At 35.9% G+C, this 58,060-nt stretch overlaps 6 protein-coding genes across 6 annotated transcripts; 4 read left to right on the top strand and 2 right to left on the bottom strand.

Annotated features, from left to right (window-relative positions):
* The first annotated feature begins 10,419 nt into the window (after positions 1–10,419).
* LOC120274985 lies at positions 10,420–16,402 on the top strand. The gene is made up of 9 exons (XM_039281511.1): positions 10,420–10,458; positions 10,555–10,594; positions 11,011–11,189; positions 11,618–11,656; positions 12,923–13,009; positions 13,179–13,239; positions 15,194–15,318; positions 15,847–15,944; positions 16,038–16,402. The coding sequence occupies exons 2-9, from the start codon at positions 10,558–10,560 to the stop codon at positions 16,150–16,152; spliced, it is 741 nt and encodes a 246-aa protein (XP_039137445.1). The 5' UTR covers positions 10,420–10,458; positions 10,555–10,557; the 3' UTR covers positions 16,153–16,402.
* Positions 16,403–16,810: 408 nt separating this feature from the next.
* LOC120274659 (pre-rRNA-processing protein TSR2 homolog) lies at positions 16,811–21,984 on the bottom strand. The gene is made up of 5 exons (XM_039281192.1): positions 21,787–21,984; positions 18,825–19,086; positions 17,804–17,895; positions 17,545–17,658; positions 16,811–17,146 (listed from the first exon to the last, which is right to left on the bottom strand). Exons 1-5 carry the CDS (start codon positions 21,982–21,984, stop codon positions 16,958–16,960), a joined length of 855 nt encoding a protein of 284 aa, XP_039137126.1. The 3' UTR covers positions 16,811–16,957.
* Positions 21,985–27,944: 5,960 nt separating this feature from the next.
* On the bottom strand, positions 27,945–35,456 carry LOC120274658 (pre-rRNA-processing protein TSR2 homolog). Its single transcript, XM_039281191.1, has 4 exons — positions 35,223–35,456; positions 34,189–34,280; positions 33,914–33,985; positions 27,945–28,194 (listed from the first exon to the last, which is right to left on the bottom strand). The coding sequence occupies exons 1-4, from the start codon at positions 35,419–35,421 to the stop codon at positions 28,045–28,047; spliced, it is 513 nt and encodes a 170-aa protein (XP_039137125.1). The 5' UTR covers positions 35,422–35,456; the 3' UTR covers positions 27,945–28,044.
* Positions 35,457–36,952: 1,496 nt separating this feature from the next.
* Positions 36,953–39,166, top strand: LOC120274847 (late embryogenesis abundant protein D-34-like). Its single transcript, XM_039281387.1, has 3 exons — positions 36,953–37,306; positions 38,220–38,516; positions 38,665–39,166. Exons 1-3 carry the CDS (start codon positions 36,974–36,976, stop codon positions 38,830–38,832), a joined length of 798 nt encoding a protein of 265 aa, XP_039137321.1. The 5' UTR covers positions 36,953–36,973; the 3' UTR covers positions 38,833–39,166.
* An 8,200-nt stretch (positions 39,167–47,366) lies between these two features.
* On the top strand, positions 47,367–48,287 carry LOC120274501 (late embryogenesis abundant protein D-34-like). Its single transcript, XM_039281041.1, has 2 exons — positions 47,367–47,996; positions 48,120–48,287. Exons 1-2 carry the CDS (start codon positions 47,367–47,369, stop codon positions 48,285–48,287), a joined length of 798 nt encoding a protein of 265 aa, XP_039136975.1.
* A 5,628-nt stretch (positions 48,288–53,915) lies between these two features.
* On the top strand, positions 53,916–54,320 carry LOC120274657 (late embryogenesis abundant protein D-34-like). Its single transcript, XM_039281190.1, has one exon. It carries the CDS (start codon positions 53,916–53,918, stop codon positions 54,318–54,320), a length of 405 nt encoding a protein of 134 aa, XP_039137124.1.
* The last annotated feature ends 3,740 nt before the right edge of the window (positions 54,321–58,060 follow it).

The following is a 58,060-nucleotide window of genomic DNA, read 5'->3' as shown; positions in this document are numbered from 1 at the left end:
ATAATGGTTTATCCTGTCTAGATTAAACGTATAATAGGATATGAGCTTATCATGCCCTGTATCTTTTCACTGCTCCAATCCTCATATCAAATTCTTCCATATCCTAACATGTCCACAAACGAGCCCTTAGTGAAATACATTTTCAATATTATTCACTTCAATTATCGATTTTATTAACACATATTAATCTTGATTGATATAGGTACTAGCATATTTGCAAACATCAAGTTGTCTCTCTTCGGAATTTGATCATTTAAAGAATCTCTCATTGTATGTATGGTTCGAGAATTTGTTAAGCGAATATGTTTCTCTTCTTGGAAAGAGTTCCAATTTTGAATGAACTTGAAATAAAAGGTAAGTGATAATTTTTGTCATCACTAAAATTTTCTTTACACAAATTTTTCTAAAGGAAAACCCGGGGCATAGAAAAGTTGTACCCACCTTGTTTTGTGATTGAGAGGTCTCGAGTTTGAGTACCTCAACTTGCAAAGCAATGGGTCTCTTGTGGGAGGTCTAGTGTGAAGAGCACTTTTTCTCCTCTCTAGAGTTGTATGGTATGAGGATTTAACTCCAGAGGTTCTGTAAACTACCATAATTGGTGCATCTTTGCAACTATCTACTCTTAACTAACATCGCTGGTTGCTCTAATAAAAAAAAAACTTCTGATCTCTAATTTTGCTCATTCTCTTTATAGTTTGTGATGTTTCAACAGTGTTATAGAGGAAAACAAGAAAGAAGTCTAAACGTTACAGATTTCTGGGGATATTGGGATTCCATAGGATTGGGATTCGAATTCAAACACCTCAAGCTATTGTTAATCATCGATTTCCATAGTGCCAAGGAAGAACTTTCTTTTGTGGCTTTTATGGTCAATAATTCACCAATGATTAAAGAAATACATGTAAAGTTTTCAACATATTTATTGGAAACTCAAGGTAATTTGGTGAAAAAGATTCTGCAGGATATTTAAAAATGTTGAAACAAACTAATGCTTCACAGCTTGTGGTAAGCTTAAAATTCTATGAGTACTAGGCATCAAGCCCCTAGCTAACAATTACCAGCCAAAACATAGTCTTAAGTCAAGTTTTGTTGTTAAATTGACTTAGTTGGGTTTAGCTACTTATGTTTAAATTTTGAAGAACCAAATTTATAGCATGTGGTATCAAACTTTTTGTGTTTTTATTTTTATTTTTATTTTTATTGGAAAAAGGTGGAGGTATCAAACAGCTACCCACATAATAATAATAATAATATAGCATTATTATTATTATTATTATCATTTTTATAACTTGAGATGTGTCAAAGAATATCTAAAAATCAGATTTTTAGTATAGAGAGCTTGCTTGATGATGAGAATGGAAAGGAAAATTGAGAAAGACAAATATATATGTAAGTTTGAAAAGTTTTAGAGTTTAGCAAATGCATGTTAAATGATAACTCACTCCTGCGAGAGCAATGAAGCTAAAAATTTAAAAATAAAAATAAATAAATAAGCGATTGCATATGAAAGAAAACTTGATTAAGAAAAAGCAAAGACAAAGAACTCACTCTCCGGATGCTTCATTTGGGATCTAATCTTTTGTCTTTGTGCCCTTTTTTCTCTCTCGCATGCCTTTTTTATTGTTTTGTTTTGTTTTTTCTCTGTGAGTTGAGTATCTTGATGAGAACACATTTACTGGTTCACTACTCATAACATATGAGAGCTTTTGCTTTTTAATTTGTGACTTGAAAATCCCAAATATAAAATACTTCAAAAATTTAAGATATAATAGGCCTATGTGAGTTGGAAAAAGAGGTTGTTGCATTGATATATAATAGTGTAGCTGAAAAAGTTGTAGCATTTTTATATTGTAGTAATAATTTTAATAAATTTTTAATATTTTAAAAATAATTGTTTATAGTTTTAAATATTTTTTAGATATTTTTTTAATAATTTTTAATATTTTAAATGGTTAATATTTGAAACCCACGTCGCTGTGAATGTGATGATAATGGTTGTTTTGTAGAAGGACTTGATTTACTCAATTAAAAGAATAGAGATGAAATTAGTAAATAGCGAGACCAAAAGGTGTAAAGATCGCTGTGGGTCTCATGATATTCATGCAAAGTCAAACAATCAAGACAACCAACCAATTAAGCAATTCAATCAACCCGTAATAAATCTGACAAACAACACTCAATTTATACATGTGGAAAACCCCTTCGATGTGAAGGATAAAAAACCACTTTGAGACAGATTCGAGGTCCACCCTTTACTTCTCTTATTGATAAATTGAGGGCAAAAAGAACCCCCGAATCAGTCAACAAAGGATTCACAACCCACCAACAAACTCCAAGAACAATAAGAGATTAAGATAGAGCAAAAAAGTGTAGAAATCATTCAAAAACTGTAGGTCTGTTAAAGCTGCGTTTTTTACCAAACCGGAGCACCTGAGGATGATCCGACCGCTTTCAAAAATAAAAAGCTCTTCTTGTCGGGAACAAGCTGGCCAAATTTGAGCAAAAATCGGACCACGGGAGCACCTCCGATCGTAGAGTTGATCAAAACGCGCACCTGAAAAACCGAGAATAACAAACCCTCTTGGGCGCTCTCTTTTCTTCTTTGATTGCCGTCAGCCTTTCTGATGTTGTACAGCCAAAACGAAAGAATACCATCCCACAAAAGAAAATTCTCTTGGAAACCCTAATATCAATGCCAAAATGGACGAGAAATAAGAGACATAATAAGTCAGCGTAAAAGCTGACATAAACAACGAAAAGCGATACGAAATATTGCAAATATGGATCTGGACCCATAACAATCTCCACCCTCGATAACACGGGAAGATGAACACTCTTCAATGACCACTGAAGCTCATTCCCATAAGCTTGACGCAAACATCGAAAACTTGCTTCCTAGGGCTCCACTAGTTAACATGTACCTGTAACATTCTTATTTGTATGAAATTTCTTCGATTTCATCATCTTTTCTTCAGTCAATATTCCGCAACCAATGATATCGAACATCAATATGCTTCATGCGGGCGTGATCATGGAATTCTTGTTCAAATCTATAGCACTCGACTATCGCGGAATACCACTACTCACCATGTACTCCAAACCGACTCTTGAAGAAACCTCTTGACCGAAAAGCATTTCCTTCGCTCCACGGATGCTATATACTCTACCCTCAGGTAGTCGATAATGCCACACACTTTTTGTAATTTAGATTGCCAAGAAATGGTTCCCTAGTGTGAACACATAACCCGAGGTAGACTTTCTACTATCAGATCACCGGCCATGTTTGCAGATCTAGATATCCCTCAGAGAACAGGTTTGCCACCTCCATAACACAAACAAAGTTTGGAGGTGCCACGCAAGTATCTCGAAGATCCACTTCAACTTGCATCCCGGTAGTCTTACACCGATTTGGATAAGTATATGCTCACCAAACCAGCAGTAATGTGCAATACTCGCCTTGACACACACGCATAGCATGCATCAAGGAACCAACGGCCGAAGAATAAGGAATAAATGACATACTTGCTTTCTCCTGTGCAGTTGTAGGACAAGATCTCTTACCAAGTTAAAATGTAATGCTGTGGTGTGACTAACAGGCTTAGCATGCTTCATATTGAACCTTTCAAGCACGCCATTGATACTTTTTGTTTGAGATAGCCACAACTTTTCTAGCCTTGCGGTCACGAGCAATCTCCATGCCCAAGATTTGCTTTTGCGATCCCAAATCTTTCATGTCGAATCAACTTGGACAAATCTTTCTTCAAGTTGCTAATCATCACCGCATCTTGCCCAACTATCGAAGATATCATTTTACATACAAAAGAAGGATAATGAAGTTGTCACCAGGGAACTTTCTAAAATACACACAAGGATATGCTATTAATTGTCATAAACGAATCAAATTTCCGATACCACTGCCTTGGTGCCTGTTTAAGCCCATAAAGACTCTTTCTTCAACTTGCAAACAAGTTTTTCCCTTCCTTTTCCTTCAAAGCCTCTGAGGTTGCTCCATGTGATTTCTTCATGCAAGTTCACGCATGTAGAAAAAGCGCTTTACCTCAAAAGTGCTCCAACTCAAGATCAAGACTTGCAACATACCCTAAAAGCGGTTTTTGATAGAAGTCATCTTCGACAACATGAGGATTTCATCATAGTCAACACCCTCGGTTACATCCTTGACCGACCAATCTCGAGCTCCACTTCACTTATCTTCTCATCATTCTTCTTGTTCTGAAAACCCTATGTTTTTCAAGACTTTCGGCTCTCTAGGAAGATTCACCACCCTCATAGGTTCGATTCTTCTTCAAAGAATCCATCTCCTCTTTCATAGCCTCGAGCCAAAGATCTTTATCTTCACTGAGACAACGCTTGGAAACCCTGGCTCCCCCTCAGCGACTCAAGATGTGGACTGCAGGCTTGATACTTTGTAGAAGGTTCACGATCTCTCGGGTTGACCTCCCACTCCAAACATCATCCACTTCGCTAAGTAGGTTGTTCCACGCTTTGCTCATAGAACCTCTTTCATCATCTCGTTGAGCATCGATTAGGGCAGTCATAAACTAAGCGTGGTACATCATCATCAACATCGTGTTGTACCCTCCTCAACACCATCACGTGTCGCATCAAGATCGTCGATGAGTTGATGTTCAACGAAGCGTATAGGAGACGTAAGAGTCATCGATGAGTATCAATAAAACAAACTGCGAGTTAGAACGATACCTTGCCCTTAAAGGTTTTGCTCCAATCTCATGCTCAAAGAACACCACATCTCTGCTTCTCGTTACCTTCGCTTCGGGATCATAGAGCTCCGAACCCATACTCTTCATCACCATAGCCAACAAACACATGGAGTAGTCTTGGAATCAAGCTTCAATCTCTCGATCTTTACGCACATGCAAGTATGCCCCTTGCATCCAAAGACTCTAAGATGTGAATATGGGATCACATCCCTTCCATGCTCTCTCGAACGTTAAGACCCAAAGGGAATGAGATGGAGAGCAGTTGATCAAATAAGCCCACAGCTTCCCACGGCCCGCCCAAAATGATTTAGGTAGATCGTATCTTCAACATGACATCTCAATTTTCTCCACAATGGTTCCTTCATCCCTCTGCCAAACACCATTATGTTGTGGAGTGCAGAACCTGCCTTCATGTCGAATACCTTGCATGAACACAATTCCCGAACTCACGTGAAGTATATCTCACCACTACTGCTGAACGGAGGCACTTCAATTTTTCTGTCGCCTCCCTTTTCCACCATAGCATGAAATTTCGGAATGTCTCAAAACACTTGGCTCTGGTCTTCAACATGTAAACCCAAGTTTTTCTAGTAGCATCATCAATAAAGGTAACAAAATATTTGTCCACCATTTGACTCCACCCTCAATGGGACCACGCAGCATCGGAGTGCACAAGCTCGTACTGCTTGCCTCCCAGTAGACTTCCCGAGCAAAAGCTACATGCTCTGCTTCTCCGCCGCATAATGATCACAAGGTCAAAAGAGCAACCGTAGTATCAACGAGAATGAGAGATTTACCGCTAGACATTTTAAACCCCTTATCACCATTGTGTCCCAATCTTTCGCCACAAATTAGGAGAATTTTTATCTCTCCACCTGACACTTATTGTCTAGAACATCACTCAAATATGTCTGACAAAGAGCAACACAACTCGCCTCGTGCGAAATGTTATAGAACCGCTGGACGCTTCCACTTGCTATTTCAAATGTGTGTGGAAGCCGTCTTGATGCGTCATTAGCGGAGAGCAAATTACATGCGTAGATCAGGAATATGGCCATGACATCATTTAATGTGAGTATACATCCAAGAATAGTCTTCACAGATATAATCACCTAAACCAACAATGCTTGCTAGTTCATGAAGTACTCCCTTCTAGGAACACAATGGTATGAGCACTGTGATTCACAAGCCACTGAAGTCTCGAACTATCAACATGAAACATGATAACACTCAAAAGTTGCAGTAAAAATCAAAAGTAACATCATCATCACTCTTGGGTAGTCGTTGCCGCAGTGTTTTTGTCATCTTCCTCTTATAGTCGATTCTTTCTTCCCTCTGCTCCCTTTTCGCATTTTAAAACAATACTTCTTGATATGACCGAGCTTCGCACAATGGCATGTAGTCACATTGCTTCCCATCGCTGGACCCGGGACACCGCTTGCAGCTTGGTTATTAGTGCCTTTGAAACCCTACTCTTCGTTTCTTCCCTACGTCTCGACAACGAGGCGCACTGCGAATCATCAACTCCCGTCTCACTTCTTTCCGGTTCCTCGTTAAACATGCTTTCTGATGACATCGAAAAGATAGAACACCATCCGGGGCTGAGTTACTACTAGTCGCGACGAGGTTTCAACCGTCTACGTGCAAAGAACTCGATAGAAACAAAAGCTCGCTGAACTCGTCGTCAAGACGAGTTTTATGGTAGTCGACTTGTTAATATTAATATTACGCGGAAGTCGCTTTCGCGTCTCGTAAAAGCGAACTCTCCCACCTTCCGATTTCAAATTAACAAGCTTTCTTAACTCAAAGGAAGCTTTATTATGAGCGAGTCTTGGCTCGCCATAGATACCCTCGACTCTTCCACAAATCATATGGAGTAGGACTCTTTGCTGACACATGTTGAAAAATGCTTTGATATCAAACCCTATCGCCTAACAGTCCTCCTCAAAGCACTTTCTTTTCCGGCTATCCATTCTTTCTCTTCCATCTTGCTCCGAGTTTAGATGGTTTAGAGACATTACCACTCGAAATTGGTAGCCGATTTCAATTGGGTCATTACTAGTCCTTACAATATAACAGATACTTCCAGCCATGGGTCTCCAAATAGAATATTAGGTTGATGTCGATTTACCGTCAAATGGCTACTTACCGACTCCAGCGATGGCAATAATTAAACCTTTCTACGATACCGCTGTAAAAATCGCCGAGGTCTGACGCTCGACGCTACAGTGTTCAGAAACGATCAAGCATGACGACCCAATTAAACGATTCAATCTACATACACAAATGACATGCAACGCACTCCGATTTATACGTGTAAGCGCTTCGATGTGAAGGATAAACTCCTGGGACGCTCCATGGTCCACCACTTTGCTTCCTACGTGATTAAATTGAGGCCAAAGAGCACGAATCAATCGACAAAGGATTCACAACCCAGAAACAAACTCAAAAGACAATAAGAGATTAGATAGAGCAAAAGTGTAGAAATCATCATGCGTTAAAAATTGTGTTTAAGACTAGCAGGCACACAGGGATGATCCCGACGATCCAAAATAAAGCTCCTTCTTATCAAGAACAGGTAGCCCAATTTGAGCAATTGTAAGGATCACCTCAGATCGTAAGTTGATCAGCTATGACAAGGAATAACAAACCTCTGGCTCTCTCTTTTTCTTTAAGTTCTGCAGCTTTCCGATGTTATCTGGTAAAAACGAAAATCAATCACAAAGAAAATTCTCTTGGAAACCTAATATGATCTGCAAATAATTCGAAAATAAAGCATATAGTCAAGCGTAAAAGTACGACCCAAGCAAACGATATGAAATATTGCAATATAGGATTGGACCCATAACAAGGATGGGATGACCATAACATATGGATTATCTATAGATTTTACCAAATTATAATAATAATAAATAACACAAGGACTTTATTTTTATTTTTTTTATAGAACCATAGATGAAACAAATTTATAAATAATTATTTAATAACAAAATAAATCTGTGCCATTAGATCTTCAAGTCATGTTCTTATTCTTGGATTTAATACTGGTTTCTAGAGAGCTCAAATTGTCGAGGCTTAAAAATTTAACTCATGTATTGGTTTATGATCCCAAATCCTATAGCACTCACCCACAACCCATTTAAATTATATCCATGGTCCCCTTTGGAGAAATCGAGTGCTTGTCTCAATGCATACATATTTGAGTATGCATGTCAGGGTAATCATCATTCCCCAAAACTAAAGGGAAATGGAGGGTAAAAGATGGGACAATGGCCATCTAGCTAGCATGTCTCTCCTATATACATATATGTATATATAAAATATATAATACTCTAGTATTACATTTATTAAATGTAAATATATTAACATTAAAATATTTCAATATTTAATTATGAGTAATTATATAATAGTTATATATTAGAAAATGAAATCTGTATTTCAGGTATAAGTCACCAATTCAAATGTTGAGATTATAATAATTCTTGTTGATTAATTCACATAAATGCATTGATCAATTATTAATATAAATAAATTTAGATACTTAATATGATGATGATGATTAAAGTGAGAATGATATTTTTACCCTCCACAATTTTATTTAATTGAAAGTAGAAAATAAGTAATTTTAAAAATTAATTACATAATAATTATAAAAATAATTATATTTATACCAACAAAATAGAATTCACATATTTATATTAAAGGGCATAAATGTAATTTTATTATATGTCTTCGTTTCATTACTTTTCTCTGTAACTTGATAAATTCTCATTTGAAACCACAGGTTTTATTTTATTACCCTTCCCAATGTTCCCCATTCGCATAATCCCATCCCTATAACTTTCCGAGTAATTTTGTATGCAAATTGAAGTGCATTTGGAGCTTGGCGAAACACATTTTGAGTTGTTCTACATTCATTAAAGGATATATGAATAAATTGAGACAGTTAATCTTTGAGACTAATGTTTCTTAGCAATTTGGTTTCAGAATGCTATCATTTTAAAAGAAATGTGAGGTTTTACACAAGGGTGGTGCCGTGGTGGGTTTCTGCAAGGGAAATATTAAGTTTGTGTCAAGAACTTCCTTGAAGGCTTAAATTTAAAATTCACAGTGATGTGGAATGCACCTCAATTTGAAAGATGCAGACTTTGAGTATAAACATTTGTTCCTCTGCACTTAAGGTTGGAATTCAATCTGCAGATAACAAAGCTCAGATTTGATGGTGATGATGTATATGGCCATTTTGGTTCCAACATATATGAGAAAATCAATAATTGTATTATATATATATCACATTGCCTATGTATGAGATAAATCCTTTAATTTATTAAAAATGCTTGCTCAATATATGTTTATATACTCTGATGTAAGCAGTTTGAGCGAACGAGCTTGATACTTCGCCCGGCGTTCGATCGTTTTAAAGAATTTAGTCGTTTGCGTTTGGTTCGAGGGGTTTGTTAAGCGAATTTTCAATTGCAATTTCGATATCTGAAAGGGTTACGTGAGTTGAGTGAAGCTTGAGGTAGAAAAGTGATAAAATATTAAACCAAATTTTCTTACATAAATTCCTGATATCTAATTTACTTATTTATTTCTTAAATCATAAAATATATTGTAAAGTCAGAATTTCAAACCTTCGACGTTTGGGTTCAAACTATGATTAATTTTATCATCGATTAGGCGATTGAAAGAGTGGATCAAAAGTAAAAATTATTTTATAGTCATATAAAACTTTCAGAGTGATTTTGCGTTGTATTAAGTAGCTGCACTTTCAAAGGGAGTGCACAAATGATTTCGTGAAAGCCCAAAAGAAAATGGTGAGGTTTTAATGAGGGACTAAACTGGAATGAAAATCTAAATAAAAGGATAAAGACGAGGGGCTTTTATGCAATAATAATTGGCAAATAGTAATTACAGACTCAATGAGTTATAATTTGGAGGTGATGGCTTCTCAGAAAGTTCTTTATGTTGGGTTTCAAGGTAAGAAGCCACGAGGAATTCTCCGCCGAGATATGAGATCGCCATGGCGCCCTTCTTCTCTACGCCTTCCAGCCTTATGTCTACCAAGTAATCTTCGTCTCTCAATCCCCTGCTGTTGCTGCCTTTTTCTTTGTATCTGAGATTTGAATTCCTTTGTAGTTTTGGTTTGTGGTTTTTGATTTCTGAGAAATTTTGATGCTGATTTGGTTGGATGTGGATGTTGCTAATTTGTGTTTTCTCACTTTGAATTATCATGTTCTGATCGAGATTCTCCTTTTCCTTGATTTCTGCTTTTGTAGTTGTGGAGTGATTACCCTTTTTCAATCGAAAATTTGTCTTTTTGTTGGTGGTTTGTGAGTTTAGAAGACTTGTGTGTGTGTGTAGTTGATCCTTATCTGAAAAGAAAATTTTTGGCCTAAATGGGATGTTTAGAATGTAATGATTTTAGCATATGGTTTCTATTTTTGTGATGAGAATGTGTTTAGGGATATTAGCAATTGATGGAAAGATTTGAGTCCACATAATTTCGTTGCCAGGATGTAGATTGGGGAAACTGGTTCTGCTTATTGTAGAAGAATATTGAAGTTCTTGGATGTTACTTCATGATCTAAAAATATTTATATGTTTTTTTGTTTGTAAATTAGACTTATTTATCTACTGCAATATTTTTAAATGGCAGAATCCACAGGCAGTTGCTAACGCTTTCCAAATATTGGGTGGAGAATCACAGATTGTTCAGGTATTTGGTTTGCACCATTGTGGCCTTCGGTCCCATATCCAACTGTTACGTAAGCACTACTAAATTGAAGCCCTTCACGTTGTTTTCTATTGTCAGATAATGTTGAAATCAGAAGAGAAGGTTACTGCAAAGCCTGGTAAGTCTTTGGTTCATGTTATAGTTGTTATTTATAAAGGAAAGTTGATGGTCATTTTGTTCTTTTTTTGAGTGATTTGTGCGATTTTTTATTATATCTTGTTGATAGCAATCCTCTTAAATTGATTGTTGAACTTCCTTTATATGCCACAGAAAACAATGCCTTTCTTGATGTGCAATACATGCATTTTGTAGCTGCTAATTTGCACATCTATGAGTAATATGGTTAGAGAATATGAAGCAACCATTAATCCAAATTCTTCATTCAATGACAAAAACCTCTTGGTTAAAATCAGTAAATCTCTTGACATTTATTTTCTATGGATATATTTCACACCAATACTAATACCTCTATATAAACTAATATTTTTGAATAAGTTCTATTCTCTTAATGAAATAATTGCATTTCTTTTTCAGGTACAATGTGCTACATGTCTGGTTCCATTCAAATGGAAAACATTTATGTCCCTGAAAATGAAGGGGGCTTGTGGCAATGGATTTTTGGGAAGAGTTTGACCAGTATAGTGCTCTTTAACTCTGGTCCTGATGATGGATTTGTAGGCATTGCGGCACCATCCCCTGGTCGGATACTTCCGGTTAGTTTTAATTTAATTTTTTTTTTTAAATTTTCTTGCAACGTTGTTTGCCTCCTCTCATAATGGAAAATTTACACTAATTTTCAATTATGTTGTAGAAATTAACATAAGTTTTGCATTTAACAAAAAGCTTCATGATGCATGTAGAGCCATGGGTAGAAAATAGCAATTGATATTGGTTCCACTTCCACCAGTATTTTCTTTAATATTATGTCTCGAGACAGATCATTTCTCTTGCCAGACCGGGGAAACTAAAACATTAGAAAGCTGGAAAAAGTTATAGGTTCTCTAAACTCCTTGTTTCCTTTGAAGGATCAACAATGTACTTGTGGATTTACTAAACCGCATCTTGCAGAATTATTTATGCAATTTTCTTTTCTCCATTCATATTTATTTTCATGTTATAATTTGGTGTATTTTTTTTATAGATTGACTTGGCAAAATTTGGCGGAGAAATAATTTGCCAGGTACAGTTGATATTTGAAACTGCTTTCTTAATCCTATGCTACTCCTACGAGCATGACTTTGGTTTTATCGATTGTCTTAGTAATTACAACTGAGTAAACATTTATCCTGTGCTATTCTTTAATGTGCAGAACAATGTGAATGACATGGTTGTTTGCATTGCTGTTAATTAGATAGGATTATCGGCAAGAAAATTTTAATTTTTGCATTTGCACAGTAGAAATATGATTTTGATTGTGTTCATTATTTGTACCTTATGGACCATTTGTTTGTTATGCTTCTAACAAAACTTTCTTATTCATAATTGATTATCTGTTGTTTGCTATGATATATAATTTTTTTCTCTAGTGATGATTTTTTTCTTTTGATGGGAAAGTGGGTGTTTTTGCCTTGAATAACAATGTAGGATGGGTTTGGCTGTGATCGCAAAATGAAATACCAAACGAAGGCTTAGGAATCCAAGTACAAGTTGGTGTTCTGGCTAAAGTTGGAGATTGTTACTTTTGTTAGTTTCATAATACTTAGATAATATGTGCAGCATTTAATTGTTTGGGAGGTTTGAGATAGTTGAAATATTTGTTTGCCATGGAGCTCACAAGGCTTACCTTCCGGAAGTATTGGTCTAAAATGAATATCACTTCAAGGCTTTTGGGAAGGCGTTTGTTACATGCGGGCCATGAACCACATGTTGCATGCCATACGGAACATGCTTCTCAGTGAGTTTTACATTTGGCCTAGGGCTCACTTGGTTATGTAGGGATTGAGGTTTATTTCAATAATGTGCCTCTATGCGTGCCCATTACTGAAGTTTGGCTTGGTAAACCATGCTCCGAAATGGACCTACTTAGCAAGTGACCTTGGCCTCTACTTGGTGTGCTTGTTTTGTGACCCATCCTAACACTTGTTCTGGTTACTTTTTCTGGTGTTTTGGGGATTATCCACCCCATTGGAGAACCATATTTTTCGGTTCACTATTTGCTTGAACATAGAATCTGTGCTTTAGCTTGACATAAGGGCATTTTTCTAAATGCCTTGTCTACCTATGCAGCAGTCATTTTTATCTATATGCCATTTGTGTAAAATTGTGTATGTAAAATACATGGACTTCTAATTGATATATTTAACATTCTTGAGACTTTTGCCATTGCCTTTTTAAAACACCTCTGAGAACTCTTCCAAGTTTATTTCACTTTATTATTATAATGTGAATATATAGCATGTGAATACGTATAGCAGTGATAATGATTGCTTTGATTTTGATCCTTTAGCCAGATGCGTTTCTTTGTTCTGTTAATGATGTCACTGTCACCAGCATCTCGGAACAGAGGCCGCGCAATGTTGTGTTTGGTACAGAGGTATGACCCTAGTTTGAATGTTCTGATTTCCATTTAACTATGTACCCTTGATCCTCTGGTATTTTGAAGTACATGTGTCACCGATTTTATTAAAATCTCCCTTATTAGACTTTACTTCAACATGTTCTGGTCTTGCACCGTTTTATATGACCTTTTTGTGCTGTTACAGATACTTTTGAAACAAAAGCTGTCAGGCCAAGGTCTGGCATTTCTGGTAGCTGGTGGATCTGGTATTGTTCTTTCTCTGTTTTCACGTTATGCTAATTCTTCATGCCATTATTTTGTCATCAAAATTTGACACCATATATGATGCTATCACATGTGATGTATGCCTAAGTTAATATTGAATCTTTATAGAGCTACTCCAATACTCCCTACCAATGAATATAGTTCATTTGTTTTTATTAATATCTATCTGAAGTTTTTGAGCTTACTATAGGTGCCTCATCAAACAACATTACCTCAATTAAAGTTGATTGTTCAATGCCATGAGGGAGGATGAGAAGAAAATATATTGATAATATTGACAGATGATTTCAGAATTGTTTTTGAAATATGCATTCATAAATATCTAGTAAATGTTTTTGAACTAACATAGATACCTCAGTAAGCCTCATTAGCCCACTTCAAGTTGATTGTCCAATGCCACAAGGTAGGATGATGTGTATCTGTATTGCCATCAACGGTGGCTTTAGATTATGAGGGCTAGCTTCATAACCTTCATGTTTAGAATCTTAAAGCTTTTTAATCGGGCTTACTTTGTCCAATGTTACAATTCTTAAATTGGTTTGTTGGAAACATTATGTCTTAACATTCTTAGCATCAAAATAAGTTGTGATGCATTCCTCCAAGGTTTGGAATTTTCCAATTTAGATAGACTTTATTAAGACAATTTCCTGGTTAATCTAATGTCTCTTTTCTGACCTATCAGCACAAGTATCAGATACAAGTTTTTGCCTGAAATTGTCCATTAAATTGGGAAAAAAATAAAGCAATATCTTAGTAATCATCCAAACTTAATGATAACTACCCAGACATCAAAATGTGAAACTTAAAGGCTAGAAAATAATAATAATAATAATAATAATAATAATAATAATAATAATAATAATAATAATTTAGACTCCAGCCAAGTAAATGATTAATTTTTAGAAAAAATAAAAAACCAAATTCTGCCCTGTACATTTACCACAGTACTATTAACCTTTGGATTTAAAATCACTGCTTAAATATGCGGAGCATAGCATCAGAGATTCTAGGAGCTAACATAGTCACAACTGAAGGAGTGGAGAAGTTAACTTTGTGCAGAATTTAAGTGCTCATCCCCATTCTATGCTAGCTAAGAAAATTTGTTGCTGCTACCCTGCCTAGTAAGAAAAAAGGGGTTCACAGCAGCATTTCAACCACCTTCCGGTATTCTTCTTTCTCAAATCATACAATCCACTGAAAGTTGATTGTGGGAACATTATAGTAAAGTTGTTCCTTACTAGTACTAGACCTCTAATTTCAAAAGCAATTTTGAGCATTCTGTGGCCATGATTGTTCACAGCGTCCTTGGCGCATATTTGGTCTGCTTTCTGTAAAAGAGTTGTATTTTGTTTTTTTGTGAAGAAGACAAAGTGCTATTCAAAGAAGTGTTCGTCAAAAGTGTATTTTTTTCATTAGCATTTGAGTGAAAAATCTTGCCAAATGATATTTTGATACCCCAAAAACATACTTGCTTTTAGACTACTCGAAACATAGGAGTCAAACACACCCCAGTCTTCTACAGCCTAAGCACATTCAGATTCTAGTTACCTTTGGCTTTTGCTGTATTTTGCCTTTGATTATGTTTCAGATCAGATGATTAGGCCAATTTTCAAATGGAAGTTATATCACCTACTGATTTCAATTACCAAAATTATCAAGATTGTAACGTGTTTCCACCTGTAATTATATGGATGATATTCATCTTTAGGCAAACTTTTCACTCTTTCCCAACTCATGCACTCAGCGTTTATCTTGCTGATATTTTATGCTCATAAATGTAAAATAAAGCGCTCTAGCACATCTATACATATTATAACTCTTGTTTTCAACTTGAAAGCTGAAAATAATTGCTTCCATTATGATAGTGAATTTTGATCCTGTGCTTTAATATATATGCTGATTGGTGAGTCCTCTGGTGGCATATTCTTTTGTTAGTTGTACAGAAAATTCTTGATGTTGATGAAGTACTAGTAGTTGATGCTGCCTGCATAGTTGCCATGACAACCACCATCAGCTTCCAACTAAAGCACTCCAATCCAACAAGAAGAATTATATTCGGAGTGAGTTCACTGTTTTCCTTTATTTGACTATCATATGCAACACTTTCAAGTAGGCAGATACCAAGGATGTTCTTAACAATTTTGGCAAATATCTTGAACATCAATCATGAGGGTTTTTATTCCAGCCTCCTGGCTGTCAAAGTTACTAAGATTTGAGAATTGAAATCTTTTGATATGTAAATTTTGGGTATATTCTTTTATTCTAGAAAGTTATGTATAATCAATTCTCATTCTGGCGGCCTATGAAGCGGGAGTCATTGTTTGTTTTGGCCTCTCAAATAGAAACTTATGCATTTTGGCCCTCGAGCTAAATAGATCCTCTCAAATAGAATGTGACATTTGCCTAGTGTATATTAAGGGCCCAAAGCAAACAAGATTTTCTCGTTTAAAGCCAAAACGAAATATAAACTTCAGTTAAGGGATCATAAGTGGCTTTAAATTTAATTTGAATATAGCGAATTGTTTGGCACCGACCATCATCAGTTTTCTCGTCAAGCACTTATCTATCTATATACTTTTGTGTTGAAGGGTGAGAGCCAGAACCAATTGACAGCTGTGCTAACGGGCCCAGGCATCGTCTTTGTTCAGAGTTTACCCTTCCCCCGACTTTCTCAGCGTATAGCAAGGCATGCTTATCATTAGCGGATTTTTTCCATTCGTTATTATGGCTGCCATCCTTCTTGAGATGATTGTGAATTTTTGTTGTTTTTATTTTGCAGATCTGTCACCAGCCCGAACTTGAGGGAAAACCCGAAGTTCTTTGCTCAGATTGTGACCTTCCTCTTTCTTGCATATGTTATAATTGTAGCTTCTCTAGTTTTAACGGATGTTTAGCTTGTTTTACTCTTCCCCCCCCAAATTTTCTCTGGTTATATAGTCATATTGATAACCGATTTTTCTTTGGGTCGTTAAAACAGTTATGATAGAGTGATTTGTTCTGGAGGCTTTGAGCTCAAAAGTGTAATACCGTATAGAGTGGCTGCCAATGATTTACAACAGAGGGGGAGTTTGTGATAGATCATATTTGTTTGCTTAAAAATCACATTTATTTCCATTGAAAGTAGACATTTAAATTTTTAGTTTTTGCTGTGCTTGGCTTTAACTTCAATCTTGGCAGTTTTTCTGTGGCCTTTTTCCAACTTCTTGTTCCAAAATCCTCGCCATGTGAAATAAGAGTGAAAAAAATTGAAGATAAATTAAATATATATATATATATATATATATTTGTCAGCCTTCCCATTAAGATTGGTTTTTGTTTTCATGGTTTATGATCATGTTGATATATTTTTATTACTGAAACACTATTGTTTTAAAGAGATGAATATTACTGAAACAATTTACAACACTCTAACAACCTTTTAATGTTAATAACATTATAAGTAGAGCCATTCCAAGCAATGACGCAAAAGAACACCACAAAAAGACTGGCCTCTTAACGAAAAAGCCGAAGGATGAATAAAACCAGTATAAATTAAGTAGAGATGCTCAACCAAAATGAGAAGATGGAAACCTTTCAAACAAAAAAGTCAAGGGATGGATACAAGAGTGCAGATCAAGTAAAGAAATGCTCAACCAAAATGGCAAGAAAGAAATATTTATATTAGCACTTCACCGGCACTATGAGTTTGCAAGACATGAATTATGCCCATCTCTTACCACGATTACGCTTGGTAGGAACAACAAACCAACCCTCTTCATCAGGTGTTTGTTTCTGTTGTTTTGGCTCATTCAGGGCCACTTCCTTTGGGTCTGGTTCATCAACCATCATTTCCGATCCATCTTCGTCCACCTGTTCATCTGAACTCTCACCCTCGTTTTCATTAACCACCTGCAATTAATTATTAATTGACATCAAAGCACTATACAAGTCTCTTGAAAAATTGTTCAAAGGTTTTGATAAGAAAATGTAACTTACGCTTCTAACAAAAGTGTTGAACAAACATGTGTGAATGTTAAGATAATGTAAAGACATGCACTCAGCCATTAATCCTAAATGAAGTTCAGAGTGTTTACCAATGCTTATCAACCAGTGCTTGCCATTTGATATAGAATGCTAAAGAAAAAACCGACTTGGATTAAATTTTTGAAAGAACATTTTGCGTAGTTAAAATGAATCTTGGTCAAACCAAAATACAATGCAAAGCTCTCATAAACTAGAAATATCTCATGTATACATCCAGCAAAAGAAAATTGCTGAAATTAATTGAGAAGATAACTTTTGGATACCTGTCTACTTTGAGAGGCAGCATTTCTCGTGGAAGCAGAGTTCTTTAATTGATCAATTGATTCAAAATTTCCCTGCAGACAGTCTTCATGCATAATCATCAATTGCTCAGCAATCTGTTTAGCAGATTTTAACAAACATAAGATCCAAAATTAGAATATAAAAAATGTAACCGTTTTTGTCCAACATTGAAAAACCTTGGCAGGAGTTTCTAATTGCATCAACCAATAAAAATAAATGGGAGATGAAATTGGAGTGAACCTCTTCTACGCTGCCATCCTCGATTTCAGTATTGAAGGAAAGCACCATGTTCTCATCCAGTATGTTTTCCAAATCATCTATATAAAGTGGAGCTGCAACAACAAAGAATGTTATAAGCCTGATAATCATAATTTTCCACATTATAGGTGTCACAAGCAAAAGAATCAAGATCACAAATCCTGAATAAAAAAAAAACACTGACCTTTGTTTAGAAATTAACACTTTCCAGTTGTAATACTTGTTATAATATACAAAGCATTCAATTAAAAAGAAAATTCAGAATTATATAAAATCCTTTTCAAACAAATATTGAGAAAACATGTTGCAGCAGAACCAACGGCAACAGGAAATGAAGAAACAAGCCTCAACAATGTCAGCAACTATGGAAACTAAGAACTCTTTCCCCCTAAAAACAAAAGTAACTCCCAATGAAACTAACTTAAACTAATTAAACATTCGAAACTAAACACTCCTAAGAATACTTCAGCCCATGTTAACCTCATAAATCAAAGAGCCACTTAGCTCAGTAGGAAAGAAATAAACAATCAAATTTTCAGACCGCAAACCAAATGCTCTCCAAAAGATGCATCATCATTTAATTACCTACAAAATTGATAGAAATGCCGAGCAAAAAGATTGCTAACAGATTGATGGGTTTTGCAAACAGATTAAAGAAATCTTCTTTCGCAAACTATTATATAAAGACTTGATAATTTAAGGGGTTTTCTAGATCATGAACTCCGCACTTATTAGAAAATCAACATCAACAACGCAGTTCGATGCTAAAGAAAACAAAATTACGATTTTTTTTCATCATCTCTAAACTACAAATTCTTGGAATTACCAGAACATCACAACAACAACAATTCGAAATTAAATCTCCTAAAAACTAATTAAATTCGATCTTTTTCCTCAGAATCACCGGAAAATTCGCAAGATATTACACATAATTCAATTGCAAATCAACAAGCATATAAAGAAAAACCGCAGAACAGAAGCAAGAAGAGATTAAAACACAAACCTTTGTCGTTGGAGAACCAAGAGAGAACGGCAGAGGCAAGCTTATCAGCCTTTTGGCGAGATTCCCTCCCACCCCACCCGTTCTGGACCGCCATTTGAAGCGCCGTCCACCGGGCGAGCACGAGGCTGATCCCTTCTCCAAAGCGAGTCGCTGCCTCCGGCGAGAGCACCGGCGTTGGCCCCTCGGTTCCCGGAATCCATGGCTCGATCGATCGAGAGAGAAGCGCGGCGAGACAACGAGGTGACTTCCGGGCTTCGCCGGGCTAGGGTTATAGTTTATATATTATTGGGATTTGGGTTTTTAGTTTTTTGCAAAAGAAACCCAAAACAAATAGTTCATATTTTTTTGAGAAAATGTTTGAAGGCTACTCATGCACTAGCCGCAAATATGACAATTTTTTAAGGGGTGAATATCAAAATAAAACGCAAATTTCAATTTATTTGATTTAATTTGGGAATTTTGTTGGAGTGAGTTTATTTATTTTTCTTTTTTTTAGAATTAATATTTGAAATTTTATGTTTTATTTTGTATTCAGGTTAATTAAATAACTCGAATCCTCAATTTGTTAATATTGTTTTCTCATTTCAAACATATATTTTTTTATTTTTTGAAATGCAGATAATATGTTTTTTTTGGAAAATTAATGTTTACGACTTGTGAATTTCAAATATTCTTAAACAACCCTTCTAACTTTGCCAAATCCTGAACACCCCTTCCGTTATTGTTTAAGTTCCCTTTTACCCCTACCGTTCACTTGAAATGGGTCAATGTTATGAAATTTCATTTTTACCACGAAAATGGTGGGAAAAAAACCGCGCCAATCACACCATATGTTTGCTTTTTGTCAAATCTTTCTTCTTCTTCTTCCTCTCCTCATTTGGTTTGTTCGATTTGAATTCTGCCAGTTTCCTGATAAGGTGAGAATTTCTTCGATTCGAGTGCTAATTTTCACGGCGCTAACTTCTTAAAAATCGGTGTTAGCTCAGCTGAGATATGTGAGCGATGGGATCTCGATGTTTCCCGTGTCAGGGTGAAGTTTATCACACCCGATGGATATAAAACGGTTTGTCCAACAGAAAACGATGTCGACTTCCAGCGGATGTGTCACGTGTACTCCATCTTCAAATGCGCCGTAGTCGATCTTGTCGAGACAGACGATGTGAAATTGTCGAATCCTATTGAAAACGAGTTTTTCTCGTTGTAAGATTCTTCTCTTTTATGTTTATCTAGTTGTATAAGTTCATTACTGTTTAACTGTGCCATTCTCTGTTTAAATATATTACATTTTCATTTAAACATTATCTTCTTCGTTTAATATAATTGTCAGTATGTAACTATTTGAATTAACGTTTAAATTTGTCATATATGTAAGTATAGAGACTAGTAAATTTACATTGACAAAATTTGTCATGTTCTTCGAAAACAATGAATTGAATTTAAACTGATTTTAATTTGAAAACAAACAAAAACAAGGAATTCTATCAACACGCTTTCGAAGACCTACCTTTGTCAGTGATGCCGGCTGCCCTCCCCTCCTTAAGTATGCAGAAAACATACTTTAATCTCAGATAAGGGACGTTTGTTTGCGGTAGCCGTAGCTTTTCATCGGTGAGTAATTGCTCGATAAACCGCATGACATAGACGACGCAGTCGATACTTCCTTGTTTTTGTCGTGGGGTTTCAATATCGTGAACTAGTGGGTACGTTGCGGTCGCCGACTCACCGAACTCCATATCGATACAAATGTCGAATAGCTTCCGCTGTAGAGGTATACAAGTTTAGATTAGATTACTGAATATTTACCAAACACTATTAATTAAGCACAATTTATTAAACAACTTACCATTTCTAGCAGCTGTGCGTCATCGTATCTCTTGCTTTGGCATGAAGAATAATGCCTGTATTCTTCTTTGTTATTGTCAAGGATCATAACATGGAAGTGGCCATTCATAATTATTGGGAGGATGACAATTTCAACATCATGCAAGTTGCGCGCGACATCTCCGATCATAGTCATAGTGATTTCATGTGCGTCATCCTGCTTTGACATAAACAGCGCTAGTGGTCGTGTGATGGAGGCGTGCTTTTTATAAGGATATGACACTATACTCAGCGACTTTTGTATTATGCATACGAAAGCGTCCATCATATCGCTTGAGACCATCTCTTTCCCCTCAAGCAGAGTGAATAGTCTAGACCGTGTGGTGCTGAGAGAGTCGTTCTTCCACACGAAAGTGTTGTAGTTAAACGGTAACAGAGATACTTAAATTATATTGTACCTATTTAACTGATATAGCAAATGCTTAAATGATATTGCAAATAATTAAACGGTATATATATATAAATTAAATGTTAACATATAAGTTTAAACAATAACATAAAAACTTCAAATTGACTTGTCCATAGTGCAGTTGAGAAAGATCCTTATCAACTCCTGTTCGTATTTGTTGAGGCGCGATTGTCCAATGTATTTTTTCTTCTTCGGAATAAAGACTTTCTGAACTTCGTCTAATTTTTTATTGGCAAGGATCATATTTCTCGTTGTAATTGCGTATGCTCCATCGCCTCGTCAACAAACTAGCTTTTGGGATCGAAGATGCAACACTCTGCTTGTTGAAGGTTGTCGGTGTTCAGCACCAGCAGCATCTTTCTTCGATGTGGGCACAACTATAGCACCAACCAGAGACATATCCTTACTTACTTCTTATTGTTGTGGGATTGTGTCTACCTTCGATGCGGCACTGTCGGCCGTTGGTTCCACCGTGATTATGATTTCATTGATAACCGAGTCAACGATCTTCTCAATCGTGGCACTGCAGTAACAGCATAAATGGGGAGACATAACCTTAGTCGGTTCTTGTTCTTCAAAGGATTATGTCCATCTTTGATGCCGCGATCGTTATCCCACGGGTCCTCCGGATCGGGGATTTCGTTAACTAATAGAGTCAACGATCTTATCAACCGCACCAATACCAACATCATGTATGATCTCCTCCACCGTGGCAGCCATATCATCAACGGTAACGACGATCACTCGATGGTCTGTTATTGTTTCATCGTCGACCGACGGTGGATACGAGAGCGTGATTGTTTTTCTCTTTTCTGCAAGTCTCTTCGAATGTGGCCGCTTTTGGAATAACCACCCCGATGATGTCGTCATCGTCAAATTCGACGCCTCGTCCGTCCCGGGTGCTTCGATTGTTTGGAGGGACGACGCAGTCGATTGTGACCGTCCTTCCAATGCCTCAACCCGGGCGACAAGCCGAGGAAACTCGCTCATCAATATCTGGCATGCTTGCATAAGAGTTGTAGTGACATCGTTGCCTAATGCCGTTAAGGGGGCTCCCACGATCGGGGGGACTGCCGTTGTCGCGTGGTCGGCGGGAGAGGCGGTTCGCAATCCGGCGGGATAGGGGAGGGCTTCTCCGGGCTCGAGGAATGTGCGCATGTTGGTGGAAGTAGGAGAACGACGCCGTAGCGCCAGACGGAAGAGGTTGCCCTCTTATTATGCCTTCGAGCAAGTGGTTTCGGAGTAATAGCATTCACCCATCGGTTGGCCCAAACAAATATATCTCCATCAGCATTCGCCATAACCCATTTCAGAAACTAACATACGTAAACCAAAACAATCTTAAGCGAAATCATTCGGTTTAAACAATAAAAAAACTATATTTAAACATTATAGCATAAAGCGTAAGCGAGAGAACAAAAATGTTTAAACTTTTAATAATATGTTTTAAACAGTAAATAAACACACTTAAAAGCTAAATAATATGTTTAACCATTAACGACTACTGTTAAACATATTGTTCATTATTTATTACCTCTTTTCCTTCGAGAGATGACAAAATGGTTTCTATAGTCACGTGCTTTCCGGTAAGTATTTTTCACCGTAGCACAAAGCATCCTTGGGATCTTACCAAAAACGAACTTTATTTCCGGTTCGATCGCCTATGTAAAACCGGATGTTAAGCGCAAACCGAGCAACCCTTAATATACCCTGTGTTGGTCTTCTTTCCCGCGCATCTAGCTTGCACTCGAGCTACTGCTTGTGGAATGTCCTTCATAAGCCACTTGATGCATCGTCATGCCCCGTGCGTATCGCCACATCCCACGTAGATCATCGACATAGTCAGCCGATCCGGGTTCGAATCGAGCATGAGGTATTTGGGAAGAGGATTGTACCCATGAGGTACAACATTGGGAGTTTGGCAAAAATTTTTCTTCTTCTCCCTCCGTCCAACGAGTTGCTCAAGAGTGCTCTTGATGGAGTCTTTGTATCTCTGGTAGGTTTTTGATAAATACCTATCTTCGAAAGCTGAGCATGTTTTTTCTTCTTACGAAAACACGATCTGCGTCTCCATCACAACGCAAAACCAAGAATGAGAGCCACATCTTGAGGGCTCGAAACTCGATGAGGCTTTCCCCAATCCCGAATTTATTGGTGTGGTTATCGTACCTTTGCAATAGAGAATCAAGAAGGGCCCTTTCTTGGAATATAGCTTCCATCTCGATAGAAATGCGCAAAAAGCGGTATCCTTCGGATGATCTCCCAGTATCGAGGGGTCATGTGAACTTTCAATCCAGCTAAGGTCTCCACTACCGGTGTCAAGTAGAATCACCCATTAACTAGGTTGACCGCCATAATCACAAGCCTGCGACAATAACAACACATTCAGCCAGTAGTATTTACAAATGTTTAAGCGGAAATATAAGATTTTAAGTGGTAACCTCTCAATTCTTAAACAGAGATATCACTTGTTAAACAGAGACTTAGTTTTTTAAACATAGACAACAATTCTTAAGCAGAGATAACTAGATGATTTAAATGGTAACCTCTCATTTATTAAATGTAAACCTCATTTGTAAAACTGCAACAATATCAAATGAAAAGGGAAACGTACATTATAAGCATTACACAAATCATAACAATCGAAAAAACTATTTCGATAGTGTATACAGACGAAAATACAAACCAAAACAAAACCCTAGCCGAGAAATCACCTTGCAGACTAACAAAACCCCAACCGAGAAATCCCCCTGTAGACTTCAATATCTTCTAATAAAAACGGAACCACAAAACAAAATTGAAAAATCTTTTTTTGTAACAGAATAGTTAACATAAAGTCATAATCAATACCTTAGATTGCAAACTGATGAAATGCCGAATACTTGTGCGGGACTTCTCGTTCGAGACACCGGTGGAAAGGAAAAAGCTGAAATTACAGAGGATGTGTCAGTAGAGACAACTTCGGAAAGGGAAAAGCTGAGAACGCGAGTTGAGAAAAAACAAGTATACGGCTCTAGTAAATTCGTCTCTTGGGGTTACCCTAAGAAAAACCCCTCATTTTCTCTCAAACCGCCGAAATGGCTGACCCATGACTTCCCATGCAATGGCATTTTCGTCCATAAAATTTAAAAATCACTCCGTGTACCACCGTTACATGCTTTGGGGGTTTCAAAAACATTGAGTTTTTAAAAGGAAGGGGTTTTTAGGAATTGCAAAATTAAAGGGGTATTTTTGGCAATATTGCAAACTTAGGGGGTTTTTTTTTGGTAATTTTCACTTTTTTTAACATGGAGTTATTTTTTTTCCCTTGCTTTGTTGAAGCGAGTATGTTTAAACAGTAATTTTTTAAACAATCAAAAAATATTTTTGAAATTGTGATCATAAATTTAAAAATTAATGATTGAATATATTTAGTTGAAATAATTGAATTATATATATATATATATATAAACATCGATCGGAAAACATCATAGAGGTGTATGTGAAATAATTTTGACAATTGCACCCTCCCATTTATACTAAATTACATTCATATCTAATATTTATGTATGTACATAGGTGGTGGCACAATACTCATCACTAGCAATACTCATCACTAGCGCCACCATGGCCATCACCAGGAGCAGGACCGGAGGAAGGGGGGTGGTCAAGGGTGTGTTTGAGCACCCCTTTGGCCCCAACCAATGTCAGAGAAATAGTTGGATGCATCTATGCACCCACAGCACCCTCTCTCACTCTCTCTCCTCACTCTCTCACTGTCTCTAACTCTCTCTCTCTCACACACACACACACTCTCTCCCTCTCCCTCTATCTCTCCTTTTCTCTTTCTATATATATATGTTTATTAGTTTATATATATTCAGTGGTATAGTTGGATGCATTTATGCGCCCCCGCTCTTCTGACTCTCTATCTCTCTTTATATATATATATATATATATATATATATATATATATATATATTCATAATTCATTGGATATTTATTTTTATTTTCCTAAAAATATTATTGTTTTTACAAATTAATACTGATAGTTTAAAAAAATAATATTTAGAACAAAAATAAAATTTATTATTTAGATATTTTATAAACAAGTTTATATAATATAAAAGATTCCTTTCCCAAAAAAAATTGTTTGGTCTTCCATTTATTACAAATTAATTTATATGGAAAAAATAATTATATATTTTTAAAAATTGCAAATATTTATTGGTTGAAACCGTGGTTTTTATTAATGAGGATATAACATATAAAATATATGTTTTAAAGAAATATTTATAAATATATATAGAAAAAATAATTATAACAATATATTATTTTGCCCCTTAATTTTTTATTTCATTTTGGATAAAAAAAATTGTGAATTTATATTTTTTAAATTTTAAAAAAAATCTAAAAAATGTATAATTTTTAAATAAGCACCCCCTTCTTTGTTCTTCTAGTTCCGCCACTGAAGAGGAGGAGCTACAAAGATGAACATTAGAGTGTGATATCAATTGGAAAGGCATTGGAGGCAACTGCACTTACAACCGGCGACAAGCCAATGTCGAAGAACGATGTAGCTACCATTCAGGCCGCCAGGGCTAGTCACAGGCGGCGTTGTGATGCCTTCCGGTGGACTTGCTGCAGAAGCTCATGTAGTTGCAGCTGCCATTGAGTTAACCATGAGCAATGAAAACAAGATTATTCTCTCAGATGTTTTATCTGTAAGCAGTGAAAACAAAGTTACTGTTCATGTGTGCGGTCTCTTGTGCGAGCATGTAGTAGCCTGGACACTTTTCTGCCAACCCTGTGTGGCCTATTGTGTGGGAGGACGACCTCCTAATAATAACACAACTCCTACAAAAGTGAAAATAACCTCTCTTTGTGGTTAAGAATGGGCTAATATCTTCTAAAGATGACAAATATGTATAGAATGGTGAAAGACACTAAATTTAGTGTGAAAACCCTTTAAATCGAGGGAAAAACCATGTGACTACTTAAAACCACTTAAAAATGCTTCACTATATTAAGAATGGAATACAAGAGGATGTTCTCTTTAGATACAACTAGAGGATTACAACAATGGGACAAGATGCTCACAAACAACACATACACCTCATCAACTCTATGATGGATAACATGGACATCAAGAAGAGATTAAGGAAGATCAAACATGGTAGGCTAGGAGTGCCACATATAAAAATTCGATCTCTACCAGAAATCTAAATGAGATTTGGCACCAATTTACCGTCCAATTATCTTGTGTGCTCAAACTCTAGCCTCAATTTCTTTTTGGTTTTTTTTGCCTCTTTTCTCTCTCTATGTTCTGACCCTCTCTTTCTTCACTTAAAAAGGTACACTAAGGGGGCGTTCATTTCACTGTAAATGGGTTAAAGTGGAGGGAAGTGGACTGACTTTCCCCACTTTTTTATGTTCTTTTCCTCTGAAGTGGGGGAAGTGGCCACTTCCCCACTTTCATCTTGAAAGTGGGTTTTAACACAAACCCACTTCAAGATATATTTACATCGAAGTGGGGAAGTGAGCCTCTTGTAAAAGCCCACTTCCACCCACTTCCAAAACCTCTCTTGAAGTCATGAAGTGAGCCTCTCTCTCCTCCTCTACCATTGTCTGGCCACACCTTCTCTTTGGTCGAAAAACTTCACCGGCGGTCAGATCTACACACCGGCACCAGCACCGGCACAGGCAACGGCAGACAGCTAGATCTCTCCTCTAGAACCGGCAACGGCTAGATCTAAGCTCCGGCGACTTCAGGGAAGTGACACTTCCCCCACTTCCCTCACTTCCGCCCAATTCCCCTAAAATGAACGCCTCCCTAAGCAGCTCATTTTAATACTTCACTTCACATAAGTGAGTTTCCATTTTGCCTTCAAAGCTTCCATTTTGATGTAGTCTTTTTTTTCTTATTCATTTAGTGAGTTGGGCCAAAGCCCAACTTATTTTCTAACCCTAAATGAGTTGAATCTCAACATATATATATATATATATATATATATATATATATATATATATATATATATATATATATATGCATGGAAATTAATCAGGGAGCACATAACTTTAATAATCCAATACAATTAATTAAGCATTAATTAAGAGTTTTTTGTTTTCTATGTGTGACTGTGAAGGATGCTAGTAGGAAGCTGGGGCCTGGGAAGAGAGAGAGAGAGAGAGAGAGAAGTAAGCAACAAGGGAGGATGCATAGAGGGTGGTAGGAGCTGAGCTAAGGAACAATCCGAGCCATGGTCACCCACCCTGGTGGTGTTGCTGAAGGGACCCACTGATATGTTGTAATCCTAGCCATTCATCTCCTTATATAAGAAGATGACAGTGTAATGAGATTTTAACCAAGTAATGAATGAGTGCTTATAATGAGTTTTGTTCTTTCTCTGATTCTTTACTTTCTTGTTCTTCAGTGAACTTCTTGATTTTGATTTCTTCATACCAGAAGCCTTCTATTAATTCCTCATAAAAACATGAACAACTATACATTTTAAGGCCAAGAATAGGATTATAACACATCACCATAGTTCAACACTTACCTCTCATTGAAGCTTTCAATCCTCTCATACATCAATTCTCATCAAGATACTGCAGCCACTCCATTAATCTCAATCTCTTCTCACTATTATATTTATTCCGATGTTCTCTATTACTCTAAAGTCTAATTCGCTTTCTTCGGAGTCTTCAATCTTTGCCGAAGAATAACATTCATTCATAGTTATTAGTTGGTGACTTTAATAAGCTATTTATCAATGGTTTTTACATGCAGTCCTTCTTTATATATAGTAACAAAAACAGTATAAATTAAGTAAAGATATGCTCAACCAAAATGAGAAGAGGGAAACCTTTCAAACAAAGAAGTCAAGGGAAAGATACAAGAGTGTAGATCAAATAAAGAAATGCTCAACCAAAATGGTAAGTAAGAAATATTTATATTAGCACTTCACCAACACCCTCTTCATCAGGTGTTTGTTTCGGTTGTTTTGGCTCATTCATGGCCACATCCTTTGGTTCTGGTTCATCAACCATCATTTCCGATCCATCTTCATCTGAATTCTCACCCTCGTTTTCATTAACCACCTGCAATTAATTACCAATGGACATCAAAGCACTACACAAGTCTCTTAAAAATTTGTTTAAAGGTTTTGAGAAGAAAATTGTAACTTGCGCTTCTAACAAAAGTGATGAACAAACATGTTTGAATGTTAAGATAATGTAAAGATTCAGTGCATATACTCTCAGCCATTAATCCTACTTATGCTAGTTAAAGTTCAGAGTGTTTACTGTGAAGAGAAACAATGATAAGAAATAACTATGAGTGGCTTTGTGGGCATGTGCATGTTAGTCACATGTTGGCTTATGTTATATAGATATATTAGCATATATTATTATGTTAGTATATAAGGATATATTAGCATATAATATATGCTAATAAGATTATCTCTCATTGAGTTGTGGATGAGATATATATAAGTCAGGATTTTTCTTATTGTTTTCTTCTTGAGACGAGCTTGAGAGTTGTTCAAGCCATCGGAGATATTCTTCATAGTGGATTTCAATTCCCGACCCCCGTGGAGACGTAGGCAAGAGTGCCGAACTCCACGTAATTACTGTGTCGTGGTTTGTGTGTGTTTTTTCTTTCTTTCTCTATTATATCCCTATCTTTGCATGTGTTTTGGAGACTAACCTTGACATGTTATTGGGATATCTACGGGTGTGTTAGTGCTTCCGAAATGGGTCTTAAGTGAAGAATTAAGTCCCCCCCAACAATTGGCATCAGAGCTATTGGTTTATAGCTTGGGTAAATTCTAGCACACAAGGTGTTCGACAAAATTCTCGAAAGATGTCTTCACTTGGTAATGCTAAGGTTGGGAAGTATGAGATTGAGAAGTTCAATGGGAAGAAACGATTTCTCCTATTGAAAGATGCAAATGAAGAATTTGTTGATATCACAAAAAAACTACACAAGACACTTTTTGGGAAGGAAAAAGAAACCCAAAAGAAATGAGTGATGAAGATTGGGAAGATCTTGATATGGAGGCACGCGACTATCATTTTGTGTTTGGATAGGGATGTCGCCTTCTTGGTGAATGACGAGGCGACAGACTAGCGTGTGGTTGAAATTAGAGTCCAATTTTATAACCAAAACCTTGACAAATCGCATCTACTTGAAGGCCAAGTTGTACACTTGCAAAATGGATGAAGGAACTTCAATCCGAGATCACATAAGCAAGTTTGAAATGATAGTTTCAAATTTGAAGGATGTGGAGGTCAAAGTAGAGGATGAAGATCAAGCTATTCTTTTTGCTACTTTCTTTTGCTACCATCATTTTGAGAACCTTGTACAAACATTGATGCTTGTTGGTGAGACACTCTCTATGAGCGATGTTAGAACATCACTCTTATCCGATGATCTTCGGGAAAGATGGCTACTGGTGGAAGAGTGGACAAAAGAGGCAAGCACAAGGATTGTTTATAAGGGGAAGGTCAAATGAAAGGGGAAAGGTGCAAAGAGGGAAATCAAGATCAAAGTCAAGACCCATTGCAAAAGTAGTATGCTACAATTGCGGAGAGCTTGGGCATTATAAAGATTTGTTGTTCCAATAAGAAAGTAAATTGGAGGAAGAAGAACAACAAAAAAATAACAAGGAAAAAGTAGGGTCAAAGAAGAAGCAAGTTATGCTTGAGATGAGGACAATGATGAATGCTTCATGGCGATCAAGGTGAAGACATTTCGGGAAATGGATACTTGATTCGAGGTTGCTCTTATCACATGTGTCCAAATAGGAAGTGGTTTACAACCCTATGAGAACATTGATGGTGGTAATGTATTGATGGAGCAATGATCATGTTTGCAAAACAGATTGGGCTTGGTTCAATTAGAATCAAGATGCATGATGGGATTATCGGAACCTTGACAAATGTAAGGCATGTTCAGGATTTGAGGAAGAGCTTGATTTCACTGGTGTATTGGAATCCAGTGGGTGCAAGATTGTGGCCCACTGAGGAATTCTAAAAGTTGTTCGAGGCTCCATGGTGGTGATGAAGGGTGTTTGTCATGGTAATCTATATGCTTTGTTGGGTATGACAATCACGAGATAATGCGACAATTAGGGATTTCAAAAAGCGATAACCTATCAGTTAGTACTAAACTTTGGCACATGCATCTTGGACATATGTCGAGAAAAAGGGTTTAACTCTACTTGGAAAGGAAGGTTTGTTGAAGAACTTGGAGAAACCTTGCATGGACTTTCTGATGACAGCGTGTGTATGGGAAGGCACACCGAGTCAAGTTCACCACAAGCAAGCACAAGAGTAGAAGACTATTAGACTATGTGCACTGCGGACGTATGGGGGCCGGCTAAAGTTGCTTCAAAAGGGGTTCAGGATATTTTTGTCTCATTTATTGATGATTACTCAAGATATGCTTGGGTATATTTTACGAAACATAAGAATGAAGTATTTGAGACATTCAAGCGGTGGAGAACAATGGTTGAGAACAGAACAGGTAGAAAGTTGAAGACAATCAGGTCAGATAATGGTGCAGTACTGCTGAAGGTGTCTTCAAGGAGTTTTGTGGTCAAGAGGGTATTGTTTGACACTGGACAGTTAGGAATACACCACCGAGAATGGGGTTGCGAGAGGTGAACCGTACATTACTTGAGAGAGCAAGATGTATAAGATCTAATTACGGTTTAGGCGGAGAATGGTGGGGCGGAATCGGTGGCAACAACATGCTATATAGTGAGCAGAGCTCACATTCCACCCCTTGATGGTGATACACCCTACAGACTATGGTCAGGAGAACATGCAAACTATAATGTTCTTAGAATTTTCGGTTGTACAGCTTACTATCATGTGAAAGAGAATAAGCTTGATCCTAGAGCCAAGAAAGGCAATTTTCTTGGGATATCGCAAAAAGGGTGAAAGGCTATCGCCTTTGGTGTATGGAAGATTCAAAGTTTATAATCAGCGAGGGATGTTACTTTTTGATGAGACTTCCATATTAGGGTTTGCCTAAAAGCTATGAAAAGCCTCTTGATGGTGATGGTGATGAGTTAACAACTAACACCCAAGTGGTGGAGATTGATGGATCCGAAGACCAACCATGCCCTTAGCCATGTTCATGAGAATGTTGTTGTAAATGAACATAAGGAGGTTTCATAAAGCGAGAATACACAAACACTACAGCGGTAGACGAGTCTTTGGCTACTAGTAGGCCAAAGAGGCAAGTTAAAATGGTTCAGAAGTTTGGGTCAAATGAACCTCTGAAACACTATGGACAGGTAAATTTGGTTGAGTATGCACTCTCGGTGGAGAATGATGAGCGAGTCACTTTTAAGCAAGCTATCCAAGATGAGAATAGTGAGAGATGGTTGGTTACGATGGAGGAAGAGATGGAATCTCTTGGAAAAACCAAACATGGGAAGTTGTCCGTTACCCATTGGTAAGCATGCTATAGGTTGTAAGTGGGTGTACAAGAAAAAGGAAGATTCATCTAAGTCTTGTGGCACAAGGTACAAGGCAAGACTAGTTGCAAAAGGGATTTGCTGCGAGAAAGAAGGGTGGACTATAATGACATATTTTTCTCCCATAGTGAGCACACCTCTATCCAGTGTATTATTGAGTTTGGTAGCTCATGATGATCTTAGTGAAACAACTTGATGTTAAGGCGGCCTTCTTACAGGTGACTTAGATGAGGAAATTTATATGCATCAGCCGGAAGGGTACAAACTCGAAGGAAAAGAGAATCAGGATTGCCGCTTGAGGAAATCACTTTATGGTTTGAAGCAGTCGCCTCGATAGTGGTACAAACGCTTTGATACTTTTATGCTCAAGAAGGGTTACTCGAGAAAGCAAGTATGATTGTTGTGTTTACTTTACGTAAGCTTTGTGGTGATGCATATATCTATCTCCTATTATGCGTGGATGACATGCTCATTTGCTAGCAAGAGCAAGGTGGAGATAGATAGGTTAAAAGTCTCAACTCGATGAGGGAGTTTGAGATGAAAGATATAGGCGCTGCCAAGAAAATACTGGGTATGGAGATCAAAAGAGAGGTCAAGCCGTAAGCTATTTCTACATCGGAAGGATTACCTTGAGAAAGTAATATCACGGTTTGAAATGCAAGATGCTAAGCCCGGTGGTGACTCCATTGGTCACATTTTCGACTCTCTAGTAAGCTATCTCCCACAATTGATGAAGAGAAAGAACACATGGCTCGTGTTCCTTATGCTATGCTGCAGATGGCGAGTCTAATGTATGCGATGGTATGTACACGTCCAGATATTTCACAGCCAGTCAGTATGGTCAGCAGATTCATGGCAAATCAGGGAAGAGCTTCACTGGGAAGCGATGAAATGGATTCTGAGGTACTTGAAGGAGTACCATTAGCATGGGTTTGTGTTTTGGTGGAGAAAAGATGTCGATTGAGTGGGTTTGTGGACTCGAGATTATGCAAGTGATCTAGAGCAGACGGCGATCCACTCACGGTTATGTATTTCGGATATTTGGTGCTCCGAGTTAGTTGGCGATCGAGTGTTACAAGACCCACGGTGGCACTATCTACCCGACAGAGGCTGAGTATATGGTATGGCGGAAGGAGTGAAAAGAAGCTTTGTGGTTATGGGGTTTGTTAGATGATTTTGGGTGATTGAGCAAGGCACGGTGGACTTGGAGTGTGGCAGATCAGTGCAATTCATTTTGGCTAGAAATCGGGTGCACCATGCTCGTACCAAGCATATCGATGTCCGGTATCATTTTATGCGGGATGTAATAGAGGAAGGCTCTATCTCCCTTCTTTGAAGGTGCACACGGTGACAATCCTGAGACATATTCACCAAAGTTGTTCCAAGGAGCAAGTTTCAACATTGTTTTGAACTTGCTCGATCATGATTATGCTAATAAAGGGAATTTTGGGGTTGAGAATCGACTATTTAGCGTTTGGTGAAGATGTTCTATCTTGTTGGTCTCGAGCATGAAGAAATCTTTGTTCGTTCCACATTTGGTATCAAATGAGAAGCGAGGTGGAGAGTGTGAAGAGAAACAATAATAAGAAATAACTATAGAGTGGCTTTTGTGGGCATGTGCATGTTAGTCACATGTTGACTTATGTTATATAGATATATTAGCATATATTATTATGTTAGTATATAAGGATATATTAGCATATAATATATGCTAATAAAATTATCTCTCATTGAGTTGGGGATGAGATATATATAAGTCAGGATTTTTCTTATTGTTTTCTTCTTGAGACGAGCTTAAGAGTTGTTCAAGCCATCGAAGATATTCTTCATAGTGGATTTCGATTCCCGACCCCGTGGAGACGTGAGCAAAGAGTCTTAGAACTCACGTAATTATCGTGTCATGTGGTTTTGTGTGTTTTTCTTTTCTTTTCTCTATTATAGCCCTATCTTTGCATGTGTTTTTGGAGACTAACCTTGACGGAGTTATTGGGACATCTACGGGTGTGTTAGTGCTTCCGAAAGGTGTCTTAAGTGAAGCCTTAAGTCCCCCCAACATTTACCAATGTTTATCGACCAGTGCTTGCCATTTGATATAGAATGCTAAAGAAATTACTGCCAAAATTTTTGAAAGAACACATCGGAAGGTAGTTAAAATGAATCTTGGTCAAACGAAAATACAATGCAAAGTTATCAGAAACTAGAAATTTCTCATGTATACACCCAACAAAAGAAAATTGCTGAAATCAATTGAGAAGATAACTTTTTAGATACCTGTCTACTTTGAGAGGCGGCAGTTCTCATGGAAGCAGATGTTCTTTAATTGATCAATTGATCAATTGATCAATTAATTCAAAATTTCCTTGCAGACAGTCTTCATGCATAATCATCAATTGCTCAGCAACCTGTTTAGCATAATTTAACAAACATAAGACCCAAAATTAGAATATCATGAATGCCATCATCCACAGGCAACTACACAGGTTTGTTGTTCTCATATATACATATAAAAAAAGTAACTGTTTTTGTCCAACATTGGAAAACCTTGACAGGAGTTTCTAATTGCATCAACCAATTAAAATAAGTGGGAGATGAAATTGGAGTGAACCTCTTCTACGCTGCCATCCTCGATTTCAGTATTGAAGGAAAGCACCATGTTCTCATCCAGTAGGTTTTCCAAATCATCTATATAAAGCGGTGCTGCAACAACAAAGGGAATTTTAAAAGCCTTATAATCATAGCATCATTAAATCAAATTTTCCGCATTATAGGTGTCACAACTCACAAGCAAAAGAATCAAGATCACAAATCCTGAATTAAAAAAAAACGCTTACCTTTGTTTAAAAATTAACACTTTCCAGTTGTAATGCTTGTTATAATATACAAAGCATTCAATTAAAAAGAAAATTCAGAATTATATAAAATCTTTTCCAAACAGATATCGATAAAACATGTTGCAGCAGAACCAACGGCAACAGGAAATGAAGAAACAAGCCTCAACAATGTCAGCAATTATGGAAACTAAGAACTCTTTCCCACTAAAAACAAAAGTAACTCCCAATGAAACTAACTTAAACTAAGTAAACATTCGAAACTAAACACTCATAAGAATACTTCAGCCCATGTTAACATCATAAATCAATGAACCACTTGGCTCAGTAGGAAAGAAATAAACAATCAAATTTTCAGACCGCAAACCAAATGCTCTCCAAAAGATGCATCTTCATTTAATTACCTACAAAATGGATAAAAAAATGCCAAGCAAAAAAATCTCTAACAGATTGGTAGGTTTTGCAAACAGGTTAAAGAAATCTTCTTTCGCAAACTATATAAAAGGTTTGATAATTTAAGGGTTTCGTAGATCATGGAAGTTATTAAAAATCAACATCAACAATGCAATTCGATGCTATAGAAGATAAAAATATGATTTTTTTCATCATCTCTAAACTACAAATTCTTGGAATTACCAGAACATCACAACAACAACAATTCGATATTAAATCACCACAAAACTAATTAAATTCGATCTTTTTCTCAGAATCATAAGATAATTCGCAGGATCTTGCACATGATTCAATTGCAAATCAAGAAGAACATAGAGAACACAGCAAAACAGAAGCAAGTAGGGATTAAAACACAAACCTTTATCGTTGGAGAACCAAGAAAGAACGGCAGAGGCAAGCTTATCGGCCTTTTGGCGAGATTCTCTCCCACCCCACCCGTTCTGGACCGCCATTTGAAGCGCCGTCCACCGAGCGAGCACGAGGGCTGATCCCTCTCCAAAGCGAGCCGCTGCCTCCGGCGAGAGCCCCGGCATTGGCCCTCGGTTCCCGGAATCCATGGCTCGATCGATCGAGAGGGAAGCGCGGCGTAACAACGAGGAGAGTTCCAGGGGTTCCCGGAATTCCAAACCTTTGTCGTTGGAGAACCAGAACTAATTCTTAGGGTTTTATTTTTACATTTATGAAATAATAATAATTATTATTATTATTGGGAATTTAGGGTTTTAGTTTTTGCAAAAGAAACCCAAAATATAGTTCATATTTGCAAAAGATCTTTGAAGACTTCTCATGCAGTAGCAGCAAATATGACAGGTTTTTTAAGGGGTGCATATCAAAATAAAACACAATTTTAAATTTATTTGATTTAATTTGGGATGCACGTCCATTTTGTTAAAAACAAGTGTGAGTAATATTTTAAAAGTTAAGTAATTTTTTTTAGCACCGACTATGTTTTTTTTTTAATTTGAGATCCAAACATCAATTTAAAATAAATATCAATTTTGTTTCACGAATCACTCAAAAAATTTGAGCATATTTTGGATGATATTATATTAAAAATCTTTTATCAATAAAGTGTAATGGAATTGTTAACTGAGTAAATTCTATTTCATGTATATGATGATAAAAAATTTATGACATCTATATCATGAAAAATAGATTGAAATCTCTCAAATAATCACCCACTTGTTCAACACTATATTTTGATTCCACAGGGTATGTGTGTGATGAACCAAAACCTCAGCTTTGGAATATTATTTCCAGGCTTATCTTATCCTTTCCTTTTCTGAGGGCCGTGTTCGACGCCTCCCTATTTAGTGCTATCCATGGACATCTCTATTTTTTCTCATGGATCTTTATAATTACCACAAAATATTTTGGTGATCCCAACAATCCAAGTCCGGGCCTACGAGACAGCTTATGACATTCATATCGATCTGTTATGCGCCACAAAAACGCTCTGATGCGACTAAGTAGCCCAAATGATGGATTCAATGAGTTCTTGCCGGCAACTAATCCTCTTGATAGTACGGTATTCAAATTGTTTGTTGACATGGACAAAGTAAAGACCTACTGTAAGGGAGAACCGTGACACCTACCATGGTGATCAATCAATGGTTGATCTGATAGGATGATCAGCCACATTACACACTCTTTCAAGGGTGGCTGCTTTTAGGCAAACCATTTGATTTACTAATCCTTTATATTGGAAAAACAAAATTATAGTTAAATAATTATTTTAATTCAAATTAGAATTTAAAAACCCAAATAAAAATAATAAATAATAAATAAAAACCTAATTTGAAGCACTATAAAAAAAATTATCCTTTAAAAGAGCCGCCATTAAATATGATCACACACTTATAAATAAATGATTATTAATCATTAATTGCCACCGAACATCCATCTCACACGTGCCAACCTCTCCCAGTCACTAGTTTTCTCCATTCACAAATGTACTAACACGTGCTAACCTCTCCATAGTCCCCTCTTGTCTCCATTCACACGTGTATCACACGTGCCAACACACCATTCTCTAAAAAAAACCCTATAAAACTTGCGCTCCAAGCCAAAGCACCAACACCTCCACTACCACTACTACCAAGCTAAACCATGAGCCAAGGCCAACCACGGCGAGGCGAGATCTCAATCGGAGGCCAGGAGCCGATCAAGTACGGCGATGTCTTCGAAGTGAGCGGGGAGCTGGCTGGAGAGGTCGTGAAGCCGGAGGATGCGGCGATGATGCAAGCCGCCGAGACGGTGGGCTTAGGGCACACTCAGCCTGGAGGACCAGCAGCAGTGATGCAATCGGCTGCTAAGGAGAACGAGCTCGCCGGGATCGTCTCTCACGGTGAAGCCAGTGATCTCACTGCTCAGCTCGGCGTCTCCGTCACCGATTCTCACCTCCCTGGCCTTCACCAAGTCACCGAGTCCGTTGCCGGCCAGGTCTCTCTCTCTCTCTCTCTCTCTCTCATTCTCTATATATAATGAAATGGAAAATTCTGTGAGGACTGTTGGATAATTTTTGTTTTTGATTTTAATCCCTTTCTTTATGAGTTTTTGTTTTTTTCTATTTTTTTTATCTGTCATAAATCAATTCTTTTTGAAAAATAATTAATTTTTTATTAAATTATGTAAAATAATTAATTATTTTACATGTGAGATTAGGTTATTCACGACAAATAAAAATTAACAAATTAACATAGGGAGTAATACATAATGGATATTTAAGGATCAATATTTATGGTAGATCCTTGAGGGGGAATTTGTTTTCTAATACCTGTGTTATATTAGAAGAAAATAGTTTTAGATAATATATTTATCATATTTACATAAACATGCATATATGATGCGAAATTCATTTTAGACCCGTGAGAAAATTTTCATTTAAGTTTCAGTTCCTATGATGTATGAGTTCATAGCCTAGTTTTTGTTTTAGTTTTTGTTTTTTTAGAAATTCATAATCTTGATAAAATGCACGTAATTAGGATATTTTATGGGGTATATCTGAAAAATTCACATGTAGGACTTTTAAAAAAATAATATAATATAATATAAAATACTCAATTTTTAAGGGTGGGGGGTTTTCTTTTTTCTTTTACATGGAGTTAGTTATTTTTTTTCTCTTGCTTTGTTCAAGTGAGCAGTTTTAAACAGTAATTTTTTAAAACAATTAAAAAATATTTTTAAAATTGAGATCATAAATTTTAAAATTAATGAATGAATATATTTAATTCAAATAATTGAATTTTATATAAAAAAAAAAGAAACATCATAATAGTTGTATGTGAAAACTTTTGACAATTGGACCCTCCCAATTATACCAAATTACATATTTATCCAATATTTATGCATGTAGGTGGTGGCACAATATCCATCACCAGCGCCACCATCACCACCAGCAGGAGGAGCTCCAAGGACAAACATTAGAGATGTGATCTCAATTGGAGAGGCATTGGAGGCAGTTGCATTTACAGCCGGCGACAAGCCAGTGTCGAGGAGTGACGCAGCTGCCATTCAGGCCGCCGAGGCTAGAGTCACAGGCGGCGCTGTGGCAGTTTCTGGTGGACTTGCCGCAGAAGCTCAGGCAGCTGCATCTGCTAATGAGTTGACCATGAGCAATGAGAACAAGATCACTCTCTCTGATGTTTTATCAGTAAGCATATATATATCCATCCCTATTATTGTTTTTGGTTATTTATCATATGTGGGAATTAATTAGGCAAGCACATAAGTTTAATGATCAAATAGAATTAATTAAGCACTAATTAAGAGTTTGTTTGTTTGTATGTGTGATTGTGAAGGATGCTAGTAGGAAGCTTGTGGGGGGAGACAAGGAAGCAACAAGGGAGGATGCAGAGAGAGTGGTAGGAGCTGAGATGAGGAACAATCCGGCCATGGTCACCCACCCTGGTGGTGTTGCTGACACTGTTGCTTCTGCTGCCAGGCTCAATCAGGAGATTTATCCTTAGCAGCTGCATGCATGTGTTTAGACTTTAGAGGTGTCCTTAGCTCGATCAGTGCATTATATATATTATATATATACTGCAGCTATTAGATCTATATATATGTGTGTGTTACTTTTTAGATTGTTGTCTGTGAGTTGAGTTTTGTAAATAATAATAATAATAACTACTGGGGGTCATCAAGTTCTGTTGATCTTAGTTTTGTAAAGAAAATAAACCAATGTTTACATGTTCTACGGAGATATATAGTTATAATATGAACTTAACTTTATATGTATGTGGTTGTAACTTTGTAATAATAATTAATCTTCTGGTTATTTTATTTTAAATTTTATTTTTATTGTCAGAATTAATTGTGGTCTTATATTGTTATATTTGTCTTAGTATGGAGGTAATTAGATTTTTATTTAAACACCTATAAATTATATATAGAGAGGGAGTGCAGTGGAAAAAGAGTTTCCTATTTATATATATATATATATATATATATATAAAGGTTCCTGATAACGTTATATATATAAAATATATGAACATTAATTAAAATGTTCACGCGTTACCTAAACCATAAAAGTAACTCTTTCAAACCCCTTATTTTATTTATTTATTTACATAGTCAAGCCGTCAAAAGATATATATATATATATATAGAGAGAGAGAGAGAGAGAGAGACTGCATCAATATAATGATTCTCTACCAATTTAATATAGTTGTTTAGTGATTTTTAACAATTTATCATATGGGGGTAGAATAATATGAAATAATAAAAAATTTGACTTAAAATAATATATACTTTATCTTAATCCTATATTCCAAAAAAACTATTCCTCAAGGCTTACCTCCGAGAGACATTTGGCCAATTTTGATTGGTTCAACATTTTCCAAATTTACAATCCTAGCCACCACAATCAACGGCCAGAATTCTCTCTTCCTTTGTAATAAACGGCTGGATCCTTCACTCTCTTTGTTTTATAAACCCTAGCCCTCTCAATGTTTGTCACTGATGGACATTTGGCCAATTCTGATTGGTTCAACATTTTTCAAATTTACAATACTAGCCACCACAATCAACGGCCAGATTTCTCTCACCCTTTATAATAAATGGTTAGATCTCTTACTCCCTTTGTTTTTCAAACCCTAGCCTCTTCAATCTTTGCCTATGATGGACATTTGGCCAATACTGACTGTTTCAATATTTCCAAATTTACAATCCTAGCCACCATAATCAACGGCCAGATTTATCTCTTCCTTTGTAATAAATGACTAGATCTCTCACTCTCTTTGTTTTTCAAACCCTAGCCTCCTCAATGCTTGCCACTGATGGACATTTGGCCAATTTTGATTGGTTCAACATTTTCCAAATTTACAATTCTGGCCACCACAATCAACGGCCAGATTTCTCTTTCCCTTTGTAATAAATGGCTGGATCTCTCACTCCCTTTGTTTTTCAAACCCTAGCCTCCTCAATACTTGCCTCTCATGGACATTTGGCAAATTCTGATTGGTTCAACATTTTTCAAATTTACAATTCTAGCGGCCACAATCAACGCCCAGATTTCTCTCTCCATTTCTAATAAATGGCTAGATCTCTCACTCGATCGGTTTTTTAAACCCTAGCCTCCTCAATACTTGCCTCTCATGGAAATTTGGTCAATTCTGATTAGTTCAACATTTTTCAAATTTACAATCCTAGCCACCATAATCAACGGCCAGATTTCTCTCTCTTTGTAATAAATGGCTGGATCTCTCACTCCTTTTGTTTTTCAAACCCTAGCCTCCTCAATGCTTGCCTCTAATGGACAATTGGGCAATTCTGATTGGTTCAACACTTTCCAAATTTGCAATCCTAGCCACCACAATCAATTGCCAAATTTCTCTCTCCCTTTGTAATAAATGGCTAGATCTCTCACTCACTTTGTTTTTCAAACCCTAGCCTCCTCAATCCTTGTCTCTGATGGACATTTGGCCAATTTTGATTGGTTCAACAATTTCCAAATTTACAATCCTAGTCACCACAATCAAAGGTTAGATTTCTCTATCCCTTTGTAATAAATGGCTGGATCTCTCACCCCTTTGTTTTTCAAAACCTAGCCTCCTCAATACTTGACTCTAATGGACATTTAGTCAATTCTGATTGGTACAACATTTTCCAAATTTACAATCCTACACATCACAATCAACGGCCAGATTACTCTCTCCCTTTGTAATAAATGGATGGATCTCTCACTCCTTTTGTTTTTCAAACCCTAGCCTCCTCAATTCTTGCCTCTGATGGACATTTGGCCAATTCTAATTGGTTCAACATTTTAAAAATTTTACAATCTTATCCACCACAATCAACGGCCAGATTTCTCTCTCCCTTTGTAATAAATGGTTGGATCTCTCACTCCTTTTGTTTTTCAAACCTTAGCATCCTCAATACTTTCCTCTCATGGTCATTTGGCCAATTCTAATTGGTTCAATACTTTTCAAATTTACAATCCTACCCACCACAATCAACGACCAGATTTCTCTCTCCCTTCTTAAAAAATGGCTGCATCTCTTACTCCCTTTGTTTTCCAAACCCTAGCCTCCTTAATGCTTGCTTCTGATGGACATTTGGCCAATTTCGATTGGTTCAAAACTTTTGAAATTTACAATCCTAACCACCACAATCAAAGGCCAGATTTCTCTCTCACTTTGTAACAAATGGTTGGATCTCTCACTTATTTTTTTTTCAAACCTTAGCCTCCTCAATGCTTGCCTCTGATGGACATTTGGCCAATTATGATTGGTTCAACATTTTCCAAATTTACAATCATAGCCATCACAATTAACGGCCACATTTTTCTCTCCCTTTGTAAGAAATGGCTGGATCTCCCTTTGTTTTTCAAATCCTAGCATTCTCAATACTTGCCTCTCATGGACATTTGGTCAATTCTGATTGGTTCAACATTTTTTAAATTTATAATTCTAGTCACCACAATCAACGGCCCGATTTTCCTCTCCCTTTCTAATAAATGGCTAGATCTCTCACTCCCTTTGTTTTTCAAACCCTAGCCTCCTCAATCCTTGCCTCTGATGGACATTTGGCCAATTCTGATTGGTTCAACATTTCCAAATTTCCAATCCTAGGCACCGCAATCAACGGCCAAATTTATCTCTTCCTTTGTTATAATTGGCTGGATCTCTCAATTATTTTGTTTTTCAAACCCTGGCCTCAATGCTTGCCTCTAATGGACATTTGCTCAATTCTGATTGGTTCAACATTTTCCAAATTTACAATCCTAGCCACCATTGCTGAGTAACTTGAAACAATGGTTGGCCATAAGGTCCTTTATTTTATTTATTTTCTTGATTTACATAATGAACAATCTAAAAAAGTATTCAGCACACTCTTTTGCTCATCAAATTTGAGTGGACTAAGTCTGTGATTTGAGTTTAATAGTTTGATAATTCATGTCTTAATATGCTGTGTGCAATAATTGATAAGAGATGTTTGTTTGGATTTTGCTTGGAGTTTCATTTTCCATATATAGATATATGATGATAACATGAGTTTGTCTCATGGGACCATTAGATGCACTTGTGCACAGCCGTGCCACCTTCTTTTGAAGTTAGGCTTGGTCTTGATTGAAAGTATGAAGCTAGAGATAAGATTGTTGTACTTGCTGAAATAGGCTGCTTGATTGGCACGTTAGTAGGGTAGTACTCTTTTGATAAGAAATCAATGACTTATCTTTAAAAATCCAATATTTTTTCCTTTATTACAATGTTTTTTATTATATTTCCCATTTGAATTCTTGTTTTATAGTCCTCACTTTTTGACTTTTTATGTACATATACAAGAATGATGTGATTTTTACAAAGATTTGGCATGTATTGGAGATAGAATTTGATGTGATTCTTTGCATGTAACTCTGCTAACATCTTCCCACTAGTTGAAATGTTTTTTGACTTTTTATGTACTTATATAGGGGGAAAAAATAATTATCTTTTATTATTGGCTATAAAAGTATGTGACAACATTGTATTGTAAGAAAGTGAGAATTTTTTAGATTTGATCAGCCATACAAGATAGCCATACACATCTTGAGTTATCCAAAATCAGGTAAATTTTATATGTATGATTTTTTCATTGGATAATGTTAATAAATAGTATTCTTGATATTCATTTCATTATGTTATACTTATAATCATCTTTTGGAAATAATGAACAAAAGAAGGTCTTATCTATTTATCATGCAGCTAAAAGATATAATTCTTGATTTTTAATTCATTCATTCGAAGAAATTCTAGGCTTGATTAGTCTAGATATAATGATGTATCTATTTTATATTATATTAAATTAAATATAATATATTAACTCAAGCCAATATGATCGTTGTATGTTGGTCTTCTATATTATTTTGTCTATTATCATAACACTGCTTATATGCAGCCATTTTATTAAATATGTCCATACTAATATACTATTGTTATGTGGGCCACTCTCATCCTTATATTGTTCTTTACAAATATATTTATCAACTGCTTTAATATTATTCATAAGTTTTTTTTTATTTAAAACTTATGTATAAACAAGCTATTTAAAAAATAATAATTTTTAATTTCATAAGAATATAAAATACCATATATTAAAAGGAAAAGATGGAAAATATATATATATATATATATAGGAAAATTAATAAGGCATTAGGGAAGCAAGTGGGTTATATATGCAAAACCGAAAGAGAAGTAATTTGATGCATTTTGGTTGGTTGATTGTCTTATACTTTATTTTATTATTCTTGGCATATTATATATACCTGCTGAACCAAGTTAAAAATAACATTTTATATATATATTTAGTTTTAATATAATATATGTTTTATTAATTCTTATACATGTGACTTCATTACTTCATTAATTACACTACATCTTAATATTATCACCTATTATTATTATTTTTTTAAATTTTTTTAATTATATATTTTTTAATAAAACTTTCCATATCTCTTTTATAAATAATATAATATAACTCGATTGATATATATATATATATATATATATATATATATATTTAAAAAATAAATAGAACTTATATAAAAAGAGAGATAATAATTTAAACAAAATATATTTTCAAGTTAATGATGTTTTTCTTAAAATATAAATGAGTAAGGTGAATTGAATGAATTTAATTATTATTTTTTTAATAAAATGAATATGTTAGATTGTTCATTCTAATTGGTGGAGGAATTCAAACTCCTTACTCTTCTTCATGTAAAATGCACTATGTGATAATAATTGGCTTGATATAGAATTAGTTTATGAAATCCTGTCACATTTACTTAATAGCTCATAAGTTTAGCAATATATATATATATATTCCTATGTTTTTAAGATCAATTTATTAATGAAAACTTTTACCTGTTCTTAATACATCACAATAGGTGGAAAAAATGGAAGTCGACATGCAGCTTATTGTTGATGTGCAATTTAAGATAGTACTTAAGGAGCTTATGAAAAAAGTAAGATTACCACCTACAGTTTATGTATATGAACAACATGGTCTAGATCACAAACCATGTTTTTCATGCAAAATCATATTTGAAGACAGCTGTGGAATTCATGAACAAGTTGGATTAGAAACAAATACAAAAAAAAGTTGAAAATTATGATGCGTTACGTGCCATAAAGCATCGAAAAATAATTTATGATGTTATTATTAAAGATGTGAATGAGAAGGAACTACGTGACGTCAAATATGAATTAGAAGAGCTAAAAGATATTAACTGATATACTATCAGACAGCCTTGCAATGATGACTACTGAATTAGAAGAACTGAAGGACAGAAATAAGACTGAATGAAGCAGAACAGTCTGAAAGCAATATAAGTTGATAGAAAAGTAGATCTGCTTCAATAAACGATTCCTCTACTGAATATGTCTAAAAAAATAAGTTTCTTTAGTTTTTAAAATAAATTTTAATTTAGTATAAATATTATGTGTTTAATATTTTAATGTGTATTTTAATGTAAGTCTAATAATATTAAATATGTAACAAAAGGTCTGTTTTGTCGTTTTTTCGCCGTTTATATGCATAATAGCCCTACTGTATATGTTAATTAAAATATGTAATTAAATTATCCTATTGTGTTTATTCTGCAAATTTGATTAGTTGTTTATAAACGCAATCATGTTATGTAGATTGGAAATCTTGAGTAAAAGTGATTAGCTGATTCGAGTCTTTGCAAACTTTTGTTGAGGTAAGAATTTTCTTCTATATATATATATATAATACCAAACAAAAGAGATTGCAATCACAAAAGACAACATACTTCACATAAACATCCACACAAAAGCAAAAGGAAAACAAATAAAGAAAAAAATGCATTGACTAAATCCACCTCCTGATAGCAAACATCATAAAAAGAAAGACGCGCATATAGATTCTGGATAAAGACATCTGAAAAGCATTAATTCAAGTGCATATCTGCACAAATCCAAGCAATAACAATATGAATAATTTTGTTAATGATTCTGAAACAAAAACATGCCCTTAAAAAAAGAGAGAAAAGATGCAAAAAAGATTACATCATTGTTACCTTAGCACTTGAACCATAAGTATAACAAATTTATCTTTAAATATATTTGTATGAACTATATACTAAAGGTTAATAGAAATATATAGAGAATGAAACCTTAAAAAAAAAGGAGATAGAGTGTTAGAGAGAAAGAAAGTCAAAGAAGGAAAGAGATATGATAATAATGACAGATAGAGCAGATAGCACAATTAAGACAACATGGAATGATTATTTCACCATTGTTGATTAACAATGCTCTCTCTCTCTCTCTCTCCTGTCGGCTCCTCCATCTTCATCATCTCTTCATCTTACCATCATGGTTTATATACATGCATTTTTCAAATGAAAAGCATATAATATATATTCAAGAGTTTGTCTTTGTTGGACATTTGATCGTCCCTTATTGGTTAAGTGTTTTGTCTTTTTAATGAGTTTGATAAAACCAAAGCATCACAAGCTCCTCTATCATCAATACCTCTGCTAGCCCACTTTAACATCTTTCCCGATTCCCCATTGTTAGTCAATGGGCCAATGAGAAGTCGACAACAATATAATATTAGAAACACCCTCGAGTGAGCATACCCGAGCATTATTTTGCATTAATTTTGTCATCATGGATCATTTTAGGTGTTGTAAATGTTGATGGATATTATAACTTGCTACTTTCATTTCATCGACAAAGTTCTACAGGAAGGGTTCATCAACCTAGTTGCACGGCAGATCATTATCTCTTCTTCAAATGCAAAGGAACTGATTGAAAAACTCGAAGTAATAATTATAAAATTTTGAATACTATTTACAATATTTTCCTTTTCAATCATTATTATTGATTATTTTAAATTATGATTACAGGAATATTCAGACCTCAACCTTCCCGTTGCCATGGATGACAACGTTGAACACTCCACATCCATAATGACAACCATGAGTGGAGTGAAGTTGTTTCACTTTGTTTCTTTCCCTTTTCTGTTCACTTTTTTGTAGTTAAAGATGAGAACTTGAACAATTTTTTTATGTGTTGATACAAGTAGTTTTGTTTGCTAAAACTAAATTAGAAGCATGAGGACCTAGCATAATACCATCTCAACGACAACATTACTCTTAAATTAATATTTATGTGATGATAAGTTGTAACAAATTCTCTTGAATGATGAAGTGTTTGTATATATATATTAGACGGGTATCTTATTTCAATTCTTACAAAGAAAAAAACCAAGTAGAAGGCATAATACTTAAAATTGTTTTTCCTTCCAAAGTATTGAAATGAAATCATTTTCATTATTCAATAAACAATATAACATATTCCAGTAATATATTTTCCAACTTTTCAAATCTTGTAAATATACGTCTCATACTGAAAACAATTTATAAAAAAAATGACATTAACAATTTTTTTTTCAAAATTTATACTATCTTTACAATCTTCTTTTTAGATATAATCAACCCGCAGCATTAGCGCGGGTACATAAATCTAGTATATTATAATTCTATAATAATAAATTTTTCATCCAGTTTTTGAAGAAACAAAATAAATTTTTTTTTTTTTGGCAAAAAATCAATACTAGAATTACGTAAATAATAAATAAATAGTATTATATCACCCAGACCATACCGGTAAATAAGAAATAAACTGTATTCTACCGCTCTGAGCAAGTCCCTTACCAATATACTTTAAAAAAACTCATTTAATATTTAAAAAAAAATTGAAAAAAAAAATACAGCACCACCGCTTCCCCACCACTTACAAATTTGAAGCAACACAAAACACCACGTGTCAATCTCGGACAAACAAGATCCCAACACATCCACACGTGTAACTACACGTGCAACGTATCTAGTTCTCCATCTCTCCCTATATCATACATGCACCATCTCTTTCCATTGTTCTCATCTTCAAACTCACTACCTCTACTACTACTACTACTACGTAATACTAGTACTAACTACTACTACTACTACGTAGTACTGGTACTAACTACTACTTACTATTGTGAAACAATGAGCCAAGAACAGCAGCCACGTAAACCACAACAAGACCAAACACCATCTCCGATCAAGTACAGCGATGTCTTCAACGTCTCCGGCAGCCTCTCCGACCAAACCATAACCCCTCAAGACGCCGCCATGATGCAATCCGCCGAAACCCTAACCACCGGCCAAACCCTCCCCGCCAGCGCCGCCTCCACCATGCAGTCCGCCGCCACCCGTAACAAACGCGCCGGCCACGTCACCCGTGACGACATCAGCCCCGCTGCCGCTCACCATGGTGTGTCCGTCACCCAATCCGACCTCCCCTCCGGCCGCCACGTCATCACCGAGACTGTCGCCGGCCAGGTCGTTGAACAACACTCCCGGCCTGAACCGGTGACGATGACTTCGCCGGCTGGTGCACTGAAACAAGATGCTGTAACTATAGGGGAAGTGTTGGAAGCGACGGCGGCGATGGCGGGGAGGAAGCCAGTGACTTTGAGTGATGCGGCGGCGATTCAGGCGGCGGAGGCGATCATCACCGGTGGCAGTGGTGTTCCGGCGCCCGGCGGCGTCGCTGCCGAAGCTCAGTCTGCCGTGGCTGCTAATGAGCTTGTTACTCATGATGAGTACAAGACCAAGTTATCTGATGTTTTATCGGTAAATTTGATAAAGCTTTGATACCATATTAAATATATAGGAATTAATTAATTAATGGTAAATTGACAAAGCTTTGATACCATGTTAGGAATTAATTAATTAATATTAATTTGTGTGTTGTAGGATGCGACAATGAAGTTGCCCGGAGATAAGCCGGTGACTAAAGAGGATGCGGAGAGAGTGATAGCGGCGGAGTTGAGGAATAATGAAGAAGGGATGACGGCGATGGGAGGAGTGGCGGCGTCGGTGTCGGCGGCGGCCAGGATTAATCAGGAGAGGAAGGACGTGTAGATCAAATCCATGCATCATGCATGCATGGATTAGTTTTATACGTATGTTATAACTTATATATGTGTAATATGTTTGAGGTTTTAGTTTTGGGTGTTTTAAGTACAGTTGTATGAGAATAAGGGAATTTTCAACTTTGTTTTTGGTTAGATTTGTCTGGTTAAAATTTATTATTGCTTTTTTTTTTAATGTATTTATTTATTTGATATTTAAGTGATCAGAATAGAGTAGATAACAAATGATAGATATATAACTAATGATTATATGAATTATATATATCTCAAACATAAAGCTAAATGAATGGGATAAACACAAATTAACTTGATCCATCAAATAACAAGTTCAACAAATTAATACACCCACTGATCACTTTCCAACATCAACGTGGTTCCTCTCTAATTAATTACTTCACTTCCTTCATCTTTATCAATCTCGACATCATCCTTAATTAACTCCATCAAAGTCCTTCCAGAAAGCCTTCTATTAATTCCTCATAAAAACATGAACAACTATTTCAAGGCCAAGAACAGGATTATAACATCATCAACATGGTTCAACACTACATTCGATGCAGCTTTCTCGCTCATTATATTAATCTCAATCTCTTCTCACTATTATTTATATTCCGATGCTTAGCTTTCTTCAGTCTTCAATCATGACTTTGATTTAGTCTTTCTAAAGGAATTGTCTAAGAAAAAAACATTCATTCATAATTATTAGTTGGTAACCAAACCTTTGTTAGATAAAATGAGAGGATAATAGAGAAGAAGGATAGATTAGTTCAATATTGGATACTTGACTAAAGTAACAGGTCACAATATATAGGCACTTGCACCCTGACACAAAGTACACAGAGCATTCCATGTTAAAACAGCTACATGGGCATGCTATTTCTTGACTTTTCAACTGTATATATGCATGTATTGTTGGTTTGTAAAATATGAAAGTACAACTTTTAAGCTCCTCATTTTCTCAAAAATTCAAAAAACAAGTACATCTGTGCTTCTATTTTGTTTTTTTTTTCTTTTTAATTAAATCCAAATGATATAACAAATAATCAATGAAACTCTAGCTACACTCATTTAATATTTTTCCAAAAATCTCCCCCACCCTACTTGGATAGCCCAAATGGTATGACACCAAAAGTATAAGGGGAGGTCAGTGAGTTCAAATCCCTCCCCCAACAGATCTGCTTATACACTCGCTTACTCGGATTCTTATATTATTTTTTTATACTCGTATATACATCTGACATCCGGGTTCAAGATCTGTCAAGATCGCTTTATATTCATATAAAAAGGCAACTTGTCGCTTTTATTATTCAAAAATCACCCCCACCGCAAAGACCGCTTCCCCAACCGCTTATGAGTATCAACCCATACAAAACCTCACGTGTCAATCTCCAACAAAAAAGATCCCAGAACTCCACACGTGTAAAAACACATGCATGCATGCATCATCCCCATTTCTTCATCTCTCCTTTTATACATGCACATATACAAATATATATATATGTCACGCCCCGAACCTGGCTCCCCAGGCCCAGTGCACTGACAAACGGCCACACACCCACCAAGCTGAGGCCCAGTAGGCATGTAAGGCCTCAAAAACCCTGTTCTCAACAAATCACAAAAAAATCTAACAGAGAGCAAAAGACTAGAAACAAGAATGGAGTTCAAAGACTAAAAGAAATAACTAAGTGTCTTGCACGATTGCTACAAATTTAATCAAATAAAAAAACTATGCCCCACAACAAACGGGACTTATTACATGCTAAGAAGATCGACGGTGGCCCAACGATCCTGCTAAGCTATCCAGTCACCCGACCTCTACTCCCCGATCCGAAAGAAAAAAATAACAACAAAAATTTATGAGCTTGACGACTCGAAAGAAGCACCCACTAAAAAAACATAGGGATCACTTATCAAAAAAATCATAATTTAATAATTTGCAAAAACCAACCATAAGTTTAATTCACTTAACATAGATGTCAAAAAAATTAAGCATATAGGGTCCCCCAAACAACTATTGCCCAAAAACAAATCACAAAAATTCATATATTTACCCTCGGTGACCCGAGACAAAACAAAAAGTCATATTTTTTTACCCTCGCTGACCCGAGCCAAAAATTAACAAAGGCCGATATTCTCGCGACCGACGGCAAGCGTGGGAAACTATAGTTTCTAGAACAAAATACGTGTCGACACTGGCCGATGTTTAACCCCGATGACAGTGGTTATTGCAAAGTTAGTTGGGGACTAATTTCTATATCAAAGTACCTTGTTCACAAAACGATGAACTAACAAAAATTCAAGACAAGCAAAAGTACAAGAATACAAGTAACATGATCCCATTTTTTTGTCATATCAAAAATACACCGATTAATGGAATACAAATATGAACAAATAATAAAAATAATAATATTCTTTAATAAAAAATTTAAATAATACCCTAAATTCAAAATAAATAAATAAATATATAATCTGAACTTTAAACACATGAATTCAAAAATTTAAATAATTATCCGAAATTCAGAAATTTTGAACAGTCATAAATCATATGAAATTTCAAAAGTAAAAAGAATCAGGATTTAAAATAATTCCGAAATTAGTATTAATTATATAAATATAATTTGAATAATATACGTAAATCTAATTATCCAAAAATAAATAAATAAAAAAATACATATTTTTCACAAATTTAACAAGTTTCAAAAAGTCTATATACATAGTATAATTTATATGTGGGATACTTACTTGATATTTGCTAAATCCACAAAAATCCAAGTTGACTCCCACTTAACTCTCCACAAAAGAACCTATAGACATAAAAATCAATTCAATAACCCTAACTTTACAAATTAACTAGGAGTCTTGGATTCCGAGTATAACACTTAATCTTATAAAGGATCGAAAAAAATAAATATCATTGGATACTATAAGACCTCAATCAAAACATCGCACATCCCTAACCCAAACAGATGACAGTGCATCAAGAAGAAAAATTAAACTGCTAAAAGCATTACTAATTAACCTTTGAAAAAAATAATATATATTCACACAATGGCATCCATAACAACTGTGGATAAAACATGGAGAAGTAAAGCTTGCTCGAATTCACTCGAACCACTAGCGTAACTATAAAGAACGATTTAATAGAGAAACTTAAAAAGAACATGAAGAACCTACAAGCGAGAACATCTAACATACAACACCAAACAAACACCCAACATCGCCAAAACAAGACCACCACAAGGTATGTAAATCGGATGATCGCCTAACCTTGTATTTGGAAGTCGCTTAGATCCTCGCTTTAACAATCGGGACTAGGAGAACCTCTCGATTCTGCCACCACAACGCTAAAGAGACGATAGGGAGAAGACTGCGAAGTTATCCCTTTTTATTGAGATTTAAAAAAAAATCGCGCAGGTGGGAGGTTGCGTAGAAGGTTATGAAAGGATAAGATAAAACTTTTAAATGAAACTAATTAAATTAAATAAAAAAAACAATAAGATAATTTTAAAGAGAGTGGGGTCCACAAGTACATCTGTGCTTCTATTTTGTTTTTTTTTTCTTTTTAATTAAATCCAAATGATATAACAAATAATCAATGAAACTCTAGCTACACTCATTTAATATTTTCCAAAAAAAATCTCCCCCACCCACTGGATAGCCCAATGGTATGACACCAAAGTATAAGGGGGAGGTCATGAGTTCAAATCCCTCCCCCAACAGTACTGTTTATACACTGTTTACCCGGGATTCTTATATTATTTTTATACTGTATATACACTGTACATCCGGGTTCGAGTCATCGCTCAAGATCGCTTTATATTCATATAAAAAAAGGCACTTGTCGCTTATTATTCAAAAATCACCCCACCGCAAAGACTCGCTTCCCCAACCGCTTATGAGTATCAACCCATACAAAACCTCACGTGTCAATCTCCAACAAAAAAGATCCCAGAACTCCACACGTGTAAAAACACATGCATGCATGCATCATCCCCATTTCTTCATCTCTCCTTTTATACATGCACATATACAAATATATATATATATACCTAGACGTGGCCATTTTGAACCGAAACCGTGGAACCGAACCGGAACCGAACCGCTAAAAACCAGAACCGGAACCGGAAAAACCGTGAATCGTCCCTAAAACCGGAACCGAAACCTTCATATAAGGTTCGGGTTCCGGTTTCAAAATTTAAAAACCGTGAAACCCGTGCGGTTCAACCGGCGGTTCCATATGCTGATTCCATATCGCGGTTCAACCCCTAGCCCATTCACATACTGGTTCAACCAAAGGTTCAAAACAAAAGTTCATATTATATTATATAAATATAATATGAATAATGTCATACTATATAAATAATGTCATTTTATGATTAGGTTTTTTTATTTTTGTTAATATCATTAATTAGTAATTAATTAAGTAATTGCATGTTTAAAAGATATTTTTAAATAATTAATTAAAAATATTAACCAAATTGATTATTGATTAGGTCCGATTCGAATACTTGATTAGCCGATTAGGTCTCGATTTGTGACATTCAGTCCAACTTATATGTCATCGTGTCATGCGAAACTTTGTTACTCATGCAAGAGGATAAGTTATAATTAATTGATTATGCCACAAATTATTAGTTACAAATTAAATATGGATTTATTAAAAATAATTTAATTAATGAGAAGTACTTAAATATTCAATTCTTTAGTAGATTTTCATATTATTTTTTTATAATTTAATATAAAAAAACAAAAGACTAGACTTTTATATATCTTCCGTTTTGAAACTTACAAAATTAACGTAGTTCATATTAAATTATATTTATTTTATATAAATGAAAATATCTTGAGTAAAAATGCTCTCATGTAAAAACATTTGAATCATTAAAAATATATATAAATAAATAAAATAAAAATAAACATGAATATATATGTGTATATATATCAATTTGCCTGATTTTGTTGATCATTTAAAGATATATATATATATATAGATATTCCAATATATAGATAAAACTCCCAAGATTTTCAATTTGTAAACTATGCAACTTATATAAGTATACTAGAAATCAAAAAGAAAAAAAGGAAAAAAATAAAAAAATAAAAAAAAATTCCTAAAGAAAAACAAATAACATACATGAACATTAAAAATAATAACAACAAAATAAATAAAACATTAAAACCTTGGGTACACCGTATACCTACTAACTTAACCTACTATCTTATATTAGTATTAAATTAATTCTTGTATTTTTTTGTGTTAATTAATTTGAATTATTGAATTATTTAGTTTAAAAACCGAACCATATGAACCGTCAAACCGGAACCGATTTGAACCAAAACCACTGAGCAGGAACCGAAAACCGAACCGAACCGAACCGCCAAGAACCTTGCTTAGGAGGTTCGGGTTCGGTTCAAGCTCTTTTGAGCCGGAACCCGGGCGGTTCGAAAACCAGAATCGGCGGTTCCTGAACCGTGGCCATGTCTATATATACCACACCCTCTCTCTCCTTTGTTCTCAAATACTTCAAGCTCATTGTCTCTATAGTTACTAGAGTTGCTACTATATATATATATATATATATATATATATATATATATATATATATATATTGAAACAATGAGCAAAGAACAACAGCCATCAATGCCACAAAACCAAACATCGTCTCCGATCAAGTACCTTGACCTCTCCAGCCAGACCATGCAGTCCTCCACCGCAGCTTACCAAGGTGTCTCCACCACCCAATCCGATCTCCCCTCCGGCAGCAGCCACGTCATCACCGAAACCTTCTCCGGCCATGCCGTGGAACAGTATTCCGGGGAGGAACTAATAAAGATAACAGAGCCGGTCGGTAAACTGAATAATCAAAATGGTTTAACTATAGGGGAAGCATTAGAAGCCGCAGTGATCACTGAGGGGAGTCAGCCAGTGATGTTGAGTGATGCGGCGGCCATTAAGGCGGCGGAGGAGATCATCACCGGCGGCGGTGCTCCGGTGTCAGGCGGTGTTGCCGACCAAGTGTAATGATTGCAAATGAACTAACCCCTTTATTCCCACATCGGCTATGAGATGGACCCATTGTGTGTATATAAGTGGGGGGCAACCTTCCCTGCTAGGCCGGTATTTTGGGGTCCGCTCTCTCCTCCACTTGTGTGCGTTACATTGGTGCTTTCATTGAGAGTCGATGTGGGGCATGACTCGTCAAGTTTGGTCGGGTGTGCTGGCCACAGAGGGTTCTGACCAGTCGGGTCGGGCTACTGGGGTCCGAGTGAAGTGCCCACGAGTGAAATCTTGTTGGTCAGGCGCCCAGATTAACCGGACTGACGAGGGCATTAGTGTCTTTATCGGTGGGGTAATGTAATGATTGCAAATGAACTAACCCCTTTAGTCCCACATCGGCTATGAGATGGACCCATTGTGTGCATATAAGTGGGGGCCAACCTTCCCTACTAGGCCGGTCTTTTGGGGTCCGCTCTCCCCTCCACTTGTGTGCATTACACCAAGCTTAGTCAGCTGCGGAGGGTAATGAACTTGTTACTGGTGACGTGTATTGTGATATTTGCAACCTTGGCCTTGTTGACCAGGTTAACCAGAGACATTTCTTTTTCCCTTTGACTGTTTGACTGATTTATGGGATTCCTGACACTGTTTCACCTCAACCTTGCTTCTCACCCGGTGGCTTCCCCCACATGATGCTTCGGTCATGTCGTGTTTGGTGGGAGAGGCATCCTTCTTCTTCTTCTTCTTCTTCTAAAGAGCACTGTCCATCTTGGTTGATCTATTCTGTCAGCATGCTTAAACTTTAGAGAGTATCACATTTGATGATCTTGCTTTGTGGGTATATGTATATATCTTGTATGTGTAAATGGAAGTGCATGGGACCTTAATCTGTTTGATGATTTTATTTTGTTAAACCATGACTGTTCTCTTGCTTTGTTAGCCTTGAACTTCTTAATTATGACTAGATGGTTGTAGGCCTGAGGTTGTGTTAAGCTTGCAACTTAGTCAAATTTTCGGGTTACTGTTCATGTGTCATCTAAAACCTTGAGTTAGCAATGAGAACCTTGTGAGTGGGAGTAAACCTTGGTTGTTGATTTTAGATCCTTGCTTAATTATTTAGATGAAAGCTTTCATGCTTGTAAACTTGGGAACTTTGAGTATGCAGCCATTATTGTTTCAATTGGTAATATTATTCACACTTTGGTCTAAGCATGACCTCTTGTAATCTTGACATGATAGTTTATTATTTTTGTTAAGTATTTAATTCGTGGTTATAGTAACCTGATGTCTTAGTTTGTTTGAAATCCTCTTTGTCTAAACTTCGGTTGATTGAATTTGTGTTAGTTTAATCATTTATAAGGATGTCCTTAATTTAGCTTTAATGGTGTTTAAGGCTGGCCAGCATGTGAGTTTGGTTATGCATGGGATCTTGACTTTTAATATTTAATCCTCTAAAACCTTCTAGACTCTAAGTGCTTTAAGATAGATCATTGTTGGTATTAGTTTGACATCTAGATTTAGTCTTTACAAGCACCCTTGTCAGCATGCTTTCTGAAATTTCTATTTGCTTAAATATCTACAACTATAGGTCTTGTGAGCTTGTGTGGCTTCCAGAAGCATAGTTATCATGCTTTATGATTATCTCACTCATGTGTATTTATATGTGTAGACATATACTTTCAGTTATAATTTGATAGTTGGAGTTCTAATTGCCATCCTTGAACCTTGCATATCGGGTTATTATTTTTATACATAGGCATTTGACTGTGCTTGACTTATCATGCAATGATTGTAAATTCTTCCTCTGGAGCGTTAGTTGTAGTTAGGCCCGGCCCAAGACTAAATTCTAAGTTTAGCTTTTGTTGGTTAGATTTTGTAGCGAGCCCTAGTTCGCGGGATTTAGTGAACCCGACTCTGTAGCTCGGAGCCAGGTAGGCTCTCGCACCCGCAAATCCCGTATTTCTGACAATTATCATGTATTTAAGTTATTTCATTATTTTTTTGTGATTTTATTTAATTATTTATTTACTTACTTGTCATTTATTTATTTATTTATTTATTTATTTATTTTATTTATTAAGTATTTTCTCGGTCTATATTTCGTATTTCTGCGGGTTTTAGTACATCTCCATTTATGGTTCGCCCAGCTAGGAGGAGTAAGTCCTAGCCATGTGCACATGTTTTCTGTACTAGCGCTACCCCCCGACTGCGGTCGAAGATCCGGCTTCGGCTGTTGATACTCTGTTCTGTTCTGTCCCAACTTCACAGTCGATGATCCAGCTTCGTGCTGTGGATTTCTGTTATTAGCCAGGGAGATGTACATGACTGTTCTGCGTGTTTTCCGTATTTTGGATTATTTATGTATTCTGCATTTTTTCTGCATTCGGTACAAATTATAATATATTATTCTGCGATATCTGCTTTATCTGTTGTTTCTGCGATCCTACTGGGACCTCGTGGCTCATACACTGTGAATTCTGTGAGTCATATTTTCAGCTTTTATCAGTATCTCTGTATTGCCCCCCTTTTGTGAGTGTAAAGCTTGTATTCTGACTGTATTTGTGTTTTGCAAACTGTTGGGTGGTATTTGTATTCTGTAGGGCTGCTAAAGCCCATACTTGTTGTATTTCAGTTCCCAGTATCCTATTCGTGCTTCTATATTACTGTTCATATCTGCTTGTTAGGGTTGACTCTGACCAGGTCAAATCTGAGGCCTTGCTCCCAGTGGGGCCTAGTCCCACTGGATGCGGCCGATCTGTCAGCGGGCTTAGCTGTGGGGCTGGGGCGTGACATGTATAAAACTAAGTTATCTGATATTTTAACAATAAGTTAATTAAAGAAAAGCTCTGATAACATGAATATTATAGTTAATGTTTGTGTGGTGTAGGATGTGACGTGTAGGTCATTTCCATGCACGTTGCATGATGAGTTTTGTGTGTATGTTTTATTTTGTATGTTTGGGTGTATACCTCTATTTTTTTATCCCTCTACTCAAAAATGTACCCGATTAATCTTTCTATTCTTGAAAATGATCCAACATAGGTCATTCTACGCTTAATCTTTTTCGATCTAGTCTATCTACTTTTGAAAATACAGCTATTATTTGGTTCATTTTAGAGTAAAAGGGACCAAATAGAACCAATTTTTAAGAGTAGAGAGATTAATCGTTAGGTATTAAACTTATATGTAGTATGTTTGAGGATTTGTTTTGGTTGTTTTAAGTTTATAATTAGTGTAAGAATAATGAAATTTTCAACTTAATTTGTTACTTGGTACTATTTGTCTCTCTAAAAAAAGAAAATAGGAAGAAAATAAAGAAATATGAATGAGTTGTATACTTGTATGTCCCATGATGAGATAATTGTCTGGTTTAAAATTTTTATTTTATTTTTAATGTTTAAGTGAGATTAGAGTGCAATATATATATATATATATATATATATACCAAAAGGTAAAACCTAAATCAATAAGGTAAACATAAACTCAAATAACAAGTTCAACAAATACAAACACTCTCTCTATAAAAAGGTTAAAACTTTTTTAAAAATATTAAATATATATATATATATATATAAAGGGTGAAGGCAAAACAGAGAGCATGGAATTAACCATTAAAGATTCATCTCCACAACATAAACAAGTTCATGGTAACTTGTTCCTTATTCAATCTCCCCAGTCTATGTTCCAATATGGTAGAGAAAGTATAAAAAAAATAAATATATGACTTGATTAATTAACAACTCTAAATATACTTATATAAAACC

This window comes from Dioscorea cayenensis, chromosome 13 (genome assembly GCF_009730915.1).
Source record: "Dioscorea cayenensis subsp. rotundata cultivar TDr96_F1 chromosome 13, TDr96_F1_v2_PseudoChromosome.rev07_lg8_w22 25.fasta, whole genome shotgun sequence".
NCBI lineage: Eukaryota > Viridiplantae > Streptophyta > Magnoliopsida > Dioscoreales > Dioscoreaceae > Dioscorea > Dioscorea cayenensis.
This window is presented reverse-complemented; position numbering and strand designations above follow the sequence as displayed.

Coding starts and splice junctions, on each gene's coding strand:
- LOC120274985 (XM_039281511.1), top strand. CDS start 10,558: ATGTTGAAATCAGAAGAGAAGGTTACTGCAAAGCCTG. Junction 11,190..11,617: donor CCCCTGGTCGGATACTTCCG/GTTAGTTTTAAT, acceptor TTTTTTTTATAG/ATTGACTTGGCAAAATTTGG. Junction 13,010..13,178: donor ATGTTGTGTTTGGTACAGAG/GTATGACCCTAG, acceptor GTGCTGTTACAG/ATACTTTTGAAACAAAAGCT.
- LOC120274659 (XM_039281192.1), bottom strand. CDS start 21,984: ATGACGACATCATCGGGGTGGTTATTCCAAAAGCGGCCACATTCGAAG. Junction 19,087..21,786: donor ATGATGTTGGTATTGGTGCG/GTTGATAAGATC, acceptor CTATAACCCTAG/CCCGGCGAAGCCCGGAAGTC. Junction 17,147..17,544: donor CTGCCTCTCAAAGTAGACAG/GTATCCAAAAGT, acceptor AATTAATTGCAG/GTGGTTAATGAAAACGAGGG.
- LOC120274658 (XM_039281191.1), bottom strand. CDS start 35,421: ATGGATTCCGGGAACCGAGGGCCAATGCCGGGGCTCTCGCCGGAGGCA. Junction 34,281..35,222: donor TTGGTTCTCCAACGATAAAG/GTTTGTGTTTTA, acceptor TTGTTGTTGCAG/CACCGCTTTATATAGATGAT. Junction 33,986..34,188: donor AGGATGGCAGCGTAGAAGAG/GTTCACTCCAAT, acceptor TATGCTAAACAG/GTTGCTGAGCAATTGATGAT.
- LOC120274847 (XM_039281387.1), top strand. CDS start 36,974: ATGAGCCAAGGCCAACCACGGCGAGGCGAGATCTCAATCGGAGGCCAG. Junction 37,307..38,219: donor CCGAGTCCGTTGCCGGCCAG/GTCTCTCTCTCT, acceptor TTATGCATGTAG/GTGGTGGCACAATATCCATC. Junction 38,517..38,664: donor CTCTCTCTGATGTTTTATCA/GTAAGCATATAT, acceptor GTGATTGTGAAG/GATGCTAGTAGGAAGCTTGT.
- LOC120274501 (XM_039281041.1), top strand. CDS start 47,367: ATGAGCCAAGAACAGCAGCCACGTAAACCACAACAAGACCAAACACCA. Junction 47,997..48,119: donor AGTTATCTGATGTTTTATCG/GTAAATTTGATA, acceptor TGTGTGTTGTAG/GATGCGACAATGAAGTTGCC.
- LOC120274657 (XM_039281190.1), top strand. CDS start 53,916: ATGAGCAAAGAACAACAGCCATCAATGCCACAAAACCAAACATCGTCT.